Here is a 72,089-nt window from a genome sequence, read left to right on the forward strand (position 1 = left end):
GCCCTCGACTTGCCAGGCCATCCGGCCACGCCCCCTCTCACCTTTCCCGGGCAAACGCTCCGGGATAATGTGTATATATATTGCTGCCCGATAAACGGGCTTTTGGAGAGTACCCGAGTTGTTTTGTTTCAATAAAGAAACTCGGACGAATTCCAGCTTTTTGTCGCGTCCATTCTTCCGATTACGTGGGAGCACAGCTCCTACAATACCTTCAAAAAAAGATGTCAACACGTTAAACTGGAACACACTACGTCCACTTGGAATTTAGGTGTTCTTCAAGGAAAGCCACGATACCTATGGCTCATTTTTAAGAAACCAGATGGAGATGAAGGTCCTGATAAGAATAATGCGCTGAGTGATAATGCGAAGGTGAAACAACTTCGGATTTCTCTTGATGACACATTTTACCCGCAAGATAGATTGGAAATTGTTTGGGAAAAAAATGATTATGCGGAAGCCTACATGTCTTACCAAAAGGTGTGTGAAAGCAACGGTAATCAAGAGCCCATTTTGGATATGACTGCTTTTCAAAAACTTTGTACAATCTACGCAATTGACCTGAGTTCTCAAAAGGAAACTATAAAGTCTAATAGAGTGGATACTTCTCTATACATTGAAAGGGGGGAGAGTGAAGAAGTTGATACATATTGTTTGCTTTTGGAAGAAACAGAATTGCAGATTAATACAGATAATGGTGTTATGATTAATATCACATCGATTTTTCTAATAAATAAATGAGTGATAAAGTATCAACTGATGTACATGTTAATAAAATCAATCTTGATAAACTATCGTCTTGTATTCAAAATCAAAAGCCTTCTCGTTGTATTATTAATGTTAATACAATTCAAAGAAAAGGAGCAGTAAGAATTGATGTTTTGCTCACAAGAGAGCAGGTGAAAACACTAAATGATACTGGCTCACTTAAATTTAAAATATCAAAACCTATGCTAAAGAAATATTCAATAATAGAGACGAGAGGAGGATTTCTCCCATTTCTAATTCCTTTATTTGCTGGTTTAAGTGCGGCGGGAGCATTGACGGGTGGTATTTCAGCAGCGGTAAAAACTGCTCATGAAAGGAAGGCACAACTAAAAGCTCAAAAAGAATTGGAAAGACAAAACAAGGAGTTGGAGAAATAAATTAGTGTAAGTGGTGTAATTGTAGAATTTGCTGAAAAGCTTGAAAGACTACCTGATAAAGCGAGATTGTTACGCTATTTATTTTGGTGTTATCGCACAGGCAGGTGTTAAACTAACTAAAATGGGTAATGGATTATATCTTTCTCATAAATAAATGGATAAATGGTTTAAACAATTTGGAAAGAATACGATATGTCAAATATAGAACTTGCTAAGTATTATAAAAAACTAAAAATTGATAATGTGGTTATTTGCATGAGAGATGAATTAACAAAGTTGTCCAAGAATACAAAGAATATTATTATGAATTTAGACACACAGAATGGTTCTCTTTGGGTTTGTATTCATAATAGTCAGGATAAATAATATTTTGATAGTTATGGTATACCACCACCTGTTGAAGTAATAAAATACTTCCAGAATGGTGTTTATCAAACATTTCAAGTTCAAGACATTAATTCTAAATGTTGTGGTCAATTATGTTTATATGTATTATTTCAACTCAACAACAATGAAAATTTTTATGATGTCATTTTTAATCTAATATAAATGACTTATGTTGGAAAAGATGCTTCTATCTTTGTAGTATCCCGAGAGTTGGATATTGATTTATCAAATTATTATGCAAAGGCACAGGCTGAACGACAAAAATAGAATATAACCAAAAATATTAACATGAAAAATACTTATAAATTAATCAATTGTCCAAGCCCCACAGATGCGAATGACTTGGTGAGATTCAGTGATTTAACAAAATATTCCACAGCACTCTTTATCAAACAAGTAGAATTTACAAGCACAACACCTGGACCTGCAAACCATACACCTTTCCTTATTAAATTTAACAATCTACTTAACATTGAATTATTTAAAGAAGGCCGCTTAGTTAATATGAGAAGAGAAAAATGGGGGTATGTTATGCCTGATTTGGGGTATAATTGGACTTTTTCAATAAACCTACAAGACCTACATGATTTAAATAATTCTCGTATCGAAGAATATCACCCACTTGGTGTGGATAATGAGACATGTGGAAGCATAAATAACAGACAACAAATACACGATTTCAAGATTAGAAAATTATATGATGGCGAAGTGATAGTTTATATGACAAAGACGGAAGGAAATCGGATAAAGATAGAAAGCCAAGGAATACAAACCGATTTAACAATTGTAAGATGGGAAGGTATTACCTGTCATCATATTAATCTCCCCTATAGCCTGGTGTTGGCTTAGCGGTTAGGGTGCTGGCTTTGGATCCCAGGATCCTGGGTTCGAATCCCAGTCGATTGCTGAATTCAACACCAGGGTGGTTGACTCAGCCTGTCATCCTTCCGAGGTCGGCAAATTGAGTACCAGTACACTGGTGATTCCGTATGTGTGCACAAAGGTGACTAACAGGGTTGGCGGCAGGAAGAGCATCCGGCTGTAAAACATTGCTTCAAAAAGGGGACCAAGGTGCCCGGAAAAAGGCCAACCCCTGCTCTGCGGGGAAAAATGGCCTCTAAAGGTGGTTCTTGTTTTTTATTCAATAATACAGGGGTGGGGGTTGGATGAGGGGGGGTGATGGGTCATTGGCAGGAGCGCATTTCCCCCTTCTTTTTTCCTTTATTCTCTTTTTGTAATTAATAATTATATAATTGTAGACAAAACGAATATTATTAAAACCATACAACATTAAAATCTTGTCATTATTTCGCCATTTTTCTTGGGGTAAGAGTCGATATTCAGTTTCCTCCCAGCATGAATTGAAATCAGCTCCACTAGATCTTTTACCATACAACATTAAAATCTTGTCATTATTATATTGTACACAGAGGCGATGCTCGTGTAACAGCTAAAGGAATGGGAAGGAGGAAAAATGAAAGATAGTGTTAGAGTGCAAATGTGTTTGTACAGTAATAAAGTCATGTACTACAGTAGCTGCAGCGAACACTGAATAGCTGCAGTTCCCTTCATGAGTGACAGATATGATTGACATTGATTGTACGGATCAGGGGGAGACCTCACCTGCTTTGAATTTATACAAATATCTTCACTCAGTATTGTGAAGTTCTCGTCATGATATTTTGAACAACGAAGTGACAGATTGAACAACTTGGTGAAAAAGTGTGCAAATAATTAAATAAAGTCCTTTGAGTGTGCATAGTGTACCTGTAGTTCTGTCGACTGGTTTTTATTCAAAAAAAACTTTGGATCGGCCAACCCAGTGAGTCGAGCTTCGCGCATTCCTGGAGATCTTGCACATGGGATTGACGTACATCGGATCTTCTTGTCCAGCCACCATTATGACGACTTCTTCTTATGCACACACATCAGCAAAAGTTAGTCAAAAACACTCAATTGCACTGTCATCATAATTTCCATCATTATCATGCCTTTCAACAAAATCCTGGAATGAATATTTATCCATCTACATCTCTCTCCTTCTCCCTCGAGCCATGATAAACTGCTTCGTGGAGGGTCAGATTCATACTTCAAGTCACCCCAAGCTGATTGCAGGTGAAGAACACAGTTTAAGCAAAGTTAGGAATAATTTGTAATGTCAGGCAGGAATCTTGGCAACTTACGTTCCAAAAGATATGATGGTTTCCTCAGGTGTTCGGGTGGAGGAGGGAATCTGAACCGCTTCTGAGGGGCCTTTGAAAAAAGACAATATAAATATGAAAGATTAATGCATTGATATCTTCATCAGTTTGATAACTCTTCATTAGTTTGAAATGCAATGATGGAACAGGTAATCGATGGAAAGGTGAATTCGGTGATTTCATCCAATTGAGGGGAGTTGCAATTCTTGTTATTTATCTTGCATGGCAATGATCAAGCAAAATTATGATTACAATTATCTCTACAATTAATGATATTCTTCTTCCTCAAAGGAAGTATTAACAGCAATGTCTATTAAAAAAATGAAGCACCAAAATCAATTTAAACTTAACATCTTGATGTTGGGGTTGGCTGAGGTTTGCACCCAGTATATTCACACCAACTTCACCAAAGTACTGAAGAGTGCTTACCTGTTGAATGGCAAGCATAGGGATTTCATCCTTAACACTGTGCTGTTTCTGCTGCAGTTGCGAACCTTGGTCACGGTGAGGCCTCTGTTCCTGGAGGAACACATCAACACCATGCAGTTTCTGTTGTTTATGCTGCCGCCAGATATTACATTGAGGATTCTGTTCCTGATGGAACCTCTCAAAACCGTGCTGTGTCTGTTGTTGCGGCTGTTGCAACCTGTCATCACCGTGGGGCCTCTGTTCAATTCCAGAACTTTTGGTTACTGCCTGCCTTTGCTTCTTCATTTGTTTTTTGAAGAAGCACCTTTCCTTTTCTTTCAGCAATTGCTTCTCTTTCCAAACCTCATACGTTTGCACATTTTGTCCCCCCTCGACAACAATACTTTCTTCTTCCTCCTATAGAACAACACATTCTTCTTCCTCTACAACAACAATATATTTTTCCTTCTCTACAACAACACTTTCTTCTTCCTCCTCTTGACCAATACTTTCTTGTTCTTTCTATTTGGTCACATTGAATTTCTCAAAATATTTTCTGGGTTCCTGATCCTTTACCTTCTCTTCTTTTATTTGACTCATCTCGACTTCCTCTTTCTGCCTTTGATCATCTTCCTCTTTGTGTCTCTGTTCTTCCTCTCTTTCCCTCTGCATTTCTTTTTCTTTTCGAATTTTCGGTTTTGGTTCTTTCTTTGCGAGTTATGACTGAGGCTTCTGTTCCTGGTGGAGCCTCTCAAAACCGTGCTGCGTCTGTTGTTGCTGCTGTTGCAACCTGTCGTCATCATGGGCAACAACAACAACAACAACATGCATTTTAAAGGCCATTTTCCCTGCTAGAGCGGGGGTTAGCCTTGCGGTCCCCATGACAATCTTCTCCATTTTGCCCTATTTTCTGCATCTCTCCTTGTTAACCCCCTTGCCCGCATTTCTTCTTCCACCATCTTTAGCCAAGTCTTTCTCGGTCTTCCCCGTCCTCTACTTCCTTCTGCATTCATTTCCATCACTCTTCTCAACCAGTCACTTTCATCCTTCCTCAACACATGACCAAACCATCTCAACCTGTTCCTCTTCACAGCATCAATCACAGGCTCTATTCCCATCATCTTTCGCAATTCATCATTTGTCTTCCTCTCTCTCAACGATACTCCGCACATCCATCGAACCATTCGCATTTCCACCCTTTCCAACCTTCATTGCTGCTCTACGTTCATTACCCATGTCTCGCTCCCATAAATCATAACACTTCTCACACATGCAGCATACATCTTTCCCTTCAGCTTCAACGACACTCCCCTTCTCATCAGCACGCCACTCAGTTCCCGAAACTTCTTCCATGCACATCTCACTCTGGCAACCGTTGCCGAGTCTGATCCACCTTCTCCATTCAGCATGTCTCCGAGGTACCAAAATGTTTTCACACCTTCCAGCTTTACGCCGTCTCCAAGATCCAACTCAACATTTCCTCCATCTGCAGCTCCCTCTGTGCACACCTTACATTTGAATGTAGCTGCCACACTGGTTAATGACCCTCTCAGACCACTACATTTTTGATGAACCCACTCAGCGCACATTGTGCATTGAATGGAGTTCACTCCAACACCATTCCTACACACAGTACAGGGCCACTTCCCAGTTCTTTCCACCTCACCACATGCTTTACCACTTGCCATCACCTTCGTCTTTCCGAAATTCATCTTCAGACCTTTTGTCTCCATACATTCCTTCCACTTGTTCATCTTTTCCTTCAGTCCATCCATACTTTCCGCAAGCAACACCAGATCATCTGCATCCAACAACTCCCACGGTAAAGCCTCCTTTACGTTCTGAGCCAGCACCTCCATCACAGCTACAAATAGTAGTGGACTTAGTACCGACCCCTGATGCACTCCCACCTTCACCTCAATCTCACCACTGTTCCCGTCCTTCGTCCTTACAGCTGTGCGCGCTCTTTTGTACATTGCCATCACTACTCTGATCAACCATTCCTCCACTCCTAACTTCCTCAATGCCCATGTCAATACTTTGCGTGGAACCCTATCGAATGCTTTCTCCAGATCAACAAACCCAAGAAACAACTTCTTCCTCTTCTCCATGTACTTCTCCTGCAACTGCCTCACAATGAAAAGCACGTCTGACGTTCCTCTTCCTGGCATAAATCCAAACTGCCTTTTCGTCGATCTTCACTTTCTTCCTTATCCTCCTCTCCAATACCCTTTCCAATACCTTCATTCCATGCTCCAATAACTTTATCGCTCGGTACGAGCCACACTCCAGAGGGTCACCTTTCCCCTTGTATAGAGGGACGAGGGTACTCAGTTCCCAATCCACTGGAATGCGGCCTTCTTTCACCACCAGATTACAGATCTCTGTCATTCTCTTCACACCCCAACTTCCTGCTGCCTTCCACATATCGCCCACAACTTCCGTCGGCCCTCCCGCTTTTCTACTCTTCATTGCTTTTATCGCTTCCTCAACTTCCTTCTCAGTTATCTTCTCTGCCAGTCCTAAAACTGGGTTACTCTCTATGTTGCCATCCCATTCATTCTCTGCATTCAACAGCATTTCCATATATCTCTTGCATCTTCCTTTAATTCCATCTGGGTCGACAACGATTTGTCCCACTTCATCCTTCAAGCAACTCACCCCATCACATCACACCTCTCTTTCGCTATCTGCTTTGCAATCCTGAATACTGCTCTCTGACCCTCATCATGGGCCTTCTGTTAAATTCCAACAATTTTGTTTCCTGCCTGCCTGCCTTTGCTTCTTCATTTGGTTTTTGAAGAAGCACTTTTCCTTTTCTTTCAGCAGCTGTTCTTCTTTCTGCTTCAGAAACTGCTTTTCTTTCCAATCATGAGACCACTCATGGGCATTCTGATACCGTTGTTGCTGTCGATTCAGCTTCCAATCAGCATTCTTTTGCACATTTTGTCGCCGCTCCACAGCAACACCTTCTTCTTTCTCCTCTAGAACAACACTTTCTTCTTCCTCCACAACAACAATTTATTCTTCCTCCTCTACAACAACACGTTCTTCTTTGTCTTCTACAACAACACTTTCTTTTCGCTACTCCACTGCAACACTTTCTTCTTCCTCCTCCACCACAACAACACTTTATTTTGTCTGCTCCACTGCAACACTTTCCTCCTTCCTTCTCAAATTCCCTGAAGATCAAAAGTCCCTGAGGATCCAAAAGACCCCGAAGACCAAAAACACCCTGAAGACCCTGAAAATCCAAAAGACCCAAAATACACTGAGACTCTAAAGACCCTTAAATAACCCCAAAGACCAAAAATACCCCAAAAGATCCAGTGTATTCAAAAGTCCCTGAAGACCCCAAGGACCAAAAACACCCTTAAACACCGAGCATTCAAAAGTCCCTGAAGACCCAAATGACCCTGAAGACCCAAAGGTCCATGAAGACCCAAAATACCCCGAATATGTAAAATACCCTTAAAGACACTACAGACCATTAAATACACCCAAAGACCCAAAATTCCCTTGAATATCCAGAGTACTCAAAAGTCTCTGAAGACTCAAATGACCCTGAAGACCCAAAACAGCCAGAAGACCCAAAACAGCCAGGAGACCCAAAACAGCCAGAAGACCCAAAACAGCCAGAAGACCCAAAACACCCTGAAGAGCTGAAACAAACTAAAGACCATGAAGAACCTTAAAGACCCAAAATACCCTTAAAGATGTGAAAGACCCTTAAATACCCCAAATACACTAAAAGACCCAGAGGATTCAAAAGTCCCTGAAGACCCAAATGACCCTGAATACCCAAACCACCATGAAGACTCAAAACACCCTCTGGCTCCAGAAGCCCAAAAGACACTGAAGACCCCAAATACCCAAAACACCCGAAAGACCCAAAACAACCTGAAGAACCTTAAAGATCCAAAATTCCCCAAAGACCCAAAATACCCTTAAAGATGCGAAATACCCTTAAATACCCCAAATACACTTGAAGCTCCAGAGGCTTCAAAAGACCCCGAAGACCAAAAAGACCCTAAATACCCAATACACCATGAAGACCCAAAACACCCTCGAGCTCGAGAAGCCCAAAAGACACTGAAGACTCCAAAGACCAAAAATACCCTTAAAGACACTGAAGACCCTTAAATCCGGAGGATTAAAAAGTCCCTGAAGACACAAATGATCCAAAACATCCTGAAGATCTAAAAGACCGCAAAGACCCAAAACACCCTGAGGACACTAAAGATCCTTAAATACCCCAAAAGACCCAAAATACCTTTAAAGACACAGAGGATTCAAAAGTCCCTGAAGACCAAAAATACCCTTAAAGACCCAAAACGTCCTCAAAGACACTGAAGACCCAACATACCCTTAAAGACCCAGAGGATTCAAAAGTCCCCGAAGACCCCAAAAACACAAAAGTCCCCGAAGCACCAAACACCCTGAAGACCCAAAGCACCCTGAATACCAAAAATACCCCAAAGACCCAAAGGACACTGCAGATGCTTAAAGACCCAAAAGACCCGGAAGATCAAAAACACCGTTAAAGACCCCAAAGAAGAACCAAAATACCCCCAAAGACCCAGAGGAACCAAAAGACTTTCGACCCAAAATACCGAAAAGACCACGAAGATCCAGAAGACCCATGTAATCATGTTTCAATAGCATATAAATAATGGACGTACTGTCCTCATATTTGAATGGTATGTATTTAATAGACGTACTCACGTGCCGAGCCATGCTAGTTTTAGAAAAAAGAGTGTCTTCAGCTTCAACTTCTGACTTTTAACTCCAACAAAACGAAATGAAGGGGATTTATGATTGGCCACGTCTTTGTTTGAGTTGATGAGGTCGAGAAGACCGTGGCCACAGCTAAGGGAATGGGAAGGAGGAAAAAAGTGAAAGATGATGTTGGCGTGCAAAGTGTTTGTTCAGTAACGAAGTCATGTAGTATGGTAGCTGCAGTGAACACCGAGGGTTAACAGCTACAGTGAACACCGAGGGTTAACAGCTACAGTGAACACCGAGGGTTAACAGCTACAGTGAACACCGAGGGTTAACAGCTACAGTGAACACCGAGGGTTAACAGCTACAGTGAACACCGAGGGTTAACAGCTACAGTGAACACCGAGGGTTAACAGCTACAGTGAACACCGAGGGTTAACAGCTCCAGTTCCCTTCATGAGTGACAGATATTATTGACATTGATTGTATGGACCAGGGAGAGACCTCATCTTCCTTGAATTATTAAAATATCTCCACTCAGTATTATGAAGTTCGCGACATATTTTGAACAAGGAAATGAGCGATTGAACAACTTGGTCAAAAAGTGTGCAAATAATGAAATAAAGTCCTTTGAGTGTGCATGGTATACCTGTAGTTCTGTAGACTGGTTTCAATTCAAGAAAAAAATTGGATCGGCTAACTCAGTGAGTCGAGCGTTTATTCTCGCATTCCTGGCGATCTTACTCGTTCGAGTGATGGACCTCGCATCTTCTTCTCCAGCAACCTTCAATAGGACTTCTTCTTCTGCACACACATTGAGAGTGGGATTGTAAAAACTTGGTTTTTCAAACAATTAATTTTAATGATCATCCAGGTGTATACACAATGACTTCTGTATGGACACATTAATAGTTATGCCAGACTTCCACCAATTGGAAGATTTGTTTGGTGCTTGGCTGGCTACGAGTGCAGCAAATTTTGTCTGTTCTCAACACTACTGCCGCACATAAAAATGGGACACAATGCAGGTGAAGAACACGTAGTTTCAGCAAAGTTCTGAATCTATCTATAATTCCAGTAATCTCTGTATGTGTGTTTGTTTGTTTGTCTGTGACCGCTGTTTCTCGACAACCACGGGTCCGATATACTTTAAACTTGCCAGGTATATTGCTGGGGACCCGAGGATGTGCCTTTTCAAGGTTTCATATTAATCGGACAATTACTTACCGAGCTATGTCCAAAAAACGATTCAACCAATCAGAGAGCAGCGAGCTATCGCGTGTGCCGAACGTGGCGAACACACTCTGCCTCGGACGGCACATTTGAGAGCGTATTCATTTATTTCACGTTGGCAAACTATGTTGCCGCTATGTTGGCGTTAAACTATGTTTTAAAACTAATTAAAACCATTTCATGTAAATAGAGGGGGGGCGGATTGTCACTGTACTCGCAAGCCGTTCGCCGTTCGCTCTGGCGTTGCGAATGAACCAAAACATTTCATGGACCAAACCATTTCATGTAAAGCGTTCGCCGTTCGCTTTGGCGTTGCGAATGGACCAAAACATTTCATGAACCAAACCATTTCATGTAAATAGAGGGGGGGGGATATAATTTTAGATATATATATAGTACGGGCATGCCCTAGTAATTTGTAATGTAAGGCAAGCATCTTGGCAACTTACGTTCCAACAAATATGATGGTTTCCTCAGTTGTTCGGCTGGAGGAGGGAATCTGAACAGCTCCTGCAGGCAGAACCCTTTTCCCGAGTCTCCAATATTGATCTCACATTGTGAGCTATCGTGGCAGAACCGTTTTACTGATATCCCCAAATATATATACATATATGTAATGTTGTACACAGAGTCGAGGCTCGTGCAACAGCTAAAGGAATGGGAAGGAGGAAAAATGAAAGATAATGTTAGAGTGCAAATGTGTTTGTACAGTAATAAAGTCATGCACTGCGGTAGCTGCAGCGCACACCGAATAGCCACAGTTCCCTTCATGAGTGACAGATATGATTGACATTGATTGTACGAATCAGGGAGAGACCTCATGTGCCTTGAATTAAAATATCTTCACTCAGTATTATGAAGTTCTCGTCATGATATTTTGAACAACGAAGTGCCAGATTGAACAACTTGGCCTCAAAAAGTGTGCAAATAATTAAATAAAGTCCTTTGAGTGTGCATAGTATACCTGGAGTTCTGTGGGTCTTTCGGTTGTTTCAGCTCTTCAGGGTCTTTTGGGTCTTCTGGCTGTTTTGGGTCTTCAGGGTCATTTGAGTCTTCAGAGACTTTTGAGTACTCTGGATCTTCAAGGGAATTTTGGGTCTTTGGATGTATTTCATGGTCTTTAGTGTCTTTAAGGGTATTTTACATATTCGGGGTATTTTGGGTCTTCATGGACCTTTGGGTCTTCAGGGTCATTTGGGCCTTCAGGGACTTTTGAATGCTCTGGGTCTTTAAGGGTGTTTTTGGTCCTTGGGGTCTTCAGGGACTTTTGAATACACTGGATCTTTTGGGGTATTTTTGGTCTTTGGGGTTATTTCAGGGTCTTTAGAGTCTCAGTGTATTTTGGGTCTTTTGGATTTTCAGGGTGTTTTCGGTCTTCGGAGTCTTTTGGATCCTCAGGGATTTTTGATCTTCAGGGAATTTGAGAAAGGAGAAGAAAGTTTGGGTCTTCTCTGTTTTTCCTCTGTTTTCTTCTGCTTTTCTTTCTCTTTTGTCCATACTTCTTCCTCATATCTTTGTTTGTTGTCTTTTTCCTGCACCACTTGCTGAACTAATTGCGTATCCTCCTCTTCATTTAATTCCTGCATCACCACAACTTCTTTCTGTTGAACCTCCTGAAGCAATGGCTGCTCTTTCCTTCCCTTTTTTTTTTACGTTGATGTTTCTTGTAAAATCGAAAACTGCAAGAAATAAAGACAATGCTTATCAGTTCGAGAAAACTGCATGATTTTGGAAAAGACAAAAGGCATATCCCATGCGTGTTGCATTGTTATGGGATATAAAAACATTGATCCTGCAGGTGCAACTTCAACAGTATTAATAGGATGGAGGTGGAATGATAACACTAAAACATAAAACAGGCAAATACTTCATCGAGTAACAAAAAAGGGGGAAGACTTGGTGAAGATGAAACGGCATGGAAGGAGTAAACCTAATCTGAACTCCCTTTGAGAGGCCCAAACTTCATGGTGAGTGGACCTGATAATGATGATGATAATGACAATATAAACCCAGACCATAATTACGAATTAAGCCCAAAACAATTATGCTAAAGGCAGAGGATCTATTCAGAGGGGTGGCAGGATGGCCAGAGGTATGCACACTTTCCTCTAAGCTGTCTCGCCTGGGTTTGAGCTATAAACTGTCAAGACGACGTGTTCCCTGTCCTTCCACACATTTCTCTTTGAAACTTGCTGTGCTCAACTGAGCACATCTACGGTAACTTCAGTCTTAAGCGAGTTTGAGGCCATTTATTCCTGACACCTGAAACACCCGACAATGCATGCCTACAGAAAACTGATTTTTTGGAACGCCAGCTGCATTTTCCATCCAACCATCATGTAATTTTGATTTTTTAAATATCCCAAAGGTAGGTGCTCCTATGTTGAAAGTTTTGCGTCATTCGCCCAAGTGGTTGGAGAGAAAACAAATTTAAAAGCCAATAAATGTGAAAAAGTGAGGGTGGAAGAAAGAAAGGTGAGGGCTTCGGCCAACGTGCCACAATATGGTCAGAGATGGTTGTGGACACCAATTACTAATTACTATTAACTACACCAACTAATATGAAGGGCAATGAGGGATGGGCAGGACACGCCTGTCAATCAGCCTGGCGAGGTGAGTCAGCTGGCCAAACACATCTGTATGATTATGGGTGTGGTTAACAATGGCATGTTACCACTGCCCATTATGTAATAGGAACACTATTTAATGTGAAGTGTTTTCACACACAATAGCAATAAATTTCACAGCGCAATCCGAATAAAATTATTGAGCATGTAAATGTATATTTTTAAATTAGAGAAACAGGAAATAATAAATCTATTTTTTTAAAGGACAGAAACAGGTAATAAATAACCTCCATCCACCTTTGGTGGCGGAGGTAACTATAACAATGCGATTGCGTCACCAATATGCCTCCACGTATCCCCACTCATGTCAACAGGGAGATGCCCTCGTTGGAATATACATCGGCCATATCTAACCATCGGATATACACCTCAACTCATTGAAGGTTGGAGAACTAAAACTGGATTAATTTGATATATATATATATCATGAATATGAATCCAGTTTTAGTTCTCCAACCTTCAATGAGTAAACAAACAACTGCTCGACGTTTCGATCAGCAACACGGACAAACGTGCATCCACTGACCTTTTCTCATGAGTAAAGCAAAACAACTCTATACCCTCCCCTTATATATCCCGGTGTGTATCCCAGTTTAGAATAGGTACACCGTATCCCAGCGAATCGTAAGAGGCGACTAAGGGTTGGCGTCAGGAAGGGCATCCGGCCATAAAAACATGATTGTCATGGGGCCCACATGGCTAACCCTCGCTATAGCGGGGGAAATGGCCTTAAAACGATCATTCATTCATTCATTCACCCTTCCTTATCTATCTATAATTCCAGTAATCTCTGTGTGTATGTTTGTCTGTGACCGCTGTTTCTCGACAACCACGGGTCCGATATACTTGAAACTTGCCAGGTATATTGCTGAGGACCCGAGGATGTGCCTTTTCAAGGTTTCATATTAATCGCAGAAGTAGTTACCGAGCTATGTCCAAAAAACGATTCAACCAATCAGAGAGCAGCGAGCTATCACGTGTGCCGAACGTGGCGAACACACTCTGCCTCGGATGGCACATTTGAGAGCGTATTCATTTATTTCCCGTCGGCAAACTATGTTGCCGTTAAACTATGTTTTAAAACTAATTATAAAACTAATAAAAACTAATTTGCGATTCATCGTAACTGCGATTTGCGAACTTCCGGACAGTGAGGACTGCACTTCCGGCATCCAATCACAGAACGCGTTATTGCGTAGGCGTGGCCGATGTGAGAGCGAGCTGATGCTGAGCCCAGCGCGTGCGCCATTACGGTACGTAATTCGATTTCTTCCGGAGAAAATAATAATTTCTCGATTTCTTATGTGCATTATTTCTCCCAATTCAGTCAGAGCGAAGGGCGGAAGCGAAGAGCGTTGTTTTTTTTGTTTACGGGCGTACGGGCGGGGTTAAAACTAATTTGCGATTCTTTCGCTTTCCTGTGCATTTGTGCACGCTATGGCGATTTCTTTACCAAACTCCGCTAGCCGTTAGCTTTGGACCAAACCATTTCATGTAAATAGAGGGGGGGGATTGTCACCGTACTCGCAAGCCGTTAGCTTTGGACCAAACCATTGCATGTAAATAGAGGGGGGGGGGGATATACTTTTAGATATATATATAGTACGGGCATGCCCTAGTATTAGGGAAAAAGGGGGTGGGGACACTGAACCACCAATCAATGCCCTTCTGGAACAACTCGTGTCATTCAAATTTAAACCGTACATCAAAACCGTTGCACCACTGAAACCACACCTTGGGATGTCACATCAACACAACCGTTAAATCACACATTGAATCAAACAAAACGTTGCATAATTCAAATAAATCGATGAAAAATAAACAAAATAATTAGTAATAATTTATATGTTTGTTGACGCAGTTTCCCTGGTATGTTTCCGCATGAGGGCCAACAGTCAGTGGTAAATCCAACACCTCCTCTGTGAGCGACACAACAGACTCCTCCACATGCCATGCCTCCAAAATCCTCCTTCGTTTTCTGGGGGTTGCCCCCAAAATGCTGGCATTATCCCATAGGGGAACATGGCCAGCCTGAAGACCATGTTTGGCAATGGCAGATCTCTTTGGAAAGTTGCACTCGAAGGCCTTGCGGTGCTCATTGACGCGTTGTCTTCATGTTCTCCCTGTCTCACCAATATATTCAGCCCCACAAACACAGGGAACCCTGTATACCACCGCTGCCCGGTCATTCCTTGGAAGCTTATCCTTAACATGCATTAGTGCCTGTTTCATGGCGAACATAGGTTTGTAACTTACCCTCACACCTGCTAATATATATATGCAAGGTAATCATGGTAAATATGTATCGTACAGCGACATATCATGCAGGTATCTGACATTACAAATCATCTCATATAAAAGAGTTTAAACAAGTAGAAAACGTGCATTTTGGTGATGTTGAAATCTGAGTGAGAAAAATTTAAAATACTTAATTTCTTTCATTTTAAGCGCAGGTTCAAACCAACACATCCAACAACGCTTTGCAGCGATATGAAAGTGATTTTTTTGCTTCCAACATATAAAAGCAGCAAGAACAGCTGACAAATATGATGTAAGCTGACTTCCGATCAGATGTAAGATGACCTGAGACATTATAGGGTTAGCTATTTCCTCAAAAGAATACCATTTATATTGCTAGTATGTTTCATGTCACGACATTCCAAAGGGATATTTTCTCTTACTTCCACAGTCTGTTGATCGTCGCCACAACCCTTCCCCTGCTGGTCACGTCTCCAGCACTGATACCTAGGTTGAGAAGGATTGCAATGTCAGTTTCTTGAACATTTTTTGAGGTAGCTGTGTCCAAAAACAAGTTTAAAAAGTGGAGATGAAGTAGATAAAATTATTTACTTCAGACGCTTCCAAAGAGTGGCTTTCTTTGGTGGAGTGGACAGCAAGTGGATTTCACTGCCGTCTTCTGAATGGAGAGACTCATTCACACTGACGTCATCAGAACGAGGTGATTCGTTCTCCTTTGGTTCCCTGAAAAACAACATACTCTGAAATCCACTATGTAATACAAATATGTTAAATCAGATATCATATACAGCTGGACCCCGACTTTGCGCTATTTGCCATACATAACATGTGACCTGCTTCCACATTTGTGGCCAAGTGCTCCACCTATTCGCAAAAAATATTTTTCATCGGGAACCCCCCTTTTTTTTTAAAGGCCATTTTCCCTGCTCGAGCAGGGGTTAGCCTTGCGGGCCCCATGACAATCATCATGGTTCCCTTTTTGAGGCAATGTTTTTATAGCCGGATGCTCTTCCTGACACCAACCCTTTAGTCGCCTCTAACGACACACAGGGATACAGTGTGCCTATTCTAAACCATGGCACACACCGGCACATTCATCCCAGCAAGCTGGCACTAAATTTTCCGACCTCAGAAGGATGACAAGCTGAGTCAACCCCCCTGACGTTAATTCAGTGATTGACCGGGATTCCAACTCAGGATCCTCGGATCCCAAGCAGCACCCAAACCACTAAGCCAACAGCAGGCTTGGTGGAGGGAACATAACTGGAGAGAACCGAGAGTTATTATTTCATTACATACAGTCATGTGAAAAAGTAAGTACACCCCATGTAAAGTTTTGACTTTTTCCACATATTTCAACATACAGCTATTTGATCTTCGTTTCAACAATATTGATAGATAAAGGTGATATAATAAAACAAATATCATGAAACATTTACATTTTGTAGTCCATTGTATAATTTAAATAAACATAAATGCAAATTTCGCATGTGGAAAAAGTAAGTACACCCCGCCATTAATCACTACTTCAAACACCTAAAATTAGAATCAGGTGCACCAGCTCAGGTGCAAATGATTAGAACATCGTTAGAGAGGATCTTGGAGGAACCTGTCTTATTTAAACCTCAGACATTTCGTTTGGTTTGCTCTTTGTTGTTGAAGTGTGTGGCGTCACCATGCCTCGATCAAAAGAGCTCTCTGAGGCCTTCACAAAGAAGGTTATAGATGCCTACGAGTCTGTAAAGGGATTTAAAAAGATCTCCAAACAATTTGAAATCAATCATTCGACTGTCCGGAAGATCATCTACAAGTGGAGAATATTCCAAACAACTGCCAACTTGTTCAGGCCAGGCCACCCCAGCAAGTTCAGCCCAAGAGCAGACCGCAAGATTCTGAAAGAAGTCTCTAAGAACCCCAGAATGTCATCACGGGACCTACAGGTAGCTCTTGCCACTGTTGATGTCAAAGTGCACGAGTCTACCATTAGAAAGAGGCTGCACAAATTTGATCTACATGGCAGGTGTGCCAGGAGGAAACCTTTGCTGTCCAGAAAGAACACCAGGGCAAGACTAAAGTTTGCCAATGAACACCTAGGCAAAGACCAGCATTTCTGGAACAATGTGCTCTGGACAGATGAGTCAAAGGTAGAGCTATTTGGCCCACAGTACCAAAAGACATTTTTGGCTAAAACCAAAGACAGCATTTGACCACAAGAACCTGATGCCAACTGCAAAGCATGGTGGTGGAAATATTATGGTTTGGGGCAGCTTTGCTGCATCAGGGCCTGGGCAGCTCACCATCATAGAATCCACTATGAATTCTTCATTGTACCAGAGGGTGCTTGAGGATAATGTGAGGCCGTCTGTCAGAGAGTTGAAGCTCAACCGAAGGTGGACCTTCCAACATGGCAATGACGCTAAACATACCAGTAAATCCACCAAGGAATGGCTGAAAAGAAAGAAATGGAGGGTTCTGGAATGGCCAAGTCAAAGCCCGGATCTAAATCCCATCGAGATGTTGTGGGGGGATTTGAAACGAGCTGTGCATGCAAGAAACCCCTCAAACATCGCACAGCTGAAAGCATTCTGCATGGAGGAGTGGGCAAAAATTTCTCCTAGTTTATGTCAGAGACTGGTAGACAGTTATAAGAAACGCCAACTTGAGGTTGTTTCCGCCAAAGGTGGCAATATCACCTATTAGAGCCAAGGGTGTACCTACTTTTTCCACATGCAAAATTTGCATTTATGTTTCTTTAAATTATACAATGGACTACAAAATGTAAATGTTTCATGATATTTGTTATATTATATCACCTTTATCTATCAATATTGTTGAAATGAAGATCAAATAGCTGTATGTTGTAATATGTTGAAAAATTCAAAACTTTACATGGGGTGTACTTACTTTTTCACGTGATTGTATCTGTTGTTTAGTTTTAAGTCTTATGATTCCTTTGGTATGATTCTACATTCTGCCCTGTCTCCGAACAACCACTGAAAATGGTTTAAAACAGAGTGATACGATTTAAAATACCTTTAGTCTGTGTAATATACTGCTTTATTGGTGAGGCCAAGGCCGTGAGGCGTGCTCTCGCGAGATCACAGTCGGTCCCTTCAGAATAGGAAGTGCATGTGGTCATTCACAAAACACAGAACCAAACCAAACATGGACCAGGAACCATCACCTTACAGTTTGCACACGATTAAAGTGTGCTCCCCAAAGCATGCCTTGATCTACCAAATTGGAGGTTTTTGGAAGTGTCAAAAAGGCGATTTGTGTTTTACAGTGTTCAAGTATATAATTTAATTGCATCGAGGATTTAAGGCTGTAAAAAAAAAATTCCGGATCTTTTCCACCATTGATGCAGTGTCTTTTACATGACCTTATTTAACACATTATTGTCTCCCGTCGCACCGCGGAGCGAAAGGGGGACTATGGTTTCCCCTCCGTCCGTGTGTGCGTGCGTGCATCCGTGCGTGCGTGCGCCCGTGCGTGCATCCGTGCGTGCGTGCGTCCGTGCGTGCGTGAGTGAAGGACCGAATTCTAATTTGGTGTGGGTGCAACTAGGCATATGGAAGAACCCTGTTGAAAATTAGGTCGCCACGTCAAAATCGAAGATGGCCGCCGCCATGTATGTCTGAACCTTGTGAGCGGAATATCTTGAAAAGGAATTATCTTGAAAAATAAACGAAATACTAACTTCTAATCTGGTTTGTGGGTGTATCTACGCATAAGGAAGAACGCTATTGAAGATTGGGTCACCACGTCACAATCCAAGATGGCCGCCTTGCGTCTTCCACTTTGTCAACTCACATCACTTTACCGACAGGGGACCTAGGCGTAACGCTTGTATTAGTTATTTGTACCTGGTGTTTGTGTATTTCACGACGTCACTAAAAATTAAGTTTTCTGGTTGAAATGATTTTCAATTTTATTTTACTGACAGACAGGCAGACAGACTAAAACAATTACCTTACTCTGTGCCTGGGATAAGATTCCATAAAATTTGCCGATTTCAGAGCCAACCTCTGCTCAAATGTAAATAAATGTGAGGTTCATGTTCCCATTCGTGTTCTGGTGTTCATATGTAAAATCAAATTGAAATGAAGTTGCCCTTTGATCAATATATATATATATATATATATATATATATATATATATATATATATATATATATATATATATATATATATATATATATATATATATATATATATACATACCAAATTGTGTATTTTAGTATGAGAGATACATATTTTAGTATATTTTTATTGGTTTCAAAAATGGTTTCAAAACTCCATCAACCGACACATCGACTTACATCCCACATACAAAGCACTACGCAATCAATGACAACGTCAAAAACGGCATCGTCATTTGAATACAGGGAAACCCTGTGATTGGCAAAGACTTGGACCAATCCATGATGTGAACCATCCCCAATGGAACTTAGTATGCACCAAACTCAACGCCTTTGCGGAAGAGAACTAGTTTGTTCTCGAAACGTCAGGCTATTAACAAAGAATTTTTTTAAATTATTTTTACTGCTCAATGTGCTCTCATTTTCAAAATGCATCCTGAGCTGCAAATCTTTCGACATGTGTGTATATATTGTTACGGACCGTGGATAAGATGTTGTTTTGCCGAGCGGATGGCCCCGCGGCCGAACAGTTACCCTGACTAACCCGATTCCTGGACGTTGGCCGAAATCGCGCCACAGATATTCAATTTGGAAACCTCTAAAGCGACCGAACGAGAATGAAGAAGAAGAAGACGTACGGAGGAATAACAGGATTCATTATTTACACACACTAAGCAAAAGGATCAGTCAAGGTTATATACAGGGAAAATGGAAGGAGCAGAAACACAGTGAAATCATTAGCTTACCTATACAAGCTTAATTAATAAACCCCAGGACAACGTTAAAGACAGACGTCCGATCACACTTACACGGGGAAATGCAGGCAGGAAGGAATGGCTTGGAGATGGGTGGCTTTTCGAGGCAAGGAAGGTTCAGCGCGTACTGGGCACTGTCGGGCCAGATGGCACCGCCGTCAAGAAGCCGAGCCGCGGTCGTTGGTCCCAAACTGCGCGGGCGAAGCTCCTCCCTTCGCACTGCTGCCCCGCGCGCTCCTTGCATTGCCTTGGTCCGTTTTTCCTGCAGCGCGGCACGTCTCACGGCGGCTTGGTCACACCTGCTCATCTCCAGCGCATCTCCTGGACTCAGAACTCATCCCTCCTCTCAGCTCATCTCCTTGGGGAGCGTCCCACGGTGGGTTATATAGGCCCCGCCCTTTACCCTTTGCGAACCTCCCCCAAGCGTTCTCTCTCCGCCCTCTCAAGCCAAACCCCTCGTTCTGGGTTGGATGAGCGGGGCCGACCTACTCCTCCCCCTCTATGACGAGGTGGAGACCCGCCTTTCTTCCTCGTCGTTACCTCGTGCGTAATGGAGTCAAATGCAGCAAACTGGACGGCAGATGAAATTGCAGCAAAGTGTTTAAAGAGCCAATTGCAGCAAAGTGGCAAACCTGGCACTTGGAAGCTGCCATGGGGCGTCGGAGGGCCTACTTCTATTTAATTCGGTGCAATGAAGAGTCAACTAGTGGGAAACACATCCTTAGCCTACAGAGAATAAGGGACTTAAAACGTGGCGTTACGCGCGCTGCTTGCGAGCAAGGAGGAAGCGGACAAGCGGTAACTTATAAGCGTCTTTATTTCAGGAGCTCACTGTAACACTGGCGCGCTCTGGGCTGCGCGCCCCGTGTATATCCTCAGGCCAAGCCTACCCCTCGGGCATGGCCGCTGCCCACTTGGTGCGCAGAATGATATCACCACGCCAGTGGGCTTTCGTGTCTGCCACACACGCCCCCCCAGAATTCCCGCGCACCTGGAGGGCCAGTTTGCAGGGCAAACGGATGACCGGCCGAAGCGCCCCCTGGCGATCGGCGGCGTCCGGGGTGCAGGGATGCCAGGTGGGATGCCCTTGGCTGCCCCTGGGATGGGTGCAGGACCGGGGGGCGGCGTGGCGGCGGGGCTGGGCGGTGCCGGGGGTCCGCCCCGATGCGGGGGTTGGGCCACTGGCGGTGGATGGTCCACGTCGAGGTGTGCCGGCTTGAGGCGGTCTACAGAAACGCGGTCAGGAGTACCGCCGATGTCCAGGGTGAAGTGCTTCGCCCCGGTCTCCAGCACGCGGAAAGGCCCGTCGTACGGGGCACGCAGTGGTGTCCGGTGGGCATCGTGGCGGACGAAGACGTACTCCACCGTGCGAAGCTCCGGGGCGATGTGCGACGGTGGGTGCCTGTGGCATGTCGTTGGCACCGGGGCGAACCTCTGGGCGGTCTCTTGCAGAGCGGAGCGCTGCTGTGCTGCGGACCATGGTGCCGTGGAGTCGGGGAGGAACTCGCCCGGCACCCGCAGCGGTAGCCCGAAGACCAACTCCGCCGCGGATGCGCGCAGGTCCTCCTTGGGCGCCGTCCGGAGGCCCAGCAGGACCCAGGGGAGCCTGTCGACCCAGCCGCCGTCACGGAGGGTGGCCCGGAGCGCGGCCTTCAATGAGCGGTGAAATCGCTCACACAGGCCGTTAGCCTGGGGGTGGTAGGCCGTGGTTCAGTGCAGCCGGACCACGAGCCCCTGCGCGACCGCCCCCCAGAGCTCCGAGGTGAACTGGGGGCCACGGTCGGACGAGATGTCTGAGGGGGCACCGAACCGGGCGACCCAGGTGGCGATGAAAGCCTGCGCGACGTCCGCCGCCGTCGTCGACGCCAAGGGCACGGCCTCCGGCCACCGGGTGGTGCGGTCCACCATGGTGAGGACGTGGGTGAAATCCCGCGAGGGGGGCAGAGGTCCCACCAGGTCCACGTGGACGTGGTCAAACCGGCGTTCCGGCACCGTGAACGGGGCCAATGGGGCCTGGGTGTGCCGGTGCACCTTGGCGCGTTGGCACGCGAGGCACGTCCTGGCCCAGCCGCGGACGGCCTTCCGGAGGCCATGCCAGACGAACTTGTCGGCGATCAACCTTTGGGAGGCCCTCGCGCCCGGGTGGGACAGGCCGTGGATGGCGTCAAACACCTGGCGCTGCCAGCCCGTGGGCACGATGGGGCGAGGCCGCCCGAGGGAGACGTCGCACAAGAGGGCCGCGCATGCGCCGTCGAACGGCACCTCGGTGACGCGGAGGCCGGTGACGGCGGTCTGCAAGGCCTGGACGTCGGGGTCAGCGGCCTGGTCCGCTGCCATCCGGGCATAGTCGATGCCGAGGTGGACTGCGTGGGCGACGGCCCGGGAAAGGCAATCCGCCACCGGGTTGTCCTTCCCCGCGACGTGCCGGATGTCCGTCGTGTACTCGGACACGGCCGAGAGGTGACGCTGCTGCCGGGCTGACCACGGCTCGGTGACCTTGCCCATCGCGAAGATGAGCGGCTTGTGGTCGACAAAGGCCGTGAACGCACCGCCCTCGAGCAGATGGCGGAAGTGCCTGACCGCCAAGTGAAGCCCGAGCAACTTGCGGTCGAAAGTACTGTAACGGCGTTCGGGCGGGCGAAGCTGCCGGCTAAAGAACGCCAGCGGTTGCCAAGCTCCACGCACCCATTGCTCGTGCACCACGCCCACCGCGTAGTCCGAGGCGTCGGTGGTGAGGGCGATCGGTGCATTGGGCGCCGGGTGCGCGAGCATGGTGGCATTAGCCAAGGCGAGCTTCGCGCCCGTGAACGCCGGGTCCATCTGCTCGGTCCAGGTAACGTCGCCTTTGCCCGGCTTACCTCGGAGAGCTTCGTGCAGGGGGCGCAGGAGCTGGGCGATACGGGGCAGGAACCGATGGTAAAATTTCACCATGCCCAGGAACTCCTGCAGCCCTCTGATCGTGCGGGGGTGCGGAAACCCCTTCACCGCCTCCACCTTGGCCGGCAGGGGGACGGCTCCGTGCCTGGTGACACGGTGCCCCAGAAAATCGATTACGGCGATGCCGAACCGGCACTTTGCGGGTTCACAATCAGGCCATGCTGGCCCAGGCGTTCGAAGAGCGTGCGGAGGTGGCGTAGGTGCTCTTCGCGGGACGCGCTGGCGACGAGGATATCGTCCAGGTAGACGTAGACAAAATCCAAGTCACGCAGGACGCTGTCCATCAGTCGCTGGAATGCCTGAGCCGCATTCTTCAGACCGAAGGGCATCCGCAGGAACTCAGAGTCCAAATGGCGTGATGACCGCCGTCTTCGGGACGTCCTCCGGCCTGACGGGGACCTGATGGTAGCCGCGATGAGGTCCACCTTCGAGAAGAAGGACATGCCCGCCAAACGGGCGGAAAAGTCCTGAATGTGGGGGACGGGGTAGCGGTCGGGAGTGGTGGCGTCATTGAGACGGCGATAGTCCCCGCACGGTCGCCATCCCCCGCCGGGCTTCGGCACGATGTGCAGCGGCGACGCCCAAGCACTCTCCGAGCGCCGAATGATGCCGAGTCGCTCCAGGGTAGCGAACCCCGCTTTTGCCACCGCCAGCTTCGTCGGCTCGAGGCGGCGTGCCCGGGCATAGACCGGTGGCCCGACGGTGGGGATGTGATGGCCCACCCCGTGCTTGACGGCCCCTGCCGAGAAGGTGGGCCGCGTGAGGGCCGGGAAGCCGGCGAGGAGGCGGGTGAATTCGTCCGCTGCCGGAAGCGTACAGATCAACATGGCCGGAACCGAACCGTTTGGCAAGCCGCTTGGTAAGCCGCTCGTTGAGCTGCTTGACGAGCTGGGCAGCGCACAAGCGTGCGAGCTGAACGTCTCGGCCTGGACAAGACGTCTGCGCATTACGTCGACCAGGAGCCCATTAGCGCACAGGAAGTCCGTGCCAAGCAGTGCCATGGGCACGTCGGCGGTGACGAACGTCCATCGGAAAACCTGCCCTCTGAACCGCAGAGACAGGCAGCGTTTTCCGTACGTACGGATGGGCGTCCCGTTCGCGGCAAGCAGCGCGGGGCCCCCACCTGCGGCGTGCTTGTCTGACGTACCGGCGGGAACGACACTCACCTGCGCTCCCGTGTCTCACAGGTAACGGCGCCCGGATAAGGTGTCCGTTATGAACAGCAGGCTGCTCGAACGGCCGGTGCTCATCGCCACTATTGAGCGCCGGCCCGGGCATTTCCCGACCTGTTGAAGGAGCATGGCAGATGACACTGCCGAGCCTCGTGGCCGAACTTGGCGTGGAACCAGCACCAGGTGGTGGAGCTGGAGGAGTGCGGCTGGCTCCGCCAGGCCGGTGGAGTTGGCGGTTTTCCCCGCGGTGGCGGTGTTCGCCGCGGCGGTGGGCGGGGCGTGGCGGCGGTCACGAGGTGCGTATCAGCATGCTGCGTATGCTGTGTAAGCTGATGCTGTGGATCAGCATCATCAGCAGCATCAGCCTCGAGGTCCGTGACGGCCGCACTGACTCTCGCCCGTGTGTCCGAAACCGCGAAGTACCTGTCCGCCTCGGCTGCCAATGCTCGGGGTTCCGTTAGCCCGGTCCCGGCCAACGCGAGGCGAACCTGCGCTGGAAGTTGGCGACGGAAAAGCGCCCGGAATAGAGAACCGGGGGCTTCGTCGCCCAACAGTGACAGCATATGGTCCATTCGGACCGACGGGCGCGTGTCGCCGAGCTCGGGGAGATCCAGGAGGCGGTCAGCCCGTGCGTCGTCCGTGAGGCCGAACGTGGCTAGGAGTAGCCGCTTGAGTGCCTCGTACTTGTGGCCGTCCGGTGGGTGGCGAAGGACGGACACAACTCGAGCGGCCGTGCCGGGCCTGAGGGAGGCGACGACGTGGCTGTAGCGCGTGTCGTCGCCGGTGAGGCGCCGAAGCTGAAATTGGGCTTCGGTTTGGACGAACCAGACTTCGGCCTGGGCCTCCCAAAATTCGGGAAGTTTAATCGACATTGCGTTGTTGGCAATGGCGTCGTGTGTGGAAGGATCGCTCCGGCAGATCCAACGTCGAGGGTCACCAGTAAAGCGCGGCGTTACGCGCGCCGCTTGCGAGCAAGGAGGAAGCAGACAAGCGGTAACTTATAAGCGTCTTTATTTCAGGAGCTCACTGTAACACTAGCGCGCTCCGGGCTGCGTGCCCCGTGTATATCCTCAGGCCACGCCTACCCCTCGGGCGTGGCCGCCGCCCACTTGGTGCGCGGAATGATGTCACCACGCCAGTGGGCTTTCGTGTCCACCACAGACTAACTATTTAAAAGGATATATGGTGTCCTGGGTGTAGGTTTATGAAATTAACTAAGAGGACGAGCTTCGACCTTTCTTTACATTACGAGGGTCAGTTACACACAACAAAACCATACTTCTCACATTCGTTACACTTTCTCAAAATTGTTACACTTCTCAAATTCGTTACACTTCTCAAATTCGTTACACTTCTCAAACCGTTACAATATATATATATATCTATACACTACCGGTCAAAGGTTTTAGAACGCCTCAATTTTTTCCAGTTTTTATTGAAATTTACGCAGTTTAATGTCTCAATGTACTCTGAAATTAAGCATGGAACAAATAAACAATTGGAGATAAAAAGAAATCATAGAATCATGTTGTTTAACAAAATTTAATTTAAATATTTGACTCAGCAAAGTAGCCACCTTTTGCAGATGTAACCACCAAACACACTCGTGGCATTCTTTCGACAATGGAAATCAAATCTGGAAATCCTCTCTGGCCTTGCTCCCCCAGCTCTCTCTGTGCTCTGTCCCCCAAATATTCCTTCAGGTCGCACAAGATCTGCCTGCAACCCTCTTATGGTTAAACTGCCAAAGTCTAGGCTCTCTGCTCACCTTCACTCTTTCATTCCCCTTTTCTCCCGCCTCTGGAACAAACTCCCCCACTCCATTCAATCCCACTCCTCCCTCCAGGTCTTTAAAACAGCTGTTCACCACCATCTCTTATCTTCCCCCATCGAAAACCTTGATCTTTTCTACCCCCGGTAATTCACCCCAGAGTCCTTGCAGCGTTCATATGTTTTATTCCTCTCCCACTTCCCCCCAAGTCCTCCCGATGTCCCTGCTCTCAAATGTTGTGTTTGTGTCCTTCCCCCTCTCTCCCCATCTTGTCTGCCGCTCCCCTTGTTTTTTTGTGTTTTGTGTGTCGGTTTGTCTTTTTTGTGATTATTGTTAGCTCTTTCACGAGCCTCGATCTTGTATACAAAAAAAAATAATAATAATATTGTTCGGGAAGTTCTTCCCAACACTGTTGCAAAGTTCCCACAAATGTGTTGCACTTGTAGGTTGCTTTGCTTTCACCCTTCTGTCGAGTTCATCCCAAACTAGCTCGATGGGTTTAAATCTGGAGACTGTGCTTGCCATTCCATTAATTGAAGCCTACCGTCTTGTTTTTTTCCTCGAAGGTAGTTTTGACATAGCCTAGAGGTGTATTTAGAGTCATTATCTTGCTGTGGGATGAATTCCTGACCAACTAGGCATATACCAGATGGTATTGCATGGCGCTGCAAAATGCTGTGGTAGCCCTTTTGGTTCAGGGTGCCAGTCACTCTGTGCAAGTCGCCCACTCTGGATCCAGCAAAAGAGCCCCAGACCATCATGCTTCCTCCTCCATGTTTGACAGTTGGTGTCACACACTGAGGAACCATCCTTTTGCCTCCTCGACGGCTTACAAAAACCCTGCGTGATGAACCAAAGATTTCTAATTTTAATTCATCGGTCCATAAGACCTTCTTCCAGTCTTCAGTAATCCACTGGCGGTGCTTCATGGCCCAGGCAAGCCTATTTTTCTTAATTTGCCATCTCAGCAATGGCATTCTTCCTGCCACTCGACCTGTCAAACCTGCAGCTCGAAGTCTTCTCTTCACAGTTGTAACTGAGACTTGCTTACTTCGACCAGTGTTAAGCTGTGCTTGAAGCTGTTGTCCTGTGAGCCGCCTATCACGCAAGCTGTTGACTCTCAGAAACTTGTCTTCCTATTCTGTTGTGGCTTTGGGTCTGCCAGACCTCTTCCTGTCAGTTTCCTCCAGTTTCCAATATACTATTTCCTGCAGTGCAATATTGTCCAAATAATGCTTCAGAGGGTGTAATAACAGTCTGTTCCAATACTGCTTTTGTCCAGACAAAGGGTTTGTAATCAAGTAATCAGCAGAGGTTGCGACAATTGTAGGAATTGTTTGCAACAACTTTCAAGGCTTAATTTAATCGACATTGCTGCAGAACAGCTGCAAGTTGTTAACCCATTACCTGTCCCTGAAGAAGGCCTTTTTTTACAATATAACTGTGCAATTTACATTACTTTCCTGTTTTTGCGAACCTAAACTTTTTTTTGGACCTCGAGCAGTTTATTGCTTACCTTTGTACCATTTCAGGTTATTCCCTGGATATTAAACTGCGTAAATTTCAATAAAAACTGGAAAAATTGAGGCGTTCTAAAACTTTTGACCTGAGACATTGTAGGGTTAGCTATTTCCTCAAAAGAATACCATTTATATTGCTAGTATGTTTCATGTCACGACATTCCAAAGGGATATTTTCTCTTACTTACACAGTCTGTTGATCGTGGCCACAACCCTTCCCCTGCTGGTCACGTCTCCAGCACTGATACCTAGGTTGAGAAGGATTGCAAAGTCAGTTTCTTGAACATTTTTTGAGGTATCTGTATCCAAAAACAAGTTTAAAAAAGTGGAGATGAAGAAGATAAAATTATTTACTTCAGACGCTTCCAAAGAGTGGCTTTCTTTGGTGGAGTGGACAGCGAGTGGATTTCACTGCCGTCTTCTGAAGAGAGAGACTCATTCAAACGGACGTAATCAAAACCAGGTGATTCGTTCTGCTTTGGTTCCCTGAAAAACAACATACTCTGAAATCCACTATGTAATACAAATGTGTTAAATCAGATATCATATGCAGCTGGACCCCGACTTTGCGCCATTTGCCATACACTAGGGCATGCCCGTACTATATATATAGGACGTGCCCGTAAGTGCGTGATGTTACCGTACAATGAATGTATCGTCCCGACGCCGCAGCTCGGATGGCGCTGCAGTTAATCGGGCCCCCAAATTCCTCATCGACGATAACTAAACAATATATTATATGAATCGCACCGTACATACCTCCTTCTAGATCTTGTTCTTGTCTTGATATACTCACTCAGTCTCACTCTATCACGCCTGAGTCCTCCCAGCTCCTCCAAATGGCGCCCGCTAGCCGCTACGTAAGTCCGGAAGTGACGTCCTCATTTGACTGTCCGGAAGGTCGCATATCGCAGGAAAGCGAAAGAATCGCAAATTCGTTTTAATTCGTTTTAAAACATAGTTTAACGCCAATATAGCGCCAACATAGTTTGCCGACGGGAAATAAATGAATACGCTCTCAAATGTGCCATCCGAGGCAGAGTGTGTTCGCCACGTTCGGCACACGTGATAGCTCGCTGCTCTCTGATTGGTTGAATCGTTTTTTGGACATAGCTCGGTAACTACTTCTGCGATTAATTTAAAACCTTGAAAAGGCACATCCTCGGGTCCCCAGCAATATACCTGGCAAGTTTCAAGTATATCGGACCGGTAGTTGTCGAGAAACAGCGGTCACAGACAAACACACAGACACACACACAGAGATTACTGGAATTATAGATAGATAACATGTGACCTGCTTCCACATTTGTGGCCAAGTGCTCCACCAATTCGCAAAAAATATTTTTCATCGGGGACCCCCCCCCCCCCCCTTTTTTTTAAGGCCATTTTCCCTGCTCGAGCGGGGGTTAGCCTTGCGGGCCCCATGACAATCGTCATGGTTCCCTTTTTGAGGCAATGTTTTTATGGCCGGATGCCCTTCCTGACACCAACCCTTTAGTCGCCTCCAAAGACACACAGGGATACAGTGCGCCTATTCTAAACCGTGGCACACACCGGCACATTCATCCCAGCAAGCTGGTACTAAATTTTCCATCACCATCACCATACAGTTTGCACACGATTAAAGTGTGCTCCCCAAAGCATGCCTTGATCTACCAAACTAGAGGTTTTTGGAAGCGTCAAAAAGGCGATTTGTGTTTTACAGTGTTCAAGTATATAATTCAATTGCATCGAGGATTTTAGGCTGTCAAAAAAAAAATTTCCGGATCTTTTCCACCATTGATGCAGTGTCTTTTACATGACCTTGTTTAACACATTATATTAGTTATTTGTACCTGGTGTTTCTGTATTTCATGACGTCACTAAAAACTACGTTTTCTGGTTGAAATGATTTTCTATTTTATTTTACTGACAGACAGGCAGACAGACTAAAACAATTACCTTACTCTGAGCCTGGGATAAGATTCGATAAAATTTGCCGATTTCAGAGCCAACCTCTGCTCAAATGTAAATAAATGTGTGAGGTTCATGTTCCCATTCGTGTTGTGGTGTTCATATGTAAAATCAAATTGAAATTAAGTTGCCCTTTGATCAAATATATGTATATATATATATATATATATATAAATATGTGTGTGTGTAATTTCAAAACACACCTGGTCACATGTGTGTTTGTGTTCCCAGAATCCACAGCTCCTCACCCACTCACTCACACACCAAAAAAGAAAACTCACAACCTACCTACCCTTACACCACTCAAACAAAAACACATTCATGCAAAACCACACCCACTCCTGCACCACACACACACACACACACACACACACACACACACACACACACACACACACACACCTCCATTTCTCTTCCGTGCTCAGTAACTACCCCTTTAGACTGAAATGAACCACCAGCCACAACCTCAACCTACACCGTTCGACGTGCCTCCATAAACTTGGAGCGTTTGAAGGCAACCTGGGCCACTCCGTCACACATCCTCCTTCTTTCTGTCCCACACAATCCAAGCCGATCAAGAAATGCAGTCTCTCCTGTTGGATACTGCAAACCCTTTTGTATTACACATGACGTATTATGTAAACCTGTTTCCGTTTCCGGGTAGGCGGAGTCAATTGCTCGATAACACTGGTCAACAGCCAAATTGGTTCTGACATATTTTCAACTGTTTATAACTAATTTGGGGCCCACGAATCAGAATCTGACCTTTAATAACATTTCGCTATCACGTAACCTTGACGTCGTACATCATAAGTGTGAAAAAAATATTTAGAGCATGCAGATTTCTTGATTAAGTCTCAATAAGTCTATTTATTGTCACAAAAAATAATATGAAATTAAAGTTTTTATTTACATCACATAAAAAAATGTAAATCTCCAAAAATAATATGAACTTTATAAAATATCACAAAAAATAATGTGAACTTTAAGTTTCTATTTACATCACAAAAAAATGTAAATCTCCAAAAATAATATGAACTTTATAAAATATCACAAAAAATAATGTGAACTTTAAGTTTTTATTTACATCACAAAAAAATGTAAATCTCCAAAAATAATGTGAACTTTATAAAATATCACAAAAAATAATGTGAACTTTAAGTTTTTATTTACATCACATAAAAAAATGTAAATCTCCAAAAATAATGTGAACTTTATAAAATATCACAAAAAATAATGTGAACTTTAAGTTTTTATTTACATCACATAAAAAAATGTAAATCTCCAAAAATAATATGAACTTTATAAAATATCACAAAACGTAATATGTACTTTAAGTTTTTATTTACATCACATAAAAAAATGTAAATCTCCAAAAATAATGTGAACTTTATAAAATATCACAAAAAATAATGTGAACTTTAAGTTTTTATTTACATCACATAAAAAAATGTAAATCTCCAAAAATAATATGAACTTTATAAAATATCACAAAAAATAATATGAAATTTAAGTTTTTATTTACATCACATAAAAAAATGTAAATCTCCAAAAATAATATGAACTTTATAAAATATCACAAAAAATAATATGAACTTTAAGTTTTTATTTGCATCACATAAAAAAATGTAAATCTCCAAAAATAATATGAACTTTATAAAATATCACAAAAAATAATATGAACTTTAAGTTTTTATTTACATCACATTAAAAGTGCTTCTGAACTTTACTTTTGCGCGTTTGTCGGAGCAATCACTTTCACGCTGTAAAGTCCAACAGTAGTCGCCCATCATGTTTGGATTGAATGGGCCTTGATATCGAGTCTCCATGATGGCAATTTGCTGGTGAAACCTTCCTCCATGTTCATCACTGACATCGCCAATATTTTGTGGAAAGAAGTCCAGATGAGAATGGAAGAAATGTATCTTGAGTGACATTCGAGCCCCGAGCCCCTGGTAACTCTTCAACATCTTGTCCACAAGCTCTTCATAATTTGGTGCTCGAAAATTCCCAAGGTAATTGTTAGCAAGAGCCACAAAGCTATCCCAAGCAACGCTTTCCAGCTCAGATAGTCTCGTTACAAAGTCCTGATTAGTAAGTCCAAGACGAATTTGAGGACCATTGAAAACACCCGCCTTTACTTTGGCCTCAGATACAATGCCTTGGAACTTCATTTACAAGTCGTGGAAGCCATCACCATCTTGATCCATGGCCTTCACAAAGTTCTTCATCAAACCATGTTTCAAATGAAGTGGTGGTAAGAATACCTTCTCAGGGTCAACAAGAGGTTTGTGAATTTCAAATGAAGTGGTATTTCTGTGGTATTCTGGTTCTCCAAAACTGGATGTGCTGGTGAAAATTGGATATCATCATCGAAATCTACAGGTTCATGTTGGTTAGAATCACCTCAAAATATACTAGAACCATAAAACGTTTAAAATGTTGTTGACCAGTGTAATGCCCTGCAGCCGAAGGTTTGTGTGTTCGGTCTCTGTGTTGTTTGAATAAACTCAGATGTTCATCTCTGCCTCCTTGAACTTTTAACATCTCCTTGAGGTCTGCCACCACCTGCCAATCACAAGCATCTGACAGCCCTCTTGCTTTCGGGATTTCATGGCATGGAGAGAACAATGGGATGATAACTACGTCATCACACGTCTCGATTGTGTGCAAGCTCGTGAGCAGTTAGTAACTCCCGGAACTGCCTGACATTGGGCATGAGATCAGTCCTCAAGAATGCCATTGATATCGACTTCACATCGGACATACTTTCTGTCAGGGATGTTCTCGCCAGCATCGAAGCACATCTACGAGGACAGCGGCACATCATCTACGAGGACAGCGGCACATCATCCACGATCTGGTTGATTTTCATGAGCGGCACCAAGGGGATGGAGAGACCTCCGACTCATTTTATTGTGCACGAAAGGGGATTGCTGCCATTTGTGATCTCTCAACCAGGACTGTTGAACAACAGTTTGTTATTCGGATCATCACGGGCATACCTGATTCAGAGGTGCGTCGAAAGCTAATGGCTGAGAGAGATCTCACATTACAACTTACTCTGGACATGTGCCGCAGCGACGAAGCAAGCAGGAAGGCTGATGATATGATCCTGTTATATGATGATATGATCTTCCAGAAACGGAAGCGACCCATCCTGTTCTTCCTCACAGGTAAATTTGATGGAAGTAAACGTTTCACTGATGCCCTCCTGGATTGTATTAAGTTAACAGCCAGGCTGGGGCAGATGACAAAAGTGTCATCGACATAGCGGAACCAGACACGTGGCTGTGTTGGGAGGGATGGGATGGTGCGGATCTCAAGCTCTTCCATCACCATGTTGGCAACCACCGCAGACATCGGGGAGCCCATCGCAGTGCCGAACACCTGCGATTCCAAACCACCACCAATCTCCACGAATCTAAATCATACAACTCAAACTCATTTACATTAAAATAAAAATCTCTTCCTCCTTCATCTTCTTCTTCACATACCGTGTAATAATGCCGAGCCTCTTTAAATCCCGTTTCTCATATCGATTAGATTCAGCAAACGCTTGCTATATATTCAATAGTTTCTCTTTCAACATTTCCATTTTAATATCACCCTGTCAAACATTATTTCCGAATATACACCGCCTAGAAAAGCATCACAAAGGATGTCGCTCTCCAATCTACTTGCAACACAGGTGTGGAAAGAATAAGAACAAAAAGTAGCTATTCCAAGAATTAACAATAATTCATTTGCACGATGTACAACACAAAATGCACTTAAGTTAATAATGTAATTGTTTTAACCCGTGTGAGGGAGGCCCACCTTGGTTGCGTTTTCCTCTCAAACAGACGCATCTTGCCGTCTTTTATTTTTTCAAATGTCGAAATAAATTCGAAAAACCTCCAATGAAAAATCGAGCAGCGGACGAAAACACGTCTGCACAGCGAAATATCCACATTCAAATGATTGTTCGTCTGCAGTGCTCGAGCTATGTGACGTCACAGTCCATTTTATGACGTCGTACATTGTGTGACGTAAGCGTCCTGTACTTCAACAATGAGTAGTTTCAGCACGATCAGAATCTTAGATACTTAGTCTTAATTATTGCTATTAATTAATATTGAAATAAATGAACCGCTATTTATTTTGGGGAAGAAGAATTGCTTTTCCAGGTGGGTTGAGGAAGCAGAATGGTTTAACTTCCTCATTCTATTTCCATCATAATAATACACACAAATGCAGATTTTAAAATGCTTTCTTGATAGGAGGTTTAAAAAAAACAAAAAAAAACATTGCCTCAAAAAGAGAACCATGACAATTACAACTACATGTGGGCAGGGTACAGCCCGAAGTGGAGATCGGTTTCTGAGGTTTGGGACATGGAATGTAGGGACAATGACAGGGAGATCAGGAGAAGTGGTGGAAGTATTGGTCAGAAGAAGAGTGGACATATGTTGTGTGCAAGAGACGAGATGGAAGGGAAGTGGTGTGAGAATGGTGAAGGGTAGGCAGGGACAGAAATACAAGTTTGTGTGGCAAGGGTGCCTGGAGGGCGTGAATGGTGTTGGTGTCCTGTTTTCTGAGGAGTTTGTAGACAGTGTGGTGAGTATGACTAGAGTGAGTGATAGGTTGATGATGGTGAAAATGATGATTGGAAAGCTCTTGGTGAACGTCATCTCGGGATATGCTCCGCAGGTTGGTCGGAGCGATGAAGAGAAGTACAAGTTCTGGTGTGCGATAGAGAAGCTGATGGAAAACGTGAAAGATGAGGAAGTTGTTGTGGTAGGAGGAGACCAAAATGGACATGTGGGAAGGAGTATGGATGGTTTTGACGGAGTTCATGGGGGTTACGGATATGGTGTGAGAAATGGAGAAGGTGAAAGGATTTTGGAGTTTGCTGATGGAGCTGATTTGTTGATTTGTAATACTCAGTTCCAGAAAGAGGATAATAAGCTTGTTACATACACGTCAGGTGGGTCGACGACAACCGTTGACTACCTGATGGTGCGTAGGCGAGATAGGGGGCACCTCCGAGACACAAAGGTGATCCCGGGGGAGGAGGCTGTTTCACAGCACCACTTGGTTGGCTGCGACGTAAGGGTGAAAGGTGCGAGGAGAGCTCGGCGGGTGAAGTACCAACCGAGAATGAAGGTGTGGAGGTTGAAAGAGGTGACAGTAAGGGAGGCATTAAAAGAGAGGCTGAGTAGGGTCGAGGATGATGTGGTTGAGCTTGAAAGTGGTTGGATGTCAATGAAAGCTAGTCTGTTGGGAGCTGTTGGTGAGGTATGTGGATGGACAAAAGGACCACCGAGGCACTCGGAAACATGGTGGTGGGATGATGAAGTTGGAAAGAGGATTGACGAGAAGAGGAAGAAGTTCAAGGAGTGGCAGAAGGCGAAGGGTACGGGAGCAGAAACAGCAGAGCATGAAAGTTATAAGGCCGCCAGGAAGGCTGCAAAGAAAGAGGTAGCAAAGGCGCAGGAGGCATGTAGGAAAATGTTCAGAGAACGCTTGGATTCGGAAGAGGGTCACAGAGTGGTATTCAGGATTGCAAAGCAGATAGCGAAAGAGAGGTGTGATGTGATGGGGGTGAGCTGCTTGAAGGATGAAGTGGGACAAATCGTTGTCGACCCAGATGGAATTAAAGGAAGATGGAAAAGATATATGGAAATGCTGTTGAATACAGAGAATGAATGGGATGGCAACATAGAGAGTAACCCAGTTTTAGGACCGGCAGAGAAGATAACTGAGAAGGAAGTTGAGGAAGTGATAAAAGCAATGAAGGGTAGAAAAGCGGGAGGGCCGACGGGAGTTGTGGGAGATATGTTGAAGGCAGCAGGAAGTTGGGGTGTGAAGAGAATGACAGAGATCTGTAATCTGGTGGTGAAAGAAGGCCGCATTCCAGTGGTTGGGAACTGAGTACCCTCGTCCCTCTATACAAGGGGAAAGGTGACCCTCTGGAGTGTGGCTCGTACCGAGCGATAAAGTTATTGGAGCATGCAATGAAGGTATTGGAAAGGGTGTTGGAGAGGAGGATAAGGAAGAAAGTGAAGATCGACGAAATGCAGTTTGGATTTATGCCAGGAAGAGGAACGACAGACGCGCTTTTCATTGTGAGGCAGTTGCAGGAGAAGTACATGGAGAAGAGGAAGAAGTTGTTTCTTGGGTTTGTTGATCTGGAGAAAGCATTCGATTGGGTTCCACGCAAAGTATTGACATGGGCATTGAGGAAGTTACGAGTGGAGGAATGGTTGATCAGAGTAGTGATGGCAATGTACAAAAGAGCGCACACAGCTGTAAGGACGAAGGACGGGAACAGTGGTGAGTTTGAGGTGAAGGTGGGAGTGCATCAGGGGTCGGTACTAAGTCCACTACTATTTGTAGCTGTGATGGAGGTGCTGGCTCAGAACGTAAAGGAGGGTTTACCGTCGGAGTTGTTGTATGCAGATGATCTGGTGTTGATTGCGGAAAGTATGGATGGACTGAAGGAAAAGATGAACACGTGGAAGGAATGTATGGAGACAAAAGGTCTGAAGGTGAACATCGGAAAGACGAAGGTGATGGCAAGTGGTAAAGCATGTGGTGAGGTGGAAAGAACTGGGAAGTGGCCCTGTGCTGTGTGTAGGAAGGGTGTCGGAGTGAACTCCATTCAGTGTACAATGTGCGCTGAGTGGGTTCATCAAAAATGTAGTGGTCTGAGAGGGTCATTAACCAGTGTGGCAGCTACATTCAAATGTAAGGTGTGCACAGAGGGAGCTGCAGATGGAGGAAATGTTGAGTTGGATCTTGGAGACGGCGTGAAGCTGGAAGGTGTGAAAACATTTTGCTACCTCGGAGACATGCTGAATGGAGAAGGTGGATCAGACTCGGCAACGGTTGCTCGAGTGAGATGTGCATGGAAGAAGTTTCGGGAATTGAGTGGCGTGCTGATGATGAGGGGAGTGTCATTGAAGCTGAAGGGAAAGGTGTATGCTGCATGTGTGAGAAGTTTTATGATTTATGGGAGCGAGACATGGGTAAAGAACGTAGAGCAGCAACGAAGGTTGGAAAGGGTGGAAATGCGAATGGTTCGACGGATGTGCGGAGTATCGTTGAGAGAGAGGAAGACAAATGATGATTTGCGAAAGATGATGGGAATAGAGCCTGTGATTGATGTTGTGAAGAGGAACAGGTTGAGATGGTTTGGTCATGTGTTGAGGAAGGATGAAAGTGACTGGTTGAGAAGAGTGATGGAAATGAATGTAGAAGGAAGTAGAAGACGGGGAAGACCGAGAAAGACTTGGCTAAAGATGGTGGAAGAAGAAATGCAGGCAAGGGGGTTAACAAGGAGAGATGCAGAAAATAGGGCAAAATGGAGAAGATTGTCATAGGGACCGCAAGGCTAACCCCTGCTCTAGCAGGGAAAATGGCCATAAAATGCATGTTGTTGTTGTTGTTGATAGGAGGTGTTATTTCCATTTCACCTCGAAAACCTCCTCGTACGAACACTCCACCCCTCCCCCTTTCCCTCCCCCTACCCACAACCCTCATGTGACGTCATTACACTTACGAGTCGCCATGTTTTTGGGTGGGGAGGGGGAGGTCCGGGGGGTGGATGTCACTTGGAGTTGTAAAGCACAGTCGAGCCTCGTGGAAGAACTAAAATGAGTACAATGTAGGTATCAGAATACAACAGCAGAAAAGGGATATTTGGGAGAGGGAGAGAAACAACAATAGCAGAGTTGAAGGCCAAGATGGAGGCTGACTTGGACAGACAATGGATGTGCGGAGGAATGAGGGCAGGAGAGGATGCATGAGGCGGGCAAGGTGGAGGCTGACTTGGACAATGGGTGTGGGGAGGAATGAGGGGCAGGAGAGAATGCATGAGGTGGACAAGGTGAAGGCTGACTTGGACAGACAATGGATGTGCGGAGGAATGAGGGCAGGAGAGGATGCATGAGGCGGGCAAGGTGGAGGCTGACTTGGACAATGGGTGTGGGGAGGAATGAGTGGCAGGAGAGAATGCATGAGGTGGACAAGGTGAAGGCTGACTTGGACAGACAAAGGGTGTGGGGGGGAATTAGGGCAGGAGAGGATGCATGGGGTGGGCAAGGTGGAGGCTGACTTGGAGAATGGGTGTGGGGAGGAATGAGGATCAGGAGAGGATGCATGAGGTGGACAAGATAAAGGTTGACTTAGACAATGAGTGTGGAGAGGTATGAGGATCAGGAGAGGATGCATGAGGTGGACAAGATAAAGGTTGACTTGGACAATGTGTGTGGGGAGGAATGAGGGGCAGGAGAGGATGCATGAGGTGGACAAGATAAAGGTTGACTTGGACAATGAGTGTGGAGAGGTATGAGGATCAGGAGAGGATGCATGAAGTGGACAAGATAAAGGTTGACTTGGACAATGTGTGTGGGGAGGAATGAGGGGCAGGAGAGGCTGGATGGATATACAAGGAAGCTATTATGGGAGGAAACTAGAAATTTGGAAGGAGGAGGGTTTGGTTTGGGGTTAACGAGGGTAAAAAAATAATATCATTCTTTTGGATTGGGGACCATCTAAGATGGTGGTGAACATCTGTCTTGAAGACCTGAAGGGAAAATTGAGATAAATTATTGTCAGCAAGTAGCAACGAGAACGCCACTCAGGACAGCGCATACTCCTGCCGTGGGTGGCCGCTGCTGAGCCCTATCTTCCAATGGTAAAAAAATCCTTCAAAAAATTCCTGGATCCGGAATAATATCCTGAGCTTCCCCAAAAACTAATCAATTCTTCCTTATCCCAAGGGCAATCATCCCACCAACTTTCATCCAAATCCATTCAGAACTTTTCCAGATATCTTGTTCACAAACACACGCACACACACACACGGACGGACATGATCGAATGCATTACTGCCTGACGGGAGTAATTAACAAAGCAAAACGCCACGTGGTTTGTATCATCGTTTTTACTTTTGTTAAAATGGGGAATTTTTACGCTGTATGTTGTCATTCGTACCAATATGCAGGATTCGTACCAATATGCACCAGGAATCCCAGTTGTAAATTTACTTCTTGATAAAAAGAACATTTTAACATTTAGCTTTTAACATTCAGCTTTCATATTGCAGACATTTATTCCTCATGACATATTGTCAACCTGATAAGATGTGATTGGCTGAATTATGTTGCCATGGCAACCATCTCGGTAACTTGGATTGCGCACATGATATTCCAAAAACAGTTTAAGATTTCGTTTCCATATTACACTGATCTATTCCTCATTCTATCCAAAACGCAGGAACCTGGAGTAACAGCTCCTTGTTTTAGATAAATTGGGATGCTGCAGAGGTCACTAAATTTCTGCAGTTTCTTGCGTTTTTCTGTGGCCCCACAGTTCAGCAGATTTGCGATGACTAATTGTCGTAATTGGCCAAAGTGGCGAATTGGTGAGCCGACTATGTCAGCCATTCCTCAGATAAAACTGGAATGTCCGACCAAACTATGGTCACAACCTGCGACAAAAGCCAGTCAGGACCGATTGGAAAACACACATTTAATGCGATACCAGTATTAAAAGATGAACAGCATCATTGGGAAACATACATTAAATGACCTGTTGAAAGATGAACAGCGCGATTGGGAAACATACATTTAACGAACAATGCAATTGGTAAACATACTGTTCCGTTTGTGGGGGTAGGTTGTCATTGTGCTGTGTTGTCGCTATGAGCATGGACCGCGTGTGAGTAGGATGCCCATCTCGATGTATGTCAGAAGAAAAACTCTGAGCTTAAGGTTGTTTATGTGTTCTTCACACGGGGGTGAAGCCATGCTAATTATCTCGATGGTTTAAGATAAATCTCCCCAGTTTGTGAATGCCTCCTGTGATTTCTCCTCTGTTCTTCCAATTATAATAAGCCGGCCACAAAAACCTACGTCATTAAACCACGACAACGATAACAGCAAACGTCATAGAGTTATACTATAGGCTAGAGGGCGACTCACTATGCCGCTTACAGAACCCAGCCGTGCCACCATGGATATCCGGCCGCCATGTTTTTGGGGGGCAACAAGTACACGGATGCGCACACTAACGCTATGGTGTCAAAGAATGAGTCGCCGTTTAAAGTTGATTTTTATTATTGCACACCGCACCTTTCCGATGCCATCTCCAAGCGCTGCATATCGTCATTGCCGGGCAGCGAAGGGGGCTCGGCAATGACGCACGCTGAAAGGGAGTACTCAGTTTTCACTCTGGTTGTTTGTTTGTTTTCTTGTTTAACACCACACCTTTTCTATGCCATCTCCAGGTGCTGCATAACGTCATTGCCGGGCACCGAAGGGGGCTCGGCAGTGACGCACACTGAAAGGGAGTACTCAGTTTTCACTCTGGTTTTGTTTTCTTGTGCCAATGACCATATATATTTGGTCATGCCAATGACCAGGTGATTTGGCTGCAAAGGCTATTTTTGATTAATTAATTAATTAATTAATCAATTATTTCGTTAATTATTCAATTAATGACTAACATTTTTTTTTTTTAAGTTACAGATTCTGATGAAATGGTGGTGGTTTATGTGTTCTGTGACCGAATTGATTAATAATTAAAATTTTTAATGATTATTATTTATTTATTTTCATTATTAATTATTTTTTATTTTCTTTCTCATTTGGCCAATATCTCTGGCACATTTTGAGCGAGGAAGCTAATATTTGGACATGACAGTGACCAAGTGATGAGGCTATCAAGGATATTTTTGATTTATTGATTAATCATTTAATCGATTAATTATTTATTTATTGATTAATCAATTAATTATTTAATTTTTTATTCGTGACTTGTTTAATTAAATTTCTAAAAGTTACATCTTCGGATGAAGCACTCGTGGTTTAGTTATGCTATAAGCCAATTGATTAAGAAAATATTTTATGACAATCTTTTATTGATTTTAATTATGCAATTAATCAATCAAATATTGTGCACCTCTCCCTCCAAATACAGGCTCAATCAGCTGCACGGGGGTATTGCCGGGCGCCTGAGGCGCCCCGGCCATGCCGCGCTGGAGGATATTTAATTATTTCGCATGGGGGCGGTGTACGTTGAATGTATCTGTACTTGTTTGTTTCTTTTTTTCTTTAATCCAAACGAACAATATAGTCATTGCCACTATTTATCACACATTAAAGCACCAATCTTGATTTAAGTTGGCAACCACACGAACGAACGAACGAACGAACGATACATTTTTTTACCTGGAAAAAAAGTTATATATTCCTGATTATTAATGGAGTGTAAAACAACTCATTATAAAACACCCATGATAAAACTAAGTAATTCTCGGTCATCTGGACATTCACTCTGCTCATTGTAACGGGAAGCGGGGCACAATTACATTTACAGTGCATTCAGACCCCTTCACTTTTTTCACATTTTTTATGTTGCAGCCTTATGCTGAAACCGTTTAAATTCATGTTTTTTTTTTTTTGTTTGTTTTTTTTTTGTATACAAGATCGAGGCTCGTGAAAGAGCGAACATTAATCACACAGAAAGACAAACCGACACATAAAACATATAACATCGGGAGCGGTAGACAAGATGGGGAGAGAGGGGGAAGGACACAAACACAACATTTGAGAGCAGGGACCGAGAGACATGGAGACATCGAGAGATCTGAGAGAGGGCGAGGGCTTTGGGGGGGGGGGGGCATGGGAAGGGGGCGGTGGGAGAGGTATAAAACATATGGACACTGCCAGGACTTCCAGGAAAGAAGTTGGAATTTCAAACAAGGTGGATCTGGGGTGAATTAGCGGGGGTAGAAAAGATCAAGGTTTTGGATGGGGGAAGATAAGAGATGGTGGTGAACAGCTGTTTTAAAGACCTGGAGGGAGGAGTGGGATTGAAGGGAGTGAGGGAGTTTGTTCCAGAGGCGGGAGAAAAGAGGACTGAAAGAGTGAAGGTGAGCAGAGAGCCGAGATTTCGGCAGTTTAACCATCAGAGGGTTGCTGGCAGATCTTGTGCGACCTGTAGGAATATTTGGGGGACAGAGCACAGAGAGAGCTGGGGGTGCAAGGCCGGAGAGGAGTCGGTAGAAGACAGAAAGACCACCTACCTGCCTGCGGTGAGTGAGTGAAAGGCCCTCAGAGATAGCTTCATCGCGGGAGATTCCAATAATTCTGAAAGCTATGGTTTCAACAGCGTGAAGCCGAGCTAGGTGTGAGGCAGGAGCACCAGCCCATAGGGGAGAACAGTATTCCATTGAGCTGCGGATGAAAGCCTTGTATGTGGTGAGGAGCTCAGGTGTGCCGAGGAAGGACTTCGCACGACGGAGGATGCCCAGTCGGCGACTGGCTTTGGAGGCCAGCTTGGAAATGTGGTTTTCCCAAGAAAGATCATGGCAGATAGTGAGACCCAAAATCTTGAGCGACAGAACTTCTTGGAGAGGATTGTTGAGAAAGTAGATGGGAGGGTTGTCCAGTCGATCTTTTCGGAGAGACATAGTAAGAGTGTGAGATTTGTCAGGATTGAAAGACATGTTCCACTTGTTTGACCAGTCTGTGATTTTGTCCAGGTCTTCAGAGAGTGAGGAGGCAGCAGACTGCCAATCTGAGGGAAGAGGATTGGAGCGGCAGAGAGTGGAGTCATCAGCAAAGAGATAGAGAGGATTTTCGAGAGAGTCAGAGAGATCATTGATGAAGACCAGAAAAGGCACGGGGCCCAGAACACTGCCTTGGGGAACTCCAGCCTGAACAGGAAGAGGAGATGAGAGAAACCAATTCAGGGCCACACGTTGACGACGACTAGAGAGGAAGTCCGCCAGCCATGCGTGGAGATTTCCATGGATATCAAAGGAGGAGAATTTGGTGAGCAGAGCGGGGTGCCAGACCGTGTCGAAGGCACGTGATATGTCGAGGGAGACAGCTCTAATTTCCTGTTTGGCATTGAGGACCTCCATCCATTGTTGAGACAGCAGAAGCAGCATGTCCAGAGTAGAGTGACCTGGTCTGAAACCAAATTGATGATCAGAGATCAAGCCATTGGAGAAGAGGAAAGATTTCATATCCGAAGCAATGATGGATTCCATGACTTTGCTGATAATTGGGAGAAGGCTGATTGGTCTGTAGTTGCTAGGATCTGTTTTTGCACCTTTTTTGTGCAAAGCGGTGATGTTGGCTGATTTCCAAGCAGATGGCAGTTGACCTTGAGCAAAAGAGAGGGTGAAGAGAACAGAGAGAGGGTGAGATAGAGCAGCAGAGCAGGATTTTAGGACCCGTGGGCTGATGCCGTCGGGTCCAGTTGCAGAATCAGAGTCTAGGGTTGACAGAAACTTTTCCACCTTGTCAGGAGGAAAGGACACGGAGTCCAGGAGCAGCAGGGTACGACTGGGTATGGTGGGTACAGAGAGGGATGGGTTTGGGACACAAGATTTAGAGGCAAACACAGAGTTGAGGCATTCAGCTTTTTCACGTGCGGAGTCAGCTGTGTAGCCGTTTGAGGTAAGGGAGGGGATGGAGGGGGAACAAACACCAGAAACGGATTTGACCAGACGCCACCAGGATTTGGAAGAGGGAGACTGATAAGAGAGTTCGGTCTTGAGAACGGAGAGATATTGTTTCCTGGCTCTCCTGAGGGTGGACACACACTTGTTTCGGGCTTTGTGAAAGGAAATGAGATTTCCTTCCGTTGGATTTGCTTTCCAGGAGACGAAGGCAAGTTGTTTCTGGGCAACAGCCTCACCACAAGATTCCGTGTACCATGGACGGGAGGAAGGGTATGACAACTGAAGACGAGATGGGATAAATCTGTGCATGAGAGAGAGCAATTTACTTTGGAAGAATTCCCAGGATGAGTTGATGTCAGAGGTGGTAGAGATGGGAGACCAGTCCAGATGATTGATGGCTGCTTGAAGACCGTGCCAGTTGGCCTGAGTGAAATGCCAGACTCGTCGACGCTGAGCAGGCTCCCTGAGGATGGTCAGAGAGATGTCCACTTTAACAAGGACATGATCAGATGATCCGATCGGAGCAGAAGAAGAGCAGCAGACATTTTCAGGGAAGTTAGTCATAACCAAGTCCAGAAGAGAAGATGTTCCGTTGACTGAGATCCGGGTCGGGAAATTGACAGATTGTGTCAGTCCCAGTGAGTCGCAGAAGTCCTTTGCTGAGGAGCCATGGCTGGTGAGAGAGGTACCCACACCCAGCCAACTGGCATGATGACAGTTGAAATCACCACATATGAGGAAGAGAGAGTTGGGATGAGTAGATAGAAGTTGGTCCATATCATCAGACAGCGAGATGTAGATGGAGTCATCACTGTTTGGTGGACGGTACAACACACATATGAACAAGAGGTGGGAGCGAAGGGGAAGCCGTAGCCAGAGGTATTCCTGGGGGTGAGGTGGAGAGAGTGCAGTGCAGGGCGAGTGAGGAAGAGAGTTTTTCATAAAGATAGCAACCCCGCCTCCAGGACGAGGCTCAGGTCTATCATACCGGAGGAGGGAGTAGCCCGGGAGAGATACTATGGAATCAGAGACATCATAAAGGAGGAAAGTTTCTGTTAAGCAGATCACGTCTGGTTTGACAGAAGCAACCTGTATGGAGAGATCAGTTAAGTTTGAACGAAGGCCCTGGATGTTTGAGGTCCATACCGTTAATGAAGAGGAAGGGGGAGCATCAGATACAGAACAGGGGGGAGGAGGGGTAGGGTAAGATGTGGAAGAGGTGGAAGAGGTAGGGAGAGCTGTTGAAGGTGTGTCAGAGATTTCAGAATAGCTCGGAGAAAGGGAAGGATGGGGCGGACAAAAGGTTTGATGGTGATTGGGTGACCCACAATGAGGTGTTATTTGAGGAGGGGGAAGAGCGAGGCAGAAGGTTGGGGGAGATGGAGGTGAGAGTTTGAAGGGGGAAGAAGCGGGGAGGACGCTTTGAGGAGGGGGAGTGAGAGGGGGGAAATTGAGAAGCAATGAGGGTGGGGAGATTTGAAGGGGAGGGGTGAGTGGGGAGTTTGGGAGGGAAGGGACAAGGGGAGGGATTTGAAAGGGATGGGATATGGGGGAGATTTGGAGGGGAGGGGTGAGGCAGGAGTCAAGGAGGGGAGGGGCGAGGGGGCGTCTTGGCGGGGAGGGGTGAGGGGGTAGTTTAGGAGGGAGGGGGCAAGGGGGGAGATTTGAAAGGGATGGGTGATGGGGAAGATTTGGAGGGGAGGGGTGATGGGGAAGATTTGGAGGGGAGGGGTTGTGGGGAAGATTTGGAGGGGAGGGGTGAGATTGGATTTTTGAAAGTGTACGATTTATGGGAAACGAACATTTATTGCAAAATGAGTTTCTTGTGACCTTCGAGTTAAAAATACGTTTAAGGACGCTGGATGGAGGATGGAGTGCAGGAGAGTTTAGGGAATGTAGAAAAAAGGCACTATAGGAGATGGATGTTTTTTTGGGGATGAATTGATTTGGTGAGCAAGTCGAAAGCAGCCTTTTAAAGAAGAAGAAGAAAAAGGTGTTATAAAATATGACGGAATACATAACTTGAGGGGAAAGTGTAAACATTGAAGGTTAATGAGTGAAAACTATCTGGGGAAATGGGGGAGAAACACGTGGTCGAAGAACGAACGAACGAATAAGAATGAATAAACGAATGAGAACAGAGAAGGAAATGTTTTGTTTTTGTTTTTTTGTTTTTTTTTTGAGATGAGATTTACACAAGGAAGTAGGCAATGGGTGAAAAGACCCATTTTACCTCATCAATCTACACTCAATACCCCATAATGACAAAGAGAAAACAGGATTTTAGAAAGTTTTGCAAATTTATTAAAAAGAAAAAACTGAAATATCACATTGACATAAGTATTCATACCCTTTGCTATGACACTTGAAATTTAGCTCAGGCTCCTCCCATTTATCTTGATCATCTTTGAGATGTTTCTACACCTTGATTGGAGTCCACCTGTGGTCAATTCAATTGATTGTACATGATTTGGAAAGGCACACACCTGTCTATATAAGGTCTCACAGCTGACTGCATATCAGAGCAAAAACCAAGCCATGAGGTCGAAGGAACTGCCTGCAGAGCTCAGAGACAGGATTGTGTCGAGGCACAGATCTGTGGAAGCCGACAAAAAATCTCTGCTGCATTGAAGGTTCCCAAGAGTTATGTGGCCTCCATAATTCTTAAATGGAAGAAGTTTGGAACAACCAGGACTCTTCCCAGAGCTGGCCGCCCGGCCAAACTGAGCAATCGGGGGAGAAGGGCCTTGGTAAGAGAGGTGAACAAGAACGCGATGGTCACTTTGGCTGAGCTACAGAGATCCTGTGTGGAGATGGCAGAAACTTCCAGAAGGACAACAATCACTGCAACACTCCACCGATCTGGGCTTTCTGGCAGAGTGGCCAGACGGAAGCCTCTCCTCAGTGAAAGACACATGAAAGCCCGCTTGGAGTTTGCAAAAAAGCACTTAAAGGACTCTCAGTCTGTGAGAAACAAGATCATGTGGTCTGATGAAACCAGGATTGTACTGTTTGGCTTCCGTCTTGCCACAGCGTGAAGCCGAGCTCGGTGTGAGGCAGGAGCACTGCCCCAGAAGGGGGAACAGTATTCCATTGAGCTGCGGATGAAATCCTTGTATGTGATGAGGAGCTCAGGTGTGCCAAGGAAGTTTACTGGTGATTAAAGCACATCATACTTTGCCCGCAAAAGGAAACTCAACAATATTGGCTCCATCCTCCCAATATCTTGCCACTTCAATGTCCTCACCTGCACACCTTCCCATCATGACCAAGCACCTGTACGACTGCTTTTTACATATCTCCCCTCCTCCTCCTTTCTTCCCAAGAAAGGAGGAGGGGATATATATATTGTTGTGAATTTGGGGAGAGGAATATCTAGAGTCAGGTAGATCTGTATCGGTAGGTATTCGACTGTCGCGATAGGGAATCTACCCTGTAATAAGTTCTGTGTTTTTAGGCGGTGTGTCGGGATAAGAGTATACCTGTGAACATACCAGGATGTTCGGGTGTTAAATAGTGTAGGGAATAAGATAACACCCATTGTGTGCAAAACCTGGTAATCATTCCTTTGTCCCTTATGGGAACGCACACCTATAAACACTTAGATAGGTCCTTTAGTGCACACATTAATTAATTCCCCTCCGTTACCACAACGACTTTGACAAACAGGCAGAAAGCCAGGACGGGGTGCCGCCGATAGGGCCGCAGCCAGCCGCACCACCGGCTGGCCTGGCGGCCGTCCTCGTGGCAGAGCTGGGGGCCACGCCCAGGAGGACTGTTGACTGGGCAGGGAGAGGAACGAGCAATACCACCAGCGGAAGGGACTCGGCCAATGGGGGGGGGGGGGGGTGCCGAGACCGACGTCACAGGCCAGGCCATAAAAGGGCGCGCTGCATGACATTTTCAGCAGCTCTCTCCTGGCTTCCTCGCGCTCGTGGTTTCCTCGCGCTCCTGGCTTCCTTTCTGGCTTCCTCTCTAGGTGCTGTTCTCCCTGTCTTAGCTCTCTCTCTTCGCGGTGGACCTCGTGTTGGAGATCGGCCCCTTCAGGATGGAGATTGGCCTCGTGTGGGGATTGCTGGCCCTGCATCGGACGTGTGGTGCTTTTGGTTCCACGTGGTGCTTTTGGTTCCGCATGGTGCATTGGATTGGTGCTCAGAGCTCGGAGCTGCGTTGGACGGGGACACGACATGACTACAGATGGACAGATGAGCTCACACTACATTACACAAACCCACGACGAACGTGTTCTTTTATTAATTCATTTTCCCCCGTCTCGTATTTGGAAGTCGGTGTGTGGGATCCCAATTTAGGACCACAATTTATTCTTCGTCGCGTTTCCGGAATAAACGTGTTTCTTTTTGTACATTTTACCCTGCATTTTCGTTCGAGTTCATTCCCTCAATAGGTAAGCGCTCTCGCCTCTTCCTCTTCCCTTCTTCTTCCCACGGTTGAAAGCAAAATCCGTTTTGGTCGTCGCCTCCGTTAAATCCGTTCGGTCTTCCACGGTCCCTGGTATTAAACGGAGGGATTTGCACGACAATATATATATATATATATATTGTTGTGGATATGAGGATTGTATTTTATTTATTGTGTGTTTATTAATATTGCTTGATTCTGGACCCTCCTGCCTCCAGTGTTGTGTAAAGGTCAATGGGCGTCCCATAATTAGTCCATAAAGCATACACGTCAGCCAATCATAGATTTCCCCCTGGTTGATAGTTATATCTTTATTATGTGTATTAGGGTAAGGCCTTGTCTCCCATTAAGATGACACTCCATTGCACCAAGTGAAATAGAGTAAATTCCTTTCACACACCCCTTTCATCATTGCCAAGCCTCGATTGCCAATTACATCCCCTCCAAAACCACCATTGAACATGTGCTCGGGTCAGGGAAGACGAGTGTGCCCGCCTGTCATCATCAAGGGCGGAGCCAGAGGGTCGTGCGACCAACCAGGGCCGAGGTGAGCACACCGAGGGGCGTGTCCTAAAGGCCGGCGGCTTGATCGCCGGAGGCGCTATAAAAGCGCGCGCGCAAGGTACTGCGTAAGAAGATCCAGGGAAGCACAAAGCCTGCTATTCGTCGCCTTGCTCGCCAAAGTTGGACCAAGCAAGAGAGTTGGGCAAGAAGCAAGCACGTTGTTCAGTTGTGTGGTTGGACCAGATGAGTCCTGGCAAAGCACGCGACGTCCACAGAGCAGCGGCAGTCATAGCAGCAACGATAGCAGCTTGGGGCCTTGACGGCAGTTCCGGAGCAGGGCCACGAAGGAACAGCGGCTGTTAAACGTGCCGATCGTGCTGCAGTACCATTGGACCTTCCTCTCCCTCCAGCCATCCACCTCCTGCCTTTCCATCCTTCTTGTGTACGTGAGTTTGTTTTGTTTGTTCTGTCCTTGGGTTAATTAAGACTGTAGGTAAGCTAGCGATTTTCACTGTGTCTCTAATATCTTCTGTATATTATTTTCTTATCTTTCCTTCTCCTTGGTTTTTTTGAGCCTGTAAATAGTAAATAAATTATATTCGTATTTCCAACCTTTTTGTCTTCTTCTTCTTCACATCCGTGTCGCCTTAGTCTTTTCCCTATTGAATATCTGTGGCGCGATCCGGCCAACGTTCAGGAATCGGGTTAGTCGGGGTAACTGTTAGGGCCGTGGGGCCTCCGCTCAGCAAAACCAACATCTTATCCGCGGTCCGTAACAATATATATATATATATATATATATATATATATGTATATATATATATGTATATATATATATATACATATATATATATATATATATACATATATATATATATATATATATACATATATATATATACATATATACATATACATATATACATATATACATATATATATATATATATATATATATATATACATATATATATATATACATATATATATATATATATATATATATATGTATATATATATATATATATATATATATATATATATATATATATATATATATACATACAGTGAAACCTTGACTTACGAGTGCACCAACTTACGAGTTTTCTGAGATACGAGCCGTCGCTCGGGCGGTTTTTTTGCTTTGTGATGCGAGCCGAGATCTGAGTTACGAGCTTACGCCACCCGCCACTAGGTGGCCCAACGAGCATTCAGGTCACGTGGTTATCTTGCCGTGCAAGCATCTCTGCCGTATATCGCTGCTGCTTTGTTTTCGCATTTTGGTTATTTTGGAAAATTTCTTAGTTTTAACCATGGGTCCTAAGAAATTGAGTGCCAAGGGCAGTGCTGAGAAGAAGAAGAGGATGATGTGCTTGGATATAAACCATGCAATCGTCGAAAAACATGAGCGAGGTGTGCGTGTTGTCGACTTGGCGAGGCAGTACGATCGTAGTACTTCTACGATATGTACGATTTTGAAGCAGGAGTCGATAAAGGCTATAACGCCAGCCAAGGGCATTAAGATTATTTCAAAGCTCCGGACCTCTGTCCATGAAGAGATGGAGAAGTTGTTGTTTGTGTGGTTGACGGAGAAGCAGCTCGCAGGAGATACCGTGACCGAGAGCATCATCTGTGAGAAGGCACGAGACATTTACGGGGATTTGGTGCAGCAGACGGCGGGAACATCAATGGACGAGGCATCAGAAGAGTCATTCAAAGCCAGTCGGGGATGGTTTGATAATTTTAAGAAGAGGACCGGCATTCACTCCGTCGTCAGGCATGGTGAGGCAGCAAGCTCGGATGTGAAGGCAGCTGAAGATTTTATTATAACTTTTGCCGAACTGATAGAAGCCGAAGGATAGGGTAGCATGGGGCAAGACGCCCCCATTAAGCAAGATTGCTGATATCTGCTCCTGTTGCAGCTATAGAGAACTAAAAGTAAATGCAAACAATAAGGACACATTAGCACTACATAATAGCACAAGCACACCAAGATAGAAAAAAAACGAAAAAGAACAAGAAGTGAACATTTTTTTTTTTTTTTTGGCCTCTTTGCCCCATGCCGGAGGTAAAACGCCCACCAGGTTGGGGCAAAACGCTTACTATGGGCGTGTTGCCCCTGAGAAGTGAGCGTTTTGCCCCTTACTTCCGAATTACATAAAAAGAAGATAATACTAACGTCTGACTAGAAAAACATAGTCTCCTACATAGAGGAAATTTCACTGTAAATACAAAATGATTGTGGCGGAGCATCTTTCATGAGGGTGTCCACCATTCGCTTACGGGGGAAAATATACATTGGAGGTAGGAAGACACCAGCTGCACTGCAGGCACACACAAGTGTCACCAGAACTCCTCGCTCACCACTTGTGACCTTGCCGACCTGTCGAGCACCTTTTGTGGCCATGACTTTCCCGGGCTTTTGAACAGTTGTCAGCCCTGTCTCATCCATGTTCCACACTCTTGAAGGGGTGTAGTCTTCAACTGTCAAACACTCCTTGAAGAGGTCAAAGAAACCCTGGACCCTGGGTTTATTGAAGCCCACAACACGCGCTATGCTGGTTGCTTGAGGCTGCCTGAGGGTGAGGTCGTGACGGGAGAGAAAGTTCTGGACCCAGTCCTTTCCTGCCATCCGGGACTCTCTGTTGAAAGGGTGGCTAATTTGAGCCTTCTCAGCAACATCAAACGCTAGACGCTGCATGTCCCGCATCCTCAGACCGTACAGTCGCCTCTGCATCTCCGTTACATGTGCTTTCAGTTGCGCGTCGATCTCAGGAGGAAGGGCGTTCTTATATCTCCCAAAATTCAGCACACCGGGTGCTGCTACTTGCTGGTCTCTGTGCCTTCGTAGGGTACGTGCCGGAACACCAAAGTCCTTGCTGGCACGAATGAGTGGAAGTCCCTCGCTCACTGCTGTCAAGGCTGCAGACAAGTTGCTTTGGCCATAATTGCCCCTCTCTGTCTTCCTTTTGTATGTTCTCACCATCATGTATCTGTTGACAAGTGTTTAAAAATGATTCAGTCTCTAAATCATAATTTCTTTTATTCATAACTTAGCGGAATATGACAGAGAGAGAGACAGAGAGACAGAGAGAGAGAGAGAGAGAGAGAGAGAGAGAGAGAGAGAGAGAGAGAGAGAGAGAGAGAGACATGCAGTACTCTAGCATTTCAAGTCAAGTCGGTATTACATTCAGTGGAATGAGGGGCACATTAGGCGTCTTGCCCCAACATCCCAGTGGGCGTTTGACCCCCAATCTGTTACAAATCTTATCTTTGGAAATCTGACTTAAAACAAGGGAGGCAACTAGTTTAGTCTGGCATCAACAGATAGCTAACAGATCCCTATAACAAGAAAAAGTAGAGACGTTCTGTTTCTTCTGCTATTTAGATGATGGTACTGAACAAATGAAGTATGAAATTTACAACAAACAGGAAGAAAACAAAGAAAAACATCTGAGAAACGTACCGCTTTCTCTGCCTGTGTCGCCGTCGTGGCGGGAAAGGATGTTTGCGGAAGGAAGCTCGCAAGGCATCATGGGGCTCGTTGCATCACGTGGTTTAGTATATATTGTGTGTAGGCGTTTGACCCCTACTGGGCCTCTTGCCCCACCCTAACCTACATCCCCCAGCAAATCTTCAACTGTGACGAGACAGGGCTCTTCTGGAAAAAGATGCCGAGGAGGACGTATATAATGGCAGAGGAGAAGAGCATGCCAGGCCACAACTTGTTCAGAGTGCCGGCGATAGCTCGCCTTCTCTTTGTGGAAGACACGGTGAGATTTTTTTTTCTTTTTTTTTGTATACAAGATCGAGGCTCGTGAAAGAGCTAACATTAATCACACAAAAAGACAAACCGACACACAAAACACAAAAAACAAGGGGAGCGGCAGACAAGATGGGGAGAGAGGGGGAAGGACACAAACACAACATTTGAGAGCAGGGACATCGGGAGGACTTGGGGGGAGGTGGGAGAGGAATAAAACATATGAACACTGCAAGGACTCTGGGGTGAATTACCGGGGGTAGAAAATATCAAGGTTTTCGATGGGTCATTGATGAGGTCATTTCGATGAGGTCATTGATGAAGACCAGAAATAGCACAGGGCCCAGAACACTACCAGAACACTACACAGATCCTCATTTCGATGAGGTCATTGATGAAGACCAGAAATAGCACAGGGCCCAGAACACTACCAGAACACTACACAGATCCTTAACATCCAACAACTAATGGGACGCAAACGGGGCGCCAAGTTTAGCGGCACACACATTGATGAATCACCCTGCCTGTGAAACACCGACATGACAGGTTATAGCTGGGTCGGAATTCAAACCCAGGCGGGACAGTTTAGAGTCAAGTGTGCGTACCTCCAGTCCAAGCCATCCTGCCAACTGGTATGCTGCATACAGGTGAAATATAAAGCACGAGATATTTATATATATATTTCAAAAAAAATTGGTGTGGTTTTTGGGGGGCTGGAACGGATTAATAGCATTTCAATTCATTTTAATGGGGAAATTTAATTTGAGAAACGAGCAAATTGAGTTACGAGCTCGGTCACAGAACGAATTAAACTCGTAAGTCAAGGTTTCACTGTATATATATATATATATATATATTGTTGCTGAAATGAGGATTGTGTTTTTTTATTGTGTGTTTTATTAATATTGCTTGATTCTGGACCCTCCTGCCTCCAGTGTTGTGTAAAGGTCAAAGGGCGTCCCATAAATTAGTCCATAAAGCATACACGTCAGCCAATCATAGATTTCCCCCTGGTTGATAGTTATATCTTTATTATGTGTATTAGGGTAAGGCCTTGTCTACCATTAAGATGACACTCCATTGCACCAAGTGAAATAGAGTAGATTCCTTTCACACCCCCCTTTCATCATTGCCAAGCCTCGATTGCCAATTACATCCCCTCCAAAACCACCATTGAACATGTGCTCGGGTCGGGGAAGACGGGCGTGCCCGCCCGTTGTCATCAAGGGCGGAGCCAGAGGGTCGCGCGACCAACCAGGGCCGAGGTGAGCACACCGAGGGACGTGTCCTGAAGGCCGGCGGCTTGATCGCCGGAGGCGTTATAAAAGCACGCGCGCAAGGACTGCGTGAGATCATCCAGAGAGAACATTAAGGAGATCATCCAGAGAGATCATCCAAAGAGATCATCCAGAAGATCATCCAGAGAGATCATCCAGGAGATCGTCCAGGGAAGCACAAAGCCTGCTATTCGTCATCCTTGCTCGCCAAAGTTGGACCAAGCAAGAGAGTTGGGCAAGAAGCAAGCACGTTGTTCAGTGGTGTGGTTGGACCAGACGAGTCCTGGCAAAGCACGCGACGTCCCCAGAGCAGCCGCAGCCACAGCAGCAACGACAGCAGCGTGGGGCCTTGACGGCAGTTCCGGAGCAGGGCCGCGAAGGAACGGCGGCGGTCAAACGCGCCGATCGTGCTGCAGTACCATTGGACCTTCCTCTCCCTCCAGCCATCCACCTCCTGCCTTTCCATCCTTCTTGTGTACGTGAGTTTGTTTTGTTTGTTCTGTCCTTGGGTTAATTAAGTTTGTATAAGCTAGCGTTGCACTGTGTCTAATATCTTCTGTAAATTATTTTCTTATCTTTCCTTCTTCCTTGGTTTCTTTGGTCCTGTAAATAGCAAATAAATTATATTCGTATTGCAACCTTTTTTTTGTCTTCTTCTTCTTCTTCTTCTTCACATCCGTGTCGCCTTTGTCTTTTCCCTATTGAATATCTGTGGCGCGATCCGGCCAACGTTCAGGAATCGGGTTAGTCGGGGTAACTGTTAGGGCCGCGGGGCCTCCGCTCGGCAAAACCAACATCTTATCCGCGGTCCGTAACAATAAATATATATATATATATATATATATATATATATATATATATATATATATATATATATATATATATATATATATACAGACTTGGCATTTAATATGGAATTTTTTTTTTGTGGGGGTGAACTTACTTTTCAAGATGTCTTCGAACCAAAAGTTCATTGGAATTATGTTGAAATTATTCTAGATTTTGTTAATGTGACCTTTAAAAGAAACAAAAACCACATTTGACATTTTGAAACAAATAAATTGATCCTTGAAAGTGATGTAAACTGATATCGAACTCAATTCATGGACAGTACTGTGTTAAACTTCTGTACGTTTTCCAGAAGTATCTCTTTATTTTGAACATTAGCCAAAAAATTTTTTAACAAAAACAGAAGTTAAATTACGACTGGGATTACGGACAGTAAAATTACAGATCATCCCTCCCATGTACACTTCGTGTAACCATCACGAGCATTCAGAAGAGCTCGTACATGTTGAGGCATGCTGTTCACGAGATTTGCCAAGGTTTGGACAGGAATCGCTTGCCATGCAGTGACAATAACCTGCTGCAATTCACGCACAGAGGTCGGCTGCTGGTCCAAGTGGTCGATTTGACGTGTTAATTCTGCCCACAAGTTCTCCATCAGATTCATATCCGGGGACATGGCAGGCCACTCCATATGCTCTACACCACGGTCAGCAAGAAAGTGTTGGATCATGCGAGCACGATAAGGCCGTGCATTGTCATCTTGGAAGACAAAGTTTCCTCGAAAGGCTGCGCGAGCAAATGGAAGCAATGTTTCTTCCAGAATGGCCCTGTACTTGAACTGGTTCAGGTTTCCATTGAGAACAACCAGGTCAGTCTTTCCCCCTGCATGAAAAGCAGCCCAAACGTTCACCCCAACACCTCCAGCTTGGACTTTTGGCACTATACAATCTTCGTTGTGGGCTTCATGCACTTGTCTGCGCACTCAGACACGGCCATCTTGACGATAGACCAGAAATCTAGACTAGTCACTGAAGGTCACATGATTCCAGTGTCCTGGCTGCCATTGACGGTGCTCTCTGGCCCACTGCAATCAGCGCTGGCAGTGTTGTCTGGTCAGACGTGGCTTTCTCAGGGGACGCCTGGCACGATTGCCTGCTTGAAAGTGTCGTTGGTTGACTCGCCTTCTGGATACAGGCGCATTTGTCAGTTGCTGCCACTCAGCCCGAAGCCGATTAGCTGACTTGGTACGGCCATTGCGGACTAACCGGTGCAGCTGGCGATCATCCCTCCTTGTGGTTCTGCAGGGACGTCCTGGCCTCGGTATTGGAGTAGGGACACCCCTCTGAGCATTTCGTTTCAGGATCTTTGACACCTGACCTTGAGTGATGCCATACTGCCGAGCAATAGCACGCTCTTTCATGCTGTAATTTCGTAAAGCCACCACTCCATGACAAACAGCATTGTCGAGTTGACGGACCATCTCCAGAGGTAGCGGAAATAACTTTTGGAGACGTGCAGCAGTTGTTTTCCACTCATACAGAACGCAACAACCCTTGTATACCCGACTGTGAAGCCAATCGTCAAATGCACCTGTCCGTACATTTTGCCATGCCACCTGTGATATAATCCTGTTGTTGACTTCTTGCTGGTTGACAGAAACTTTTCCACCTTGTCAGGAGGAAAGGACACAGAGTCCAGGAGCAGCTGGGTATGACTGGGTACAGTGGGTACAGAGAGGGATGGGTTTGGGACACAAGATTTAGAGGCAAACACAGAGTTGAGGCATTGAATGTTTGAATGTTTGTTTGAATGTTTGAATGTTTGAAAGAGAATAGACGTCTGGATCAATTTTTGAATTGAATTTAAATCCCGACATATATATTGTACGGATCTCAGAGACGGCACTCCCCTTAGCAAGGGGGGGTTTAATCCTCTTGGCCTGTTGAGCCGGCCATCTCTGGTCCTGGTACTTTAACGCTCGTTTGCGAGGTGGGATTGATCAGGGTTATTGGTCAAGGTGTTCTCCCGAATACCTTCACCAATCCCTCCGCAAAACAGGGAGGCAAGTACCGCTCGAAACCACGGACAAGATGGTATTTTCCGAGCGGGTTAGCAATCCGCGGTTCGAGCCGTTAGCAAAGACTAACCCGATTGCAAAGCGGTTCGGCCAAAATCGTGCCACAGGTACTCAATCAAGAAATCACGAAAGCGATCGGCCGAGAATGAAAACCAAAGAATAAGGAGGAACAGATATTTATTAACTATTTGCACAAACAAAAGGAAGGAAAGATATCAAAGTAATATACAGGAAAAGAACAGAAGACACAGTGCAATTCTTTATTATACAGCTTAACTTATCCCCAGGACAAGACGAACAGAACAAACTCACGTACACAAAAGGGGATTCTCAGGCAGGAATGGCTGGAGGGGTGAGAAGGTTCAGGTCCATGCAGAATGGCAGGAGGGAGGTTTGGGAATCGCGACACGCCGTTTGTGTCCCGCGGGCACGTACTTGTGCTTGTCCATTCGCGAAAACCCCGGTCGTCAGCCTCTTTACGCATCTTTCTCTCGTTCAGCTGGATCACACCTCTCTTGTGAAAAAAAGGCTTGCATGCGCGCTTATATTGCGCGTTGTGCGATGAAGCCGCCAACTCCGATGCCACGCCTACCGGTTTTCTCACCTCGGCGCTGGTTGGCCGGCACGGGCTCTTTGGCTCCACCTTTGGTGACGAGGTGGGCCACGCCCGTGATCCTATGGCTCCTCCCCTCCTCCTGGCCTCGTGTGCAATGGAGTCTTGGGGTGAAAATGATGTCAATGAAAACCGCCCAATGTAACGGCGGCGAACGCCGCCTTACTGGCACTTAGGAGGCTACGGCGATATTGTAAGGGATCCTATCTTATTTGATTTGATGCAATGTAGAGTCAATTATTGGACACATAGCCTTATCTGGAACACACAGTAATTAAATAACTACGAAAGGGCATATGATTTGCTATGTGTTGCAATGTGGACTACCTAAGGTGCACTTATTTCAATTAACAGCCAATTAAGGGGAAATGTACACAGGGGTTATTTATTAGGAAATTTAATACTAAATTTACATGTGAAGGTTCTAAGAACCGCAACAATATATATATGTATGTATGTATGTAGATATATATATATACAGTATATATATATATATATATATATATATCTGTGCAGTGTCTGTGTTGTGTTGTCTTGTGTTGTCTTGTGTTGTCTTGTGTTGTCTTGTACTGAACTACTTTCTCAAACATTTGTTAAATCGTTCCAAACTTCTGGTATGCACATATCTCTCCCGTCGGTATGTCCTGAGGGTATAATTTTTGAAAAATTTTCCAATTGTTTTTTTTTGGGGGGGAATTTTTTCTGGAATTTTTTTTTTTTCAACTTAAGTTTTCAACTTCATTTGTTTATAAAATGTAATATCACGTATATTACAAATCATTTGTGCAAAATAATTGTTTGAATTATGATTGGTTTAAACCATGACAAAATGGCAACTCAGGTACAGTCATTTATCTATATATCTACACATCTGGGCAGTGTCTGTGTTGTCACTTAACGACTCCCTCAAACTTTTGTTTCCGTGGTTGTGAAGTGTTTTTAATAACGTTGTGGTGGTTTTGAATCACGTGGTGGTGAGGTATATTGAATTATGTGGTGGCAAGGTGTTTTTAAATGACGTGGTGGTGAGGTGTTTTTAAATCACATGGTGGTGAGGTGTTTTGAATTACGTGGTGGTGAGGTATTTATAATTACGTGGTGGTGAGGTGTTTTAATTATGTGGTGGTGAGGTCTTTTGAATTAGTTGGTGATGAGGTGTTTTGAATTACGTGGTGGTGAGGTGTTTTGAATTACTTGGTGGTGAGGTGTTTTTAAATGATGTGGTGTTGAGGTGTTTTTAATTTCGTGGCTGTGAGGTGTTTGTATTACGTGTTTTATTGCTGTGAGGTGTTTTTAATTTCGTGGTGGTGAGGTGTTTTTATTACGTGTTTTATGGCTGTGAGGTGTTTTCAATTTTGTGGTGGTGAGGTGTTTTTATTACGTGTTTTATGGCTGTGAGGTGTTTTAAATTACTTGGTGGTGAGGTGTTTTGAATTACTTGGTGGTGAGGTGTTTTGAATTACGTGGTGGTGAGGTGTTTTGAATTACATGGTGGTGAGGTGTTTTGAATTACTTGGTGGTGAGGTGTTTTGAATTACTTGGTGGTGAGGTGTTTTGAATTACTTGGTGGTGAGGTGTTTTGAATTACTTGGTGGTGAGGTGTTTTGAATTACTTGGTGGTGAGGTGTTTTGAATTACGTGGTGGTGAGGTGTTTTGAATTACATGGTGGTGAGGTGTTTTGAATTACTTGGTGGTGAGGTGTTTTGAATTACTTGGTGGTGAGGTGTTTTGAATTACTTGGTGGTGAGGTGTTTTGAATTACGTGGTGGTGAGGTGTTTTGAATTACTTGGTGGTGAGGTGTTTTGAATTACTTGGTGGTGAGGTGTTTTGAATTACGTGTTGGTGAGGTGTTTTGAATTACATGGTGGTGAGGTGTTTTGAATTACTTGGTGGTGAGGTGTTTTGAATTACTTGGTGGTGAGGTGTTTTGAATTACGTGGTGGTGAGGTGTTTTGAATTACTTGGTGGTGAGGTGTTTTGAATTACTTGGTGGTGAAGTGTTTTGAATTACTTGGTGGTGAAGTGTTTTGAATTACTTGGTGGTGAGGTGTTTTGAATTACGTGGTGGTGAGGTGTTTTGAATTACTTGGTGGTGAGGTGTTTTGAATTACTTGGTGGTGAAGTGTTTTGAATTACTTGGTGGTGAGGTGTTTTGAATTACGTGTTGGTGAGGTGTTTTGAATTACATGGTGGTGAGGTGTTTTGAATTACTTGGTGGTGAGGTGTTTTGAATTACTTGGTGGTGAGGTGTTTTGAATTACGTGGTGGTGAGGTGTTTTGAATTACTTGGTGGTGAGGTGTTTTGAATTACTTGGTGGTGAAGTGTTTTGAATTACTTGGTGGTGAAGTGTTTTGAATTACTTGGTGGTGAGGTGTTTTGAATTACGTGGTGGTGAGGTGTTTTGAATTACTTGGTGGTGAGGTGTTTTGAATTACTTGGTGGTGAGGTGTTTTGAATTACTTGGTGGTGAAGTGTTTTGAATTACTTGGTGGTGAGGTGTTTTGAATTACGTGGTGGTGAGGTGTTTTAAATTACTTGGTGGTGAGGTGTTTTGAATTACTTGGTGGTGAGGTGTTTTGAATTACTTGGTGGTGAAGTGTTTTGAATTACTTGGTGGTGAAGTGTTTTGAATTACTTGGTGGTGAGGTGTTTTGAATTACTTGGTGGTGAAGTGTTTTGAATTACTTGGTGGTGAGGTGTTTTTAATTTCGTGGTGGTGAGGTGTTTTAAGTTACATGGTGGTGAGGTGTTTTTAATTTCGTGGTGGTGAGGTGTTTTGAATTACGTGGTGGTGAGGTGTTTTGAATTACTTGGTGGTGAGGTGTTTTTAATTTCGTGGTGGTGAGGTGTTTTAAGTTACATGGTGGTGAGGTGTTTTGAATTACTTGGTGGTGAGGTGTTTTGAATTACTTGGTGGTGAGGTGTTTTTAATTTCGTGGTGGTGAGGTGTTTTAAGTTACATGGTGGTGAAGTGTTTTGAATTACTTGGTGGTGAGGTGTTTTTAATTTCGTGGTGGTGAGGTGTTTTAAGTTACATGGTGGTGAGGTGTTTTGAATTACTTGGTGGTGAGGTGTTTTGAATTACTTGGTGGTGAGGTGTTTTGAATTACTTGGTGGTGAGGTGTTTTGAATATACTTGGTGGTGAGGTGTTTTGAATTACTTGGTGGTGAGGTGTTTTGAATTACTTGGTGGTGAGGTGTTTTAAATTACTTGGTGGTGAGGTGTTTTAAATTACTTGGTGGTGAGGTGTTTTGAATTACTTGGTGGTGAGGTGTTTTGAATTACGTGGTGGTGAGGTGTAATCGTCCCAAACTTCCAGTCTGCACCTACCCCTCCCCTAGGTATGTACTGAGGGGTTCTTTCTTGAAAAAAAAACATTCAACCAAAATCTTCAACCTAAATTGCCTATAAAAATGTAATATCACAAACACAACAAATACATTTGTGCAAAATAATTGTTTGTATTATGATTGGTGTAAATCATGACAACACAGCAACTCGGGTACAGTCATTATCCTCAGCTAAAATAAGCCTGTTCCTCTGTAACAACGCTTGGTCATGCGAGCGCAGCGAGCCGAGCCAAGCTAGTATATATATATATCCGTGAGTTGTCTGTGTGTGTGTCCTCGTTTTATTCAGAGATGGCTGAACGGATCCAAGGGATACTGGCAAATTTCTGTGGACGAGGCCAGCCAATCCCTTACCGTATTCTTGACACCGTGGGGTCGGTTCAAATACTTGCGAGCTCCAATGGGCCTCAACACGAGTGGAGATAAATATTGTTACAGAAGTGACATCGCTCTTGAGGGAATCCAAAATACGGTCAGGGTCGTCGATGATATGCTAACCTATGGACCGAGATTCAATGAGCATGTTCAACAGGTGCAGAATGCACTTCTCCGATGTCGGGAACATGGCATCACATTGAACCCACAGAAATTTCACTTCGCTCAGGACAGTGTCAAATTTTGCGGCTACATCATTAATCACGATGGCGTCGCATCGGATCCGGGCAAACTAAGTGCTATTGTGGACTTTCCTACACCTACCAACATCACCGACTTATGGTCAGTCCTTGGTTTGGTTCATCAGTTGAATAGCTTTTCCACTGAGATTTCGACAGCTTGGGATCCTCTCCGGAGTTTACTGTGGAAGGGATCAGTCTTTGATTGGATTGCCGATCATGACAGCGCGTTTTGTGCTACCAAGCGTGTTCTTTCATCACCACCTGTCCTTGCGCACTTCGACCCTTCGTTACCTACGATGACACAGACCAAATGTGTCTTGTCTCAATGGACTAGGGTTTGCATTGCTCCAGCAACACGGCAATCTGTGGAAACCTGTTCAGTGTGGGTCTCGTTATCTCAGTGATGTTGAGTCTCATTATGCGATGATTGAGCTGGAAGCTCTGGCTGTAGTTTGGGGCATGTAGAAATGCCGTCATTACCAACTTGGCCTCCCCATATTTCAGCTTGTCATCGACCACAAACCGCTTGAACCCATATTGAACACCTACACTTTGGACGCTATCGAAAACCCACGTCTGCAACGACTCGTGGAGAAATTGTCTCTCAACACGTTCACAGCAACGTTGAGGAAGGGATGCGAGCATGCCATCCCAGACGCTCTATCAGGCCACCCAGTGGATAGCCCATTGCCAGATGATGAGGAGGCGGAGATGCACGTTCAACATTACGCACACCAAGTCATCTTGGCGGCAGTAGCGAACGTCGATGATGGAAGTCAAGATCATCGACGTGATCCTATACTCGATAAACTCGTGCTGAAGCTCAACGCGATGAGGAATACTGCTCACTAGCTCAGGCAGTAAATACCGGCTTTTCAGTAAACCATAGCGAGTGGGACCATCGCCTCAAGGCTTACTTTGGGATACGTGATCAGCCATCAAGTGACGATGACATCGTACTCTATGGTCAGCACATTGACATACCTCGTGCAGCACGTACGGAGGTATTGAATCGACTACACGACTCACATCAGGGCATGGAACGTACAAAACGCCGAGCTCGACAGACTCTGTATTGGCCAAATATCAACAACGATATTGCCAACGTGACTCGCTCGTGTCCTGTGTGTCAGGAGCGAATGGCCAGCCTTCAGAAGGAACCATTAATGAGCGATACACTACCACGGCGTGTGTTCAAGGAGGTATCTGCCGATTTGTTTTCCTATGCGGGAAAATCGTATCTGGTCTACGTCGACCGACTCTCTGGGTGGCCATGCATCTTTTTTTTCATGCGTGACCCCACGTCACGTGACCTCGCCCCAGCTCTACAGTTATTCTTTGTGGATCTGGGTGTCCCAGTTCGTCTTCGAAGCAATGGCGGCCCACAATTTGCATCCTTTGAATTCCGAAAATTAATGGACCGTTTAACCATGGCTTCTCCACACCAGACCTTCCACGCTCGAATGGACATGCAGTAGTCAAAGCCATTACGAAGCAGCGGTCAAAGCCATTAAGACACTGGTCGCAAAGACTACACACAACGGCAATCTCGACGATGATACATTTTGCCGCGACTTGCTCAAATGGCGAAACATGCCACGCACATCTGGAAGTTCACCAGCGCAAATTCTCTTTGGGCATCTAACACGTACTGCTGTTCCTGGACATCAGTGCACTTTTGCACCCGAGTAGCAGATGGCTGCTGCCGAGTGTGATGCCAAAGCCGCCGAGATACGGGCGAAAACCAGGACGCATTACGACCAATCGTCCAAACCTCTCACGCCATATTGTGTCGGCACCGAGGTGTTGGTTCAAGATCCACAGACAAGGCGTTGGGATAAGACCGGTGTGGTCATCGGTGTTGGACATCACCGGGACTATCATGTGAAACTGCCATCGGGCAGAGTTTATTGGGAGGAACTGGTGTTTCCTTCGTCAGTATGTCCCTCAATGCTCCACTATGGATGGTGAGGATCAAAAGCCACCTACTGTTGGAAGCAAGGACAGACCAGCTTCCTACCCACCGAAGCGATTGAGATTTGACTTACCACTCCGTCGCAGCCCACGCGACTGCCGGGCAACTACGCGACCCAATTTGTAAATTGTAATGCATGAACTGTTGCTCTTTATTGCTTTGTGTTCTTGTTACCACATGTATGGTTATGGGCAGGGATGGTAGTATGTACTCATGTTGATCGATTTGGGGGACTGTCACTTCTTGAAAACCTCCTCCATATGTCGTCGGTTTGAAGGGAAGGGGAGATGTTGGATACTGCAAAACCTTTGGTATTACGCATGACTTATTAAGTAACCCTTTTTCCGTTTCCGGGTAGGCGGAGTCAGTTGCTCGATGATGGCCTGCAGCCTAATAGTCCAGGCAATCTAGCCCATTTTTTCACTCAACTTGGATCAAAATGCAACAGAATTTTTTTTGCCACAATGCATATCTTCAAGGTCCCCAGAACAACATACTAAAAGTCCCAAGCAATCCCAACATGGGAAATATGTGTAATTTGCATAATCCAATATGGCCGCCAATCTGCAATAATTATAGACGTTAGTAATAGCAATGAAATAATAATTATAACACTCTAATTATGTACTTTTGTATTTTCAGGATGGTGATGTAATACCTTGAATAATGGAAAGGTGTTGCCTTTGTTCTGAGTCAAGCACAGATGGAAACCCAACTGTTGTTCTGCAAACAAAAGGCAGTGATTCGGTGAATCGTGCAAGTGTACAACGTGGCCTTGACCTGAGAACTGTTGCAGGAGACCGAGTACATGTAGAATGCCGTCGAATATTTTGCAAACCGGAAAATATTGCACGTGAGAATGAAGTTAATAAGATACCAGATGAGGGTAGGCCTGATCTCCGTTCAGTCAAAAACACTTTCAATTTTCAAGAGCACTGCTTGTTCTGTGGACAACCCGCCAAATGTGATAACAGACGGAGGGCAATTGATGTATTTCCAGTGAGAACAAAAGACTTTCAATTCACAGTGCTTGAGATTTGTCATTCTAGAAATGATAAATGGTCTGAAACTGTAGCAGGAAGACTGGCATCAGTGAATGATTTGCACGCAGCAGATGCACTATATCATCAGCAGTGCAGTAGTAATTTTAGGACTGGGAAGGATATTCCTAGGAAACTATCGCTTGACAGTTAAGTAGCGGGGAAACTCCGAAGAAGTTCAAAGCCGGAAGACCTGAGGCAGATGAGAGAACAGCAGCATTCCTCAACGGAGTACATTTCATGGAAGAAACTGAAGAGCAACAAACAACAATTAATGAACTTGTTTTGAAAATGACTAACTATCTTGAAAACACGGACCATGAGGCGTATAGAGCCAAATACATGAAAACCAAAATACAGCAACATTTTGGTGACAGAGTTGTAATGACAGTGCTCAAGACAAAAGAATGTGTGGTTACATTGAGAGACACAGCTTGTTCCATCCTTTATGCCTTTCATAAACAAACAAAACCAGACAACACTGAAGACGAGAAACTGAACATCATCAAAACTGCTGCTAAACTCATTTAGAGTGATGTCAAATCAATGGATATCCAAAATGATACTTATCCAGGGAACGAAGATGTTGACAATACAGACTCTGCTGTGAATTTTCTTCCAAAGACGATGGAAGTACTTTTGAGGACACTGTTCTCTGGTAAAAATGTTGATCTGAAAATTGCATCGATTGGGCAGTCAATCATGCAGGCAATTCGACCAAGATCCATACTTGCGCCACTTCAACTTGGACTTGGGGTACAGATGCACCATCATTTTGCGTCACGGTTCCTGATAGACACACTTCATGAACATGGATTCTCATGCTCCTATGCCGAGGTGAAAAAATGTGAACGAAGTGCGGCAGTTGTACAAGGCACAGATATACCCTTTACTCAAGAACAATGCATCCAGTATATTGCGGACAATGTTGACCATAACGTAGCAACACTAGATGGCACCAGGACATTTCATGGCATGGGCATCATAGCTACTGTTACACCACAAATAAAGACCTCAAGGCCTGTCCCCAAAGTGTCTGTTACAGCTTCGGACATTGCTGCAGTTGGCCGTATAAACATTGAGTACTTCCGTATCCCTGCAATGATGCCACCACTCACCTATCTGCCACTTGTACACACTGCAGCGGATGATCCGACATCTCAACTTGACATTCTAATCTATGGAAAACCTCCCTACTTCTTCGCTCTCAAAGACCAGCATGGTCTGGTATGATGCAAATGTTCCATCATGGCCAATATCCAGGACAGTCTTCTGTGATATTCCTTCCAATGATTGATCTCAATCCTAGTGATCCAAATTGTATCTACTAGGGCATGCCCGTACGTGGGTGCAATGCCCGTACGTGGGTACGTGGGTGCGAGTACGGTGACAATCCCCCCCCCCCTCTATTTACATGAAATGGTTTGGTACATGAAATGTTTTGGTCCATTCGCAACGCCAAAGCGAACGGCGAACGCTTTACATGAAATGGTTTGGTTCATGAAATGTTTTGGTTCATTCGCAACGCCAAAGCGAACGGCGAACGGCTTGCGAGTACAGTGACAATCCTCTATTTACATGAAATGGTTTTTATTAGTTTTAAAACATAGTTTAACGCCAACATAGCGCCAACATAGTTTGCAAACGTGAAATAAATGAATACGCTCTCAAATGTGCCATCCGAGGCAGAGTGTGTTCGCCACGTTCGGCACACGCGATAGCTCGCTGCTCTCTGATTGGTTGAATCGTTTTTTGGACATAGCTCGGTAAGTAATTGTCCGATTAATATGAAACCTTGAAAAGGCACATCCTCGGGTCCCCAGCAATATACCTGGCAAGTTTAAAGTATATCGGACCCGTGGTTGTCGAGAAACAGCGGTCACAGACAAACAAACAAACGTACAAACGTACAAACAAACAAACACACAGAGATTACTGGAATTATAGATAGATTCCACACTAAAGTTTGTGTCAGCTCAGGCCATGCGACATGGTGTTACTCCTGTCCTCACATTCGATCAACCCTTGTATTGGAAAGCATTATCAATTGTTCGATCTCAACCAGTTGACAGTCATCTCTGGCGAATGGTCCTCAAACTGGGAGGGTTTCACATGGAAATGAGTTTCCTGGGTAGCATCGGGCATCTGATGGCAGGTTCCGGATTGGAAGAAGTCCTTGAGGTTGTGTACGCTGGTAACACCGTGAGCCACATGTTGACTGGCAAGGCTGTGTCCAGAGCAGTCCGTAGTCACATGCTAGTAGATGCTGCACTGAACACCATCCTTCGGTCCAGCGCATACAATGTACCAGTGCCATCCAAAATGAAAGCAGAGGACCCTGATGAAGTGATGACAGGTGATGATGGCGAACAACATTCTGACACAACCGACTTGACCATTGCAGCAGAAGTATATGACAATGCAGTTTCCTCTACAACATTTGTAGAAAACGTGTGTTTAGCAGATGTCTGGACCAGAATTCAAAGCAAACTGAAGGAAAAGGAGGATATAATGACCACAATGTGGACCGCAGAACTCTGGGTACAATATATGGAAATGGTAGACATTCTACAGAGGTTTCTCAAGGCTGAACCCACAGGCAATTGGAAAATGCATCTCCAATCAGTACGTGAAATGTTACCATACTTTGCAACATCTGGACACACACTATATGCAAAGTTTGCATATATCTATCTTCAAATGATGATAAATCTGCCAGAGACACACCCAGAAGTCAACCAGAAATTTGAGCAGGGATACCATGTGGTGAGACACAGCGACAGATATTGGTCAGGATTGTCGACCGATCTCATTATTGAACAAGTGCTCATGAGAAGTGTTAAGACAAGTGGGGGACTTACAAGAGGAAATGGGATGACAGAAACCCAGCGCTTGGTGTGGGTCCTATCTATGCCAGCGTGTGCAAACATCAATGATGCCATGCAAAATCTCAGTGGTGTGTCATATGAAACCAATGACCAACACAAGGACATATCATCAGCAAGACAAGCTAGAGATGTCAGCGACACCCTTGACCTTATAAGTTATCTTGAAAAGAGGAACCCATTTGTTAATAACAGAACACTGCTCAACATTGCAAATGGCATGAAAGCTCAGGAAGGAGTCAATGTTGAAAGATCAAGAGAGGTTGGTGAACGGATTCTTGCGTAAATGGTTGGGAAATCTGTCGATGAGTTTGTCTTCCGAAAAGCTGATCAAGCAGACACTCGGTACAAGATCAACTGTCAAAATCAAAGGCGAATCTGTGAAGGTGGATCCACAGCTGATATTCCAGAGGCTGATAACTGTCGCTGAACGCTGTGAAAGTGTTCCATCACTGTTTTGTTTTTGTTTTTTTTGTATATATACTGAATCGAGGCTCGTGAAAGAGCTAACATTTATTTCACAAACAAATCAACCAGACAAACAAAATATATAAAAAGAGGGAGCGGAAGACAAGATGGGGAGAGAAGGGGAAGCACACAAACACAACATTTGAGAGCAGGGAGATGTGTGGGAGGGAGAGGGCTTGGGGGGAGGAGGCATGGGAAGGGGGGAATCTGTTCAAGTATGAACTCTGAAGTCACCCTCCTGCATTGCTCGAATCTTCCTCCCTTCCACTGCAGGCCAATAAGGCAACTCTTGCTGATTCTATCTGGAAAGTCATCCCAGAGAAACAACGAGAACCTCCTGAAAATGTCCAGTACATCCTTGATGGTGGTGCTGTACTTCACAGACTACCCTGGCCAAGAGGTTCTACCTTTGATTATGTGTGTGATCTATACACCAACTATGTTGTACAGAAATATGCTGATGCTATTGTTGTCTTTGATGGCTACAATGATGACCCATCAACGAAAGATGCCACACACATGAGAAGAACAGGAGCCTGTACTGGTGTGACAGTTCACTTCGCGGGTGAAATGGTTATTCAATCCAGAAAAGAGGATTTTTTGAACAATGTGAGGAACAAACAGCGCTTCATTTCTTATTTGAGTGACAAACTGGAGACAGCTGGGTGCAATACATTTCATGCGAAGCAAGATGCTGATTTGTTAATTGTTCAAACAGCTGTCGCCTCTGCACGAACAACAGACACTGTCCTGGTGGGAGATGACACGGACTTGCTCGTCCTTCTTATTCGCCATGCTGAAATGGACGCACATGACTTGTTCCTGATACCAGAACCAAAGCAAACTTCAAGAAAGAACAGGATTTGGAACATGAAGCAATCAAAGAATTTGCTTGGCAGTGATGTATGTGACTGTATGCTGTTCGTACATGCTATTCTTGGTTGCGATACAACTTCTCGCCTGTTTGGTTTGGGAAAGGGTGGAGCACTGAAAAACAATCATGAACGATGCCTTCTTCTATCAACAAGCTAAAGTTTTCAGTCAAACACATCAAATGGAGGAGAAGGTTACCGCCAAGGCAGGAGAACATGCACGAGTGTCGTTGTATGGAGGATCTGAGGAGGAAGGATTGGACACCTTACGGTACAGGCGGTTTTGTGAGTAGGTCACCAAGAATGTTTCACATGTAGAGCCACAGACCCTGCCGCCCACCTCTGCAGCTGCAAGATACCACAGCCTTCGTGTGTACCACCAAATACAGCAGTGGAAAGGGATCGATCTAAATCCACTGGAGTGGGGATGGCACGTAGCAGATGGACATTGCCTACCAATACTGACAGATCAGGCCACAGCACCATCAGCACTCCTGGACGTCATCTGCTGCAACTGTAAAAAGGACTGCAATACACGAAGATGTACTTGTAGAAGATATGGTCTCACATGCAGTGCTGTGTGCGGGGAATGTCATGGTGCAAGTTGTACCAATGCAGAACTGCCAGATTTCACAGAGGAGGATGACAAAACTGTTTAATCGTTTGAGTTGGATGTTCCAGCATTTTGTATACCTACAGCAATCACTACAGCAATTTTCACCAGCTGAACATCTTTATATGAGCACAGTATGGTGATTTTGTAATGAAACTCGTGTATCTGTCACCAATAGACAGGGCATCATTCGCTATATGAGAGAAATATTGCAGATTGGCGGCCATATTGGATTATGCAAATTAGACATATTTCCCATGTTGGGATTGCTTGGGACTTTTAGTATGTTTTTCTGCGGACCTTGTTTTAGTATGTTGTTCTGGGGACCTTGTTTTAGTATGTTGTTCTGGGGACCTTGTTTTAGTATGTTGTTCTGGGGACCTTGTTTTAGTATGTTGTTCTGGGGACCTTGTTTTAGTATGTTGTTTTGGGGACCTTGTTTTAGTATGTTGTTCTGTGGACCTTGTTTTAGTATGTTGTTCTGGGGACCTTGTTTTAGTATGTTGTTCTGGGGACCTTGTTTTTGTATGTTGTTCTGGGGACCTTGTTTTAGTATGTTGTTCTGGGGACCTTGTTTTAGTATGTTGTTCTGGGGACCTTGTTTTAGTATGTTGTTCTGTGGACCTTGTTTTAGTATGTTGTTCTGGGGACCTTGTTTTAGTATGTTGTTCTGGGGACCTTGTTTTAGTATGTTGTTCTGGGGACCTTGTTTTAGTATGTTGTTCTGGGGACCTTGTTTAAGTATGTTGTTCTGTGGACCTTGTTTTAGTATGTTGTTCTGGGGACCTTGTTTTAGTATGTTGTTCTGGGGACCTTGTTTTAGTATGTTGTTCTGGGGACCTTGTTTTAGTATGTTGTTCTGGGGACCTTGTTTTAGTATGTTGTTCTGGGGACCTTGTTTTAGTATGTTGTTCTGGGGACCTTGTTTTAGTATGTTGTTCTGTGAACCTTGTTTTAGTATGTTGTTCTGGGGACCTTGTTTTAGTATGTTGTTCTGTGGACCTTGTTTTAGTATGTTGTTCTGGGGACCTTGTTTTAGTATGTTGTTCTGGGGACCTTGTTTTAGTATGTTGTTCTGGGGACCTTGTTTTAGTATGTTGTTCTGGGGACCTTGTTTTAGTATGTTGTTCTGGGGACCTTGTTTTAGTATGTTGTTCTGTGAACCTTGTTTTAGTATGTTGTTCTGTGAACCTTGTTTTAGTATGTTGTTCTGGGGACCTTGTTTTAGTATGTTGTTCTGTGGACCTTGTTTTAGTATGTTGTTCTGGGGACCTTGTTTTAGTATGTTGTTCTGGGGACCTTGTTTTAGTATGTTGTTCTGGGGACCTTGTTTTAGTATGTTGTTCTGTGGACCTTGTTTTAGTATGTTGTTCTGGGGACCTTGTTTTAGTATGTTGTTCTGGGGACCTTGTTTTAGTATGTTGTTCTGTGGACCTTGTTTTAGTATGTTGTTCTGGGGACCTTGTTTTAGTATGTTGTTCTGGGGACCTTGTTTTAGTATGTTGTTCTGGGGACCTTGTTTTAGTATGTTGTTCTGGGGACCTTGTTTTAGTATGTTGTTCTGGGGACCTTGTTTTAGTATGTTGTTCTGGGGACCTTGTTTAAGTATGTTGTTCTGGGGACCTTGTTTTAGTATGTTGTTCTGGGGACCTTGTTTTAGTATGTTGTTCTGGGGACCTTGTTTTAGTATGTTGTTCTGGGGACCTTGTTTTAGTATGTTGTTCTGTGGACCTTGTTTTAGTATGTTGTTCTGGGGACCTTGTTTTAGTATGTTGTTCTGGGGACCTTGTTTTAGTATGTTGTTCTGTGGACCTTGTTTTAGTATGTTGTTCTGGGGACCTTGTTTTAGTATGTTGTTCTGGGGACCTTGTTTTAGTATGTTGTTCTGGGGACCTTGTTTTAGTATGTTGTTCTGGGGACCTTGTTTTAGTATGTTGTTCTGGGGACCTTGTTTTAGTATGTTGTTCTGGGGACCTTGTTTTAGTATGTTGTTCTGGGGACCTTGTTTTAGTATGTTGTTCTGGGGACCTTGTTTTAGTATGTTGTTCTGGGGACCTTGATTTAGTATGTTGTTCTGGGGACCTTGTTTAAGTATGTTGTTCTGGGGACCTTGTTTTAGTATGTTGTTCTGGGGACCTTGTTTAAGTATGTTGTTCTGTGGACCTTGTTTTAGTATGTTGTTCTGGGGACCTTGTTTAAGTATGTTGTTCTGGGGACCTTGTTTTAGTATGTTGTTCTGGGGACCTTGTTTAAGTATGTTGTTCTGGGGACCTTGTTTTAGTATGTTGTTCTGGGGACCTTGTTTTAGTATGTTGTTCTGGGGACCTTGTTTTAGTATGTTGTTCTGTGGACCTTGTTTAAGTATGTTGTTCTGGGGACCTTGTTTTAGTATGTTGTTCTGGGGACCTTGTTTTAGTATGTTGTTCTGGGGACCTTGTTTAAGTATGTTGTTCTGGGGACCTTGTTTAAGTATGTTGTTCTGGGGACCTTGTTTTAGTATGTTGTTCTGGGGACCTTGTTTTAGTATGTTGTTCTGGGGACCTTGTTTAAGTATGTTGTTCTGGGGACCTTGTTTTAGTATGTTGTTCTGGGGACCTTGTTTAAGTATGTTGTTCTGGGGACCTTGTTTTAGTATGTTGTTCTGGGGACCTTGTTTAAGTATGTTGTTCTGGGGACCTTGTTTTAGTATGTTGTTCTGGGGACCTTGTTTAAGTATGTTGTTCTGGGGACCTTGTTTTAGTATGTTGTTCTGGGGACCTTGTTTAAGTATGTTGTTCTGGGGACCTTGTTTTTGTATGTTGTTCTGGGGACCTTGTTTTAGTATGTTGTTCTGGGGACCTTGTTTAAGTATGTTGTTCTGGGGACCTTGTTTTAGTATGTTGTTCTGGGGACCTTGTTTTAGTATGTTTGTCTGTGGACCTTGTTTTAGTATGTTGTTCTGGGGACCTTGTTTTAGTATGTTGTTCTGGGGACCTTGTTTTAGTATGTTGTTCTGGGGACCTTGTTTTAGTATGTTGTTCTGGGGACCTTGTTTAAGTATGTTGTTCTGGGGACCTTGTTTTAGTATGTTGTTCTGGGGACCTTGTTTAAGTATGTTGTTCTGGGGACCTTGTTTTAGTATGTTGTTCTGGGGACCTTGTTTAAGTATGTTGTTCTGGGGACCTTGTTTTAGTATGTTGTTCTGGGGACCTTGTTTAAGTATGTTGTTCTGGGGACCTTGTTTTAGTATGTTGTTCTGGGGACCTTGTTTAAGTATGTTGTTCTGGGGACCTTGTTTTAGTATGTTGTTCTGGGGACCTTGTTTTAGTATGTTGTTCTGGGGACCTTGTTTTAGTATGTTGTTCTGGGGACCTTGTTTTAGTATGTTGTTCTGGGGACCTTGTTTTAGTATGTTGTTCTGGGGACCTTGTTTTAGTATGTTGTTCTGGGGACCTTGTTTAAGTATGTTGTTCTGGGGACCTTGTTTTAGTATGTTGTTCTGGGGACCTTGTTTTAGTATGTTTTTCTGGGAACCTTGTTTTAGTATGTTGTTCTGGGGACCTTGTTTTAGTATGTTGTTCTGGGGACCTTGTTTTAGTATGTTGTTCTGGGAACCTTGTTTTAGTATGTTGTTCTGGGGACCTTGTTTTAGTATGTTGTTCTGGGGACCTTGTTTTAGTATGTTGTTCTGGGGACCTTGTTTTAGTATGTTGTTCTGGGGACCTTGTTTTAGTATGTTGTTCTGGGGACCTTGTTTTAGTATTTTGTTCTGGGGACCTTGTTTTAGTATGTTGTTCTGGGGACCTTGTTTTAGTATGTTGTACTGGGGACCTTGTTTTAGTATGTTGTTCTGGGGACCTTGTTTAAGTATGTTGTTCTGGGGACCTTGTTTAAGTATGTTGTTCTGGGGACCTTGTTTTAGTATGTTGTTCTGGGGACCTTGTTTTAGTATGTTGTTCTGGGGACCTTGTTTTAGTATTTTGTTCTGGGGACCTTGTTTTAGTATGTTGTTCTGGGGACCTTGTTTTAGTATGTTGTTCTGGGGACCTTGTTTTAGTATGTTGTTCTGGGGACCTTGTTTTAGTATGTTGTTCTGGGGACCTTGTTTAAGTATGTTGTTCTGGGGACCTTGTTTTAGTATGTTGTTCTGG

At 44.8% G+C, this 72,089-nt stretch overlaps 1 protein-coding gene across 1 annotated transcript; it reads right to left on the reverse strand.

The window, feature by feature from the left end:
- Positions 1-2,369: 2,369 nt before the first annotated feature.
- Positions 2,370-50,602, reverse strand: LOC137424208 (uncharacterized). Its single transcript, XM_078773581.1, has 10 exons — positions 49,981-50,602; positions 32,292-32,397; positions 27,630-27,761; positions 27,464-27,523; positions 15,571-15,702; positions 15,402-15,465; positions 4,160-4,249; positions 3,713-3,782; positions 3,297-3,440; positions 2,370-2,979 (listed from the first exon to the last, which is right to left on the reverse strand). Exons 1-9 carry the CDS (start codon positions 50,600-50,602, stop codon positions 3,319-3,321), a joined length of 1,398 nt encoding a protein of 465 aa, XP_078629707.1. The 3' UTR covers positions 2,370-2,979; positions 3,297-3,318.
- Between the last annotated feature and the right edge of the window lie 21,487 nt (positions 50,603-72,089).

The sequence above is a fragment of the Myxine glutinosa genome, chromosome 3, assembly GCF_964187855.1.
Source record: "Myxine glutinosa chromosome 3, kmMyxGlut1.1, whole genome shotgun sequence".
Taxonomy (NCBI): domain Eukaryota; kingdom Metazoa; phylum Chordata; class Myxini; order Myxiniformes; family Myxinidae; genus Myxine; species Myxine glutinosa.

What these genes read in the sequence shown, in the direction of transcription:
- LOC137424208 (XM_078773581.1), bottom strand. Translation starts at nt 50,602, where the DNA reads ATGGTGAGAACATACAAAAGGAAGACAGAGAGGGGCAATTATGGCCAA. An exon ending in GGCCACGATCAACAGACTGT is followed by an intron (nt 15,703 to 27,463) that starts GTAAGTAAGAGA and finishes GTTGTTTTTCAG; the next exon opens with GGAACCAAAGGAGAACGAAT. An exon ending in ACTCTTTGGAAGCGTCTGAA is followed by an intron (nt 15,466 to 15,570) that starts GTAAATAATTTT and finishes TTCTCAACCTAG; the next exon opens with GTATCAGTGCTGGAGACGTG.